This window comes from Lissotriton helveticus, chromosome 9 (assembly GCF_964261635.1).
Source record: "Lissotriton helveticus chromosome 9, aLisHel1.1, whole genome shotgun sequence".
In the NCBI taxonomy this organism is placed as follows: Eukaryota; Metazoa; Chordata; class Amphibia; order Caudata; family Salamandridae; genus Lissotriton; species Lissotriton helveticus.
In genome coordinates, this window is record NC_136070.1 from 712,864,835 (window position 1) to 712,936,923 (window position 72,089).

The 72,089-nt window shown below is 44.7% G+C and overlaps 1 protein-coding gene across 1 annotated transcript; it reads left to right on the top strand.

The window, feature by feature from the left end:
* Positions 1–27,905: 27,905 nt before the first annotated feature.
* LOC144783262 (uncharacterized) lies at positions 27,906–58,775 on the top strand. The gene is made up of 5 exons (XM_078662331.1): positions 27,906–27,990; positions 29,011–29,092; positions 56,175–56,266; positions 57,498–57,635; positions 58,363–58,775. The coding sequence occupies exons 1-5, from the start codon at positions 27,906–27,908 to the stop codon at positions 58,758–58,760; spliced, it is 795 nt and encodes a 264-aa protein (XP_078518457.1). The 3' UTR covers positions 58,761–58,775.
* Positions 58,776–72,089: the final 13,314 nt, after the last annotated feature.

The following is a 72,089-nucleotide window of genomic DNA, read 5'->3' on the forward strand; positions in this document are numbered from 1 at the left end:
GTTTTTGGATGCCTTCTCCATATACTCAGCCATCCTGGAGCGGAGACCAAGTACATAGTCCACTATGTCTTGCTTGGGCTTTTTGAGAGGTAACTCCCAACCTTCCCTCACCAGACATAGGGGTCCTCTTACAGGGTGCCCAAACAACAATTCAAAGGGGCTGAAGCCAACACCCTTTTGTGGGACCTCTCTGTAAGCAAACAGAAGGCAGGGCAGAAGGATATCCCATCTTCGCCTGAGCTTTTCAGGTAATCCTTTGATCATGCCCTTCAGGGTCTTGTTAAATCTTTCAACAAGCCCATTGCATTGTGGATGATAGGGAGTGGTGAACTTGTAGTTGACACCACATTCCTTCCACATAGCTGTCAAGTATCCTGATATGAAGTTTGCACCTCTATCAGATACTACCTCCTTAGGAAACCCCACTCTGGAGAAAACTCCAAGTAAGGCCCTGGCCACAACAGGAGCTGTTGTGGTCCTAAGTGGAATTGCCTCTGGGTACCTGGTGGCATGGTCCACCACCACCAGTATGAATCTGTGCCCAGATGCTGTAGGGGGATCCATTGGTCCAACAATGTCAATCCCTACCCTTTCAAAGGGCACCCCCACCACAGGTAGTGGTATTAGGGGGGCCTTTGTGGTACCACCTGCTTTGCCACTTGCTTGGCAGGTTACACAGGAGCGACAAAACTCCTTTGTATCTTCTGACATGTGAGGCCAGTGAAAGTGACAGACAAGTCTGTCCCATGTTTTGTTCTGGCCTAGGTGTCCTGCTAAGGGAATATCGTGTGCCAAGGTAAGAAGGAATCCCCTAAATTGCAGAGGTATGACCAACCTCCTGGTTGTACCAGGCTTGGGGTCTCTACCCTCTGAATAAAGGAGCCCATCATCCCAATAAACCTTATGGGTATCTTGATCATTCCCAGCAGCCTCAGCAGCAGCCTGCTGTCTGAGGGGTTCAAGAGAAGGACAGGATAACTGAGCCTGCCCCAAGTCTGCCCTAGAAGGTCCCCCTGTCCCCAGAAACTCAACCTGATCAGGTTCAAGCTCTATAGGGACAGTTCCTTCAGGGGTCTCAGAATCATCTTCCTGTGAAGACTGATCCTCACTTGTAGGCATTTGGGAAGGCACAGCCTTTACCCTCCTGTTCCTTGTCTTGGGAGGTACTTGGTCCATTGTTCCAGGATCCAAGACCTGAGGTTCAGAGAGGCACTTTTTGGCCTGTGACCTGGTCACAGCAAGGACACGTGATGATATCCCTAACATCTCTGCATGAGTCCTGTACTCAACTTCTGACCATAGAGAGCTCTCCAGGTCATTGCCCAACAAACATTCTACTGGGAGATCAGCACTAACCACAACTCTTTTTAGGCCAGTTACCCCTCCCCAGGAAAAGTTAACAATTGCCACACTATGTGTAGTACTGACATTGCTGGCATTGGTCACCAGGTAATTATCACCTGGTATGTACTGTCCAGGGTCCACAAAGCTAGGTGTCACCATAGTGACACTGGCACATGTGTCCCTGTATGCTTGAGCCACTTTTTCATTAATCAAAGGTGTCTGTCTGTACATGCCCAAATTATTGGGACTGACAGTAGGGGAAAAATCAATCTCCCCATCACAAATCAGAACAGCCTGTGTAGGAGTTCTGACTAGGCCAGAATCTCCATCAGTTCCCAAGGTGATACCCACTACCCCCTTAGTCTGTGGACCAACACTGCTAACTGTACTAGTGGGTGCAGGTGCCTTAGGGGCTGCAGTGTTGGGGGCTCCACCCTTTTTACAATCACTTGTCCAGTGAGTGGTGTTTTTGCAAAAGCTACACCAGGGTTTTCTTTGACCTTCTTTCTTCTTCTTCTTGGAAGTTTGGGACCCACCCTCAGTATTAGTTTGGGGCCCTGTTGAAGACTTCTGGTCTTTAGCTTTCTGCTCCCCACCCTTCTGGTCTGTTTTCTTCTGGTCACCACCCTGGTTCTGGTTCTGGTTCTTTTGCTTAACTCTGGTTCTAACCCATTTGTCTGCCCTCTTTCCCAATTCTTGGGGAGAGGTTAGATCTGAGTCAACCAAATGTTGATGCAACTGCTGGTTCTGACAGTTATTTAAAATCTGTTCTCTCATAAGCAAATTGTACAATCCTTCATAGTCTGTAACCTTACTTCCCAGCAACCAGCCCTCCAGAGCCTTAGTGGCACATTCAACAAATTCAGACCAGTCCTGAGTCTGTGTCTTCTGGGTATCTCTGAACATTAACCTGTACTGTTCAGTGGTTAAGCCTAACCCATCAATCAGAGCACTCTTCAGGACCAGGTAGGTTCTAGAATCCCCATCACTAACTGTGAGGAGTCTGTCTCGGCCTCTACCTTCAAAGGAAAGCCACAAGATTGCTGCCCACTGATCCTGAGGGACCTGCTGTACTTTGCAAGCTCTCTCAAGTGCAGTCATCCATTTGTGGATGTCATCCCCAACTTTGTAGGGGGGCACAATCTTACTCAGGTTTCTATTGTCATAGGACCTGTCTTTATCCTTAGGGAAAGTGCTGCCACCAGTGGATCCTAATCCACTCTCTCTAGGCTGCCTTGCTCTAGCAAGTTTCTCTTTGGCCAGGGCAACTTCTAATTCTTGCTTCTGGATCCCAAGTTCAACCTCTCTCATTTTGGCCTCATGTTCCCTTCTCTGAGGGCTAGTCAACTCCCTTCTGGAGTTGCCATGAGAACCTCTAGAAACATGGGAAGTATTGGATTCACCTGAGTGATTCCTTCTCCTCCTATGCTCCTGGTTAAGTCCATTTGGGGGTCTGAATGGGTTGGACCCACCTTCAGTCCCAAATAAGCTTAAGTTAGCCTGGTTAAGCCTGCTGACTAACACCTGGCTATTTCTCTCATCATCAGACCCACTTTCTTCCTCCTCCTCCTCTTCTTCCTCATCCTCTGGCTGAGTATCTCCAGTGACCTGGTCTTCCTCATCTATGTGGATAACAGGGGCAGGGGCATCAGTGTTTTCTTCTTCAGAAGGAGAACCTCCATCACCAGTCCCTGAGGGGCCTGGTTTGGAGTTCTTTAGAGCTTCAGACTGGTCTAAACGCTCTCTGAGGTGTCCTGCTGTAGGAGTAGGACCTGTTTTGATTCCTCTCATGGAACACAGTTGCCTCAGTTCCTTAAAAGGAAAGATAGCACATTTGGATGGTGCCCCTGGAGGGTCACTCTCAACAGAGATGGGTCACGTGGATCCCTCTGCTCCAGACATTACTCTAGTGTGGTGGATGTGTTGCAATCTACCTACACTTGTGTTTTGTACCTATCAGGTACCTGTATGATCTTTCAAATGATATTCTCAAAGATTGTAATGGTAAAACAACAGCAAGCTCAAATCCCAATCCGCTGCTCACCAATGTGAGAAGTTGGCCTGGTATATGATGCTCACTAGTTCTAGTGATCACCTTGTACCATGCCAAGCAACTCCCTTGGTGCAGGTTGTAAAGTCAACCTTATAGACAAGCTATCCTAGGGGTAGCATGGACTAAGCAGCCTTAGGCTAAACTCTGTAAAGGCATGTGAAGCAAACTGTTTTACATACACAATCCCTTGAATACCAAATGAAAGGACACCACACAGATATATGTTGAAAATATATATAGATTTATTTCTACAAATATCCCCTATACTCTTTATGAGCACAGAAGCAGATGCGTTAAAACAAAACACAGTTTAAATATACAAAAGTTGCACAATTATGGATGAGCCCTAGGGGCCACCTAAACCATATACTAAAATAGTGGTATAAGAACCACTATGGGTAGAGTGAAGAGGCCTAGGGCCTGGGGAATCGCTGGAGCTGTTCGGGACTAGCAGTGAAGAAGTCGGGAAAGGCCCGCGGGACTCGGGTGCAGTGCGGAAAGTGCACGCATTACCAATGCAATGTCAATGGTGCGTAAAAGTTACAAAGTTAGTTATTAAGGAACCTTCCGAGTGACCTAGAAGGATGAAACTTTAGACACAGACACTAGAGGTGTATACCAGTGTGGGAACACTGGCGTTGCTGAGTTACCTCACCCACAGGAAGCGGGTGCACAGGGTCGAAATAGTGTCGGGTTTCGTCACGCAGGTCGATGGTGCTTGGAGCTGAAGATGCTGCAGGCGGCTCGATGTGAGGAGTTCTGGTGGATCCAAGGGTGGATCTGAATAGGTGAAGACCTGAAAGCAGAGGGGACAATGTTCAAAGTCACTAGCCAGTGACTACCGTGGAACCAGGAAGGAACCAGGCAATGTCGGGTGCAAACAGGTGATGTCGTGAAGATTGTCTCTGCAGCCACGTGGACACGAAGAGGTCAAGGACGTCCAAGAGTCGGTCACGAGCTGTCCCACGTAGGCTCTCGCTGATGGCGGTGTCGGCAACTTGATTGGAGCAAACAGGCCTTGGCTAAAGCAAGCCACGCAGGAAATGATTCAAGCTTCTCACTCGGACCAGCAAGGTCAGAGCGGGTGCTCCTTTTTAGGGGAGCAGGGGCCAGTCTGGAGCAACCAGACCAGCAGTGTAGTTTGTCGTTTTCGTTGCCAAGATGGCCGCTAGCCACGTGGCAAGTGGCCGGGATGGCGCATCGAGTGGCACAGTGCAAAATGGCCCCACGCAGATCGTGGAGATGCTGGGGGGCTGATCTTCGGTGCAAGGGCTGCTCGAGGTTGGGGCTTCTCAAACCCCAAAGCACAGCATCGAGGGTGCCTCGAGTGCTGCGCAGTCAGCTTCTCGGGGGTCTTTCAAGAGGTCCGGTCCCACGTCTCTTGGTGCCTCCACAGGTCCCTTCTTTGCAGGGACTGTGGATCAGGCTGTGAGAAGTCTGAGAGTCTGGGTCTTGTCAGGCTCTGGGCTCGGGCTCCGACGGGAGGCGGCGGCAAAGCAGATGTCGAGTTACTGGATGGTGCCTGTGTTCACAGGGTGGCCACTCCTAGGCCACAAGGGAGATGCTCGTCAGTCTTCTGTGCAGCAGAATGTCGAAGTCCAGTCGTCTTCTTAGTTTCAAGTTGATTCCGGATGATCTGAAGTCTCAGGATACAGCTCCCACTCTTATTCGAATCTGGGGGGCCGGATCACCTACTAGGTCCCACCTCTGGGTGGGACCAGGAAGGGGAGTGGTTACACCCCCTTTCCTTTGTCCAGTTTTGCGCCAGGACTGGGGCTGGAAAGCCCCAGCACCGGTTTGAACTGGCCTATGCTCAGGGACACCTTGTGTGCCCCAGGCATGTCTGATTCTATTCAGCCCTGTCCTACCCAATACACAAAATCCTGTCTGGGGTGGTGCTAGCACCTCCCAAGGCAGGAAACCCTTTGTCCAAGCTGCCCTCGCTGGAAGGACTCCCAGCAGCAGGAGGTCAGACTTGTGTCTGTGGTTGCAGCATCCATTTTGTGATGCTGAGGCTCTGTTTAACTTTAACCGGGGTTCAGGTTAGGTACATGTCGTGTCCCTCTAGAAGGGTGGAATGCTACCCCCGTCGCCAGAACTGGCGAGGGGGTAGTATTCCAATTCGTATGACACCTTACTCGACATGTTTTGATAAAGCCAAACCAAAGATAGCATTTAACCGCGAGGTTCATAATGCACTTAAGAGAATATGGTATGGCAGTATCATGAAACAGCTAAAGGACATGGTTCCGAAAGCTGCAGACAGGCTCAGCTCATGCCAGAGCACTACCGCACATATTCCCAAGCACTCTGCCTCCAGGATTGGTGAGGCCTTCCATAGGAGTGGCTGGTAGGAACATATGTGTCCATTTTAGGTTAGGTATAGGCATACTACACCTAAGTAAGGGGTGGTTACACCGACTTACCCCAGCTGAGTGATCAGCCAGTTGTGTCAAATATGGAGGCCAGGCCAGGGGTGGCACAATATGTGCTGCAGCCCCTGGTAGGCCTTGGAAGCACCTATGCCCTGGGTACCTGGGTACACTGTTACAGGGGCCAATAAGGTGAACCAGTTCCAATTTCGTTATGCACCTAAAGTGCATGGGTAACAATTTAGAGAGAGAACAGCAGGCTGTGGGTCTGATTAGCAGGCCCACAGCCACATTAAGTCATAAACCAGTGAAGCAAAAAGCAAAAATTTGTGGTGACCATAGGATAGCAGACCCTACTCTCCTACACATAGTAAACCCAGGGTTTCGGCAACAACTTCCCACTTTGGGGAATACTGCCACTATTATCTGGTGGTGGTCACTAGGCCACGGATTCCTGACGTCAGGTCAGCTGAGGACTGACCTTGGAAACACAGCAGCCCCTCTGATTCTAAGCGAGGCAGCTGTACTACGCCTTTGTGGTGGGTGAGCGCCTCGAATTTATGATGCAGCTGTCATTCGGACAACTGCTAATCTAAAGCGTTATTGTATTTATATACAGCTTCCTACCCCTGACGAATCGTCGAAGCATTTTTCATCAAGTTCTCTAATGTTCAAAAAGCCAAGTAACCCGTGGCCTAACACTGATGTTCACTATTGCACTATAAATGGCACAGTAAACGCATTCCTAGACTTCCATAACTATGTTGATTATTGTTGTACTTTGTATAAGAAGACACTTGTAGTCAGGTTGTAGGTTTCTTGAAGTCTTCTTTAATAATCCATGTCTAGCAACATCAAACAGGGATCATCATGGTACAACTGTAATCCAGCTCTAATGACTCCCGTGCCAGCCCCTGCCAGCCCCACCAGGAGCAGCCTGCCTAGCTGCTCAGCCCATCTCCAACTGTCACACACTCATCCACACAGGCACCCAGGCATTCCATTCATCACAGGCACACCAACATTCCGTCACCATCTCTTGCTCTGGCTGAGCAGCTAGGAAGACCTAGGCTGATTTACATGGTAATGTAAATCTCAGGATACAACAACTATCAGTGTTGTTGAGCACATTGACCATTAAATGTCCATACGATATGAAACAGACACAAATGATGGATGGAATGCAGAACAAATAAAACATTCAACCCCAGTCAAGAGATCAGGGTTAAATCCATCTTTCTTTTGCTCACCATGCCACCCCAGTTTAGACCCAGCCAAATGCAAATCAGTTCTGACCCTGCTCCTCAAGGGAAAAGTCCAGCCCAAACTGCCAGGCCAGGTCCTCTCTGAACCAGAAACAAGCATCCTGAGGCCGGTTTCTGGTTATTACTCTTCATCAGCCAGGCTAGCTTCAGTCTAGTTGCACAGTGAGCCATGGACCCACACCTGGGCAAACCCGGCGCACTTAGGGCGAGAAAGCAAAAGACACACAAATGATGGACGGAATGCAGAACAAGTCAAACATTCACCCCCAGTCAAGAGATTTGGGTAAAATCCATTGTTAGTTTGCTCACCAATCCACCCCAGTTTAGACCCAGCCATATGCAAATCAGTCTTGACACTGCTCCTCATGGGAATTGTCCAGCCCAAGCTGCCAAGCCAGGTCCTCCCTAGATCAGAAACAAGAATCCCGGGACTTATTTTGGGGTATCATCCCTCATCAGCCAGGTTAGCTTGAATCCAGTGGTATAGTAAGCCCGGGAACCACGTCTAGGCATACCCGGCGCACTTAGGGTGAAAAGGCAAAAGACACAGACATTATGGACAGAATTCAGAACAAATCAAACATTCACCCTCAGTCAAGAGACCTGGGTTAAATCCATTGTTCTTTTGCTCACCATGCCACCCCAGTTTAGACGCCGCCATATGCAAATCAGTCTTGACCCTGCTCCTCATGGGAACAGTCCAGCCCGAACTGCCAATCAAGGACCTCCCTGGACCAGAAACAAGCATCCTGGGACCAGTTTCAGGGTATCACCCTCATCAGCCAGGCTAGCTTGAATCCAGTGGCACATCAAGCTAAAGATATGGGCCTGCAATTTCCTTTGCAATGCTCCTACAAACATTCCGGACAATGCTGGTCCCAGTTCCAGTGCTTGATTTGTAACAGAATGAGTGCAGGTGCCCAATGCTCTGTTAAGACACCGACGGATGGTGCTAGTAAATGTTGGTACACCGAAGGCGAAGTCTTGAATCCAACTCATCATCTGTAGCTCCTCCACAATGGCGGAAGAGCGTTGTCCCACTCGCCCCAATGGCTCAGAGTCAGCAGGTAAAACATATCATGATATTCTATCATCGTTTTATTTTCACCTGCTGACTGAGCCAGTGGGCGTGGGGAGGGGCGGGGCTGAGCCATGGGAGGGAGGAGTGGAGTGAAATTCTAAGTGTGCATGTCTGGCCAGCCTTCTTAGGCCGTCCAAACAGACATGCTCAGTTAGGTTTCTCAATGTGACTAAAGACTACTGTGAGCTATAGTTATGTCTTATTCCACAAACAAAAAGCCATTAGAGAGAGGACAGATGTTAGGCCTCCCTTGGTTCAATATATCAGGTGTAATGAGTGACATTACACTGACCATCCAGGGAGGAGGTGGGGGATACCCACCATATTCATTGGTTGAAAGTTATTTTCCCCTCCTTCATTAGCAAGGTCCTGAACGGGGAGGGCACAGAGAAGCCCATGGCCAGGGCTCTCTGATAGGAGCTGCCTAGAGGCAGGGCCTTTCTAACGAGGTTTGTTGCTTAGCCCTAGGTCCCCCTCATGCTGCCATATTTCTCATGGATGACTGAAAGGGTGCAGGCCCTTCCCAGCCTGCAAGAAGCACCCCTTAATGGACAGCCCCCCTTCTGGAAACCAAATGACTAGTTCTACTCCCCATCTCGTCCCAATTAGCAGTGATTGATGGCCCAATGTTGACCCACATGTCAACGTCTTCATCTCCAACAAAATGTAAGATTAGCAAGCCATTATCAGCCCTAGTTGGGAGATCCACTGGCATTCCATGACTCGAGTTTAGGAATTTGCATAGGGATTGGCCATCAGCCATTTAATATACTAGTAAGACTTGAGGATCCAGATGACACTGATCTGGCTGTCACTCTAAACTCCTGCATGGAAACATTCCACTTCTCTTCATCAGGATCACTGAAATAATATCGACTACCAAAATATCGACTACCCAAAATATCGACGAGAAAATATCTACAACCAAAATATCGAGTTTGTATGTACAAACAGGTAAGTACAAAAATATCGAGTGCAAAATATCGTGTACAAAAATATAGTTGTAAAAAATATCGACTTTAATAAAAACAATATTTAATTACATTAATGTAAAAAATTAATTACTAAAATATAATTAACAATACTTAAAATAACTTTTAATAATTAAAATAATTAATGAAAGTAAAAAAATAATATTTTTTTAATCATATTTCTTAAAACATATATATATATAGTAACAAAATTTAATTAAATAATAGCCAATATTATTAACGTACAAATACAAAAGAGTAAAAATTACTATTCCCACTGCAAAGAGTGCAACAGTGGATATATGACGTTACAATGCAACTTTTACAACGCACTACCATTACAACGTAAGTATTGGTAAGTATATAAATTTTTTTTAATTTAAATTATTTAAAATTATTTAAATATAATTTAATTTAATTTCATAAAATTAAATTAATGTAAATTTAATTTTACTTTATTTTTACACTGTACCCCTGTACCCCAAAACTGACCCTGAACCCTAAAAAAACCCTTTACCCAAAAACCCAAAACTGTCCCTGAACCCTAAAAAACCCTTTACCCAAAAACCCAAAACTGACCCTGAACCCTAAAAATACCCCTTTACCCAAAAACTAAAAACTGACTTTGAACCCTAAAAATACCCCTTTACCCAAAAACTAAAAACTGACCCTGAACCCTTAAAATACCCCTTTACCCAAAAACTAAAAGCTGACCCTGAACCCTAAAAATACCCCTTTACCCAAAAACTAAAAACTGACCCTGAACCCTAAAAATACCCCTTTACCCAAAAACTAAAAACTGACCCTGAACCCTTAAAATACCCCTTTACCCAAAAACTAAAAACTGACCCTGAACCCTAAAAATACCCCTTTACCCAAAAACTAAAAACTGACCCTGAATCCTTAAAATACCCCTTTACCCAAAAACTAAAAACTGACCCTGAACCCTAAAAATACCCCTTTACCCAAAAACTAAAAACTGACCCTGAACCCTAAAAATACCCCTTTACCCAAAAACTAAAAACTGACCCTGAACCCTAAAAATACCCCTTTACCCAAAAACTAAAAACTGACCCTGAACCCTAAAAATACCCCTTTAATTTAACATAATTAGCAATTAATCAATTAAATTAAATTAATTACCAATTACATTTTAATTAATTAACAAATATTATTTAATTACCAATTAATTAAATATTACTACCAATTAATACATTTACATATTTAATAAATAATAATTAAATTACTTCCCACCCTATTCCCCTATAAACCCACAACCCGCTACAGGAAATACATTATTTTAATTTACATAATTAGCAATTAATCAATTAAATTAAATTAATTACCAATTAAATTTTAAATAATTAACATATAATATTTAATTACTAATTAATTAATTATTACTACCAATTAATAAATTTACATATTTAATTAATTATAATTAAATTACTTCCCACCCTATTCCCCTATAAACCCACAACCCGCTACAGAATAAAATTACACAATAATTTTAAAAAAATCATTAATTAAAAATAATTATAACATAAAATGACACTTTTCACACATATTATAACATAAAAACACTATAAATAATTACATATTATATAAAAAAAGATATTTTTTACTTTCGATATTATTTACAGTCGATATTACTTCACTTACCTTAAAAACGATATTTTGGCTGTCGATATTCTGTCCTGTCGATATTTTCTCCAAACGATATTTAAAACTCGATATTTTGTCCATTCGATATTGTAGAGTCGATATTATGTCTGTGCACCCTTCATCAATCTGTTATGCTTAGTCAGGGGTTGAGATTATAATCTGCTTTTTCCAATGATTCTGCCAAGAGGTATGAGGTACTACCAGATTGTTGCACTCCAGATATATAATGTTGAAGCAATAGTTCTTCTTTAAGAGAACTGTAAGCAGCTACAGTTTGCCTGGCGCACCACTCAGCCTACTGCAATCACAATAACTTTGGGGAGTTTGGCGCAGCTTTCAGATCTGGTCTTTGGACACAGCAGACTTTGTCATCAGAGCAGGGGTCTAGCTGACCCCCATTTCAATGAAAGATGCTGTGTGGTGCACCATCAGCATCCCCTGCCTTTAGGAACCAGCTGAGTGCTGCATCCATAGTATGCGCGATCACTTTTTATAGTTTTGGAATTGCACTCTGTAGGTGTGTTTAGCACTAGTTACAGTGAACAGGATTTATTAATCCTGGTCATTACTGCCTTCATTACGAGGGCAAATGGACATGTTTTTGCGCTGGGTACCATGCTTTCCCCCGTTTGTTAAGATAATAAAAAGTGATTCATTATATATACTGATTGGAGTGTGTATTTATAGGTGTAATGCTCATGGCCATGCTCTTTAGCACTGTTTATGTGCAACTAGTGTGTCAAGATGAGGGACAGGTTTTCCCAGCTCCTTACTGATGCCCTGGCCGGAGTGCCATTAACCGGCATGTTTTCTCTCTCTGGATCATCTGTAACCATGGGATCTATAGCCATAGGATGTGGTACAACTACCCACAGAGGATGCCCATATGATGGGAATCCCTATTCACAAAAATCCCCTGGCGATATCGCCATTGTGTATCTTATTTCTCAAAGCCGGATGCAGAAGACTTAGGGGCATATTAACAAGGGCTGTATCGCTGCTTTAGCATCACTTTTTGCCGCTAAAGCGACAATATTTTAGTCGCCCTATTTACAAGGTGGTTCTAACATGCATTATTGCATGTCAGCACCCGTTTTCCCAATGCCTCGCTTTGCATCTCTAATGAGATGCAAAGTGGGCATCACTGGGCAGTACTCCTTGTAAATTATCGCTGATGTGCACATCGCCATATTTACAAGGAAGCCCAGGCATTTTTGCAGATGTTCGTTTTTGGCGAAAACTGTGGCTTTCGCCAAAAACTAACGTGGGCAAAAATGCTGACATACCTAACTTTATATTGGAGGTGGATTATGCTGATACGACCACAGGGTCGTATCAGCAAGGTTATCGCAGTTTTCCATGGAACATTGCAGGAAAAACAGTTATTTTCCATGGAAAACATTGCTATCGCTGGAATAATTATCGCCATTGCGTGATATGTTGTTAATACAGCGCTAGCAAGGCGATAATTTCCAGCGATAGTTGGCGATAACAATTCACACGCTAAGAGCGGCCAGTGATATTTATCGCTGGCCATTGACAATATGCCCCATTGTCCTCTTTCGGTCGGTCATGGACGGAATGGATGGTACCTAGTAGTTCATGTCACTTATTAGGTGACAGAAGAGCTTCACCCACCTGATACATACATTTAGTCTAACCCTGAAAAGGTTGTAAATCATAATCTAATTTTTAGAAACATTTCACAGGTATAGTAAACGTACATGTTAAGATAACCTCTGGGAAATGTCCGGAAGTCAAACACAGTCTTTAAAAACAAACTGCATCAGGTAGGAATATTTTGAAGTAAAAAGGCACAGGGTGAAATTCTAAACACCAACTGTAAGGGTAATGTTGGGCAGGAAAAGTTACCTGGCTCAGTAAAAAATACACTTGGGATTGAGCAGAGAAGTCTAATACAGGTAAAATGCAAAAATAGCCAGCATGCATCAAAATAAGCAAAGATAAAACACCAAATCAATGACCAGAGCATTTCCCACATTCAGTCGGTGTATACCTACAGTTTGGCGGCTCTTTTACACACTTTTTAATGCAAGTGAAAGGAAGCAGGGGCACTTGGCAGCCTGAAACTGTAGAGAGGCACTAATGAAGGGGCTGCCCTGGAAATAAATTCAAAAGAGGACTTCCATTGATTTTTAGAGGATAAACCTATTGGATGTGTGCTGCTGTTGTATTACTCTCATGGGATCTGGTTAGATCTCCATGGTAGTCCTAAGTTTCATCACTCACAGCTACAACACGAAGCATTCACTTTGAATTGACACTTCCCTCACTACAGCTAGAAAAGTTTGCGTTCCTAGTCAGTTCGCGGAGAGTATTTTCAAAATCATTCAGACAAATTTCTTTCCTAAGATTACCTTTGTCCACAAAGGTTAACCAAACAAGTCTGCTGACTCATTAGATCTAGCACATCATGCTTCATTTAGGTATTTGTTCACACTTCCTTGTTCCAAGAGGTAAAGATTGATCAGACCACAATATGGATTGCTAAAGCGAACTCTTATCCCAAGCTTCAGCCATTTGTAGACTATATAAGTGTAGCACGCAAATGATTTTGCCATTGTTTTGGCAGTATACAAGATAAAAATCCCACCTTTGTTGAGCTATGCAGTGAAGAAATGGAGCAGTGGTATTGGGTCTCATGCAACAATGTTGAAGGGTGCATTTGGTGCCAAATTTGTAATTTCAATTTTTCAGCTGTACCTTTGGCTCTCTAGCTTGAATTTGGGCTCCTCTCTGCAAATGTGTTTGCCATGGCACTCCTAAGGTGGGGAAATAATATATTGAATAGTGACTCAGGCTCTATCCAGGCTGCAATAAAATGTGAAATCTTTTATTACTTGAAAGGAAGAACTGCCATCTTCTCAAATTATAAGAAAACTCAGGATATGTTTGAAATTGCTCAGAGTGAGATAGGACCTCATCCAAAGCTTATTTTGAAAAATCTAATTAAAAAATCAATTTATGAGTTTAGTCAGAAAAGGGATATTATACTGTGTACTCAGCATGCCCGAAATGAAAAAGTAATGGAAAGTAGCATCTGTAAAAAAAAAACAGCCGTATGTTCAATGGAACCTCCCTCATGGTGTGCACATAACTATTTTGTTATTAAGGCTGAATTTGCTTCCACTATGAATTATCACTGGAGCCTGGAAGGGATTATCTAGGTACGAGAGGCTTTGTGATCTTTGTGGGAACTCTGTTCAAGATCTGAATCATGTGTTATTTGTTTGTCCTCTCCTACATCCATTGCGATGCCAGCTGCTAAGACTAATGTTTTTAAAGTATGATATTACTTCGGTAGCAGAGGCCCGGATATGTTATTTTGCGCCACCATTGAAAATAGTCTGCTCAAAGATTTCTACATTTTTTAAAACAATTCTTAAACATTTTCTAGATTTGTTCGTAGGTTGTAATTCTATATTAACTGTAAGCAGCTCCGCAGTTGTGGAATAGGGCATTTTTAGGTCATAATATTTTGCACAGTATAAATTTATAGATTGACTGTATTGGTATTGTTCTGTGAAGCTGAATGTATTGTAATGTAATTGCATTTATATAGCCCTTACTACCCTTGATGAGGTGTTGAAGCGCTTTTTCGGCGAGTAGCACGCTACTCAGGAATCCACAAATGATTAGTGGTGAATTAGTATAGGAAATATGAAAGTCATTTGAGTGGTGGATATGTTATTCAGTTATTTGGATTGAGAAGGATAGAGGTGGGATAGAAGAGGAAAAATGGATTGCATTTATATAGCACTTGCTACCCTTGCTGGGGTGTTGAAGCGCTTTTTCGGCAAATAGCAAGCTACTTCGGAACCCATAAAGGATTAGCGTATTGTATCACTAGAAGTACTGTATTAGTGTTGCTCTGTAAAACATTTTTGCACTATTTATCTGTTGCATTTACTACGGTTGGACAGTTTTTTGTAGTATCTAAGAATTGCTTTGCCATGATTGATTGAAAACTCAATAGCGCCTTTGCACTGTACTTGTCTGTGAGGCCTTTTATCAAAGTAGAGCATGTTCTTATGCTGAAAGGCTTCTTCATGTGTTTTTATAATTCTGTATCTTTCATATTGTGTCAATTGCTTTTTCTAAAATTCTGCACGTAATTTATGTGGACCTCTTTGAGTTCCAAATCATATCACATACTTTGACCTTTGGCTTTGGCTTTTTGACAAACTCTTGTGGCAATGGAATCTTTTGTAAAGTATTGCAATAGGGCAATGTCCACACCTACAGTCACCATTAAAGCAATGATCTCAGAAGCAATGCAGCATAACTCCTCCATTTCCTAGTCTTGTTTTTGGAATAATTATCTGGCTGAGTCACCAGCAGTTTGATATCTCGCACAGATCTGGTCTGATACAACGTCGTAGCTACTGGGGGGCGAGGGGGGCGGACCGCCCCAGGCAGCACTATTTAGGGGGCGGCGGCCGCGTGGCACTGGTGGCCAGTTGCGACGGCCTTTATAATTTATTTAGGGACACAGTGTCCCCAAATAAATTATAAAGCCTGCTGAAACGGGCCACCAGTGCCGTGCGGCACATGCGCGGCACCAGTTTTTGAAGTGCAAGCGCACGCTGACATCGCGCTGCAGCGTCATGCCCAGAGGCGTAGCTAGAGCTTGTGGCGCCCGGGGCTATCCCTCAGATTGCCGCCCCTGAGGGGGGGGAGTGGGGGTGGCTGGGAAAAAGGACGGCGAGCACTTGAAAAAGGTCTGAGAGACACGTAGTATCGCCGCTAATAGTTACCTCTATCATCCAAGTTACATGCACATACATGACACGGTCCAAGGCTACACAGTTGAATACACCGGTGACCAGCAGTACAAAGGAGAAGACACAGACTACATGATCTATCTGGGGACTCAGAAAAACCGCATGTGACATCCGTCAGAGAGCTGTGTGAATGTACACCTGGTAATCCCCTCAGCACAATGCAATCATGCACATACACAACACTGTTCGGGGATCCATCATCTACAGCTGACATTAAATGACCAAATAACTGGCTTCATTTTAGCTTCTGTATCTATTAGTTAATAGGAAGCTTTCCAATTACAGGAAAGAAAACAACGAGTAAACGCAATATATCTATCTATCTATCTATCTATCTAACTATTGATCTATCTATGGGCAAAGTGTAATCAATTATTTGTCAGCAATGTTCTGGATAGGAGGGGAAGTGATTTACAAGAAGCAAAGCCTCAAGTGTGTCATGAGGACTGTTCCCTAATTCAAAATTGGTAGTACATAACACGTTACCCTTTGCGTACTTTATGTATGGCTTGTTTAGTAGTTATATACAAATATATTTATATATAATTCAAATTTAAGAGGAGACAGTGGATTAAATCCGTACAGTGAGATGCAGGCACACTGAATAGGCCTTGTGAGCATCAGCAGAGATAGTATACTCTAAAGACATAGCAGCAAATAATCTCTGATAATGTTTTTCCACATTAGATGGGTTGCTCTATGGCAATAACATAAAATCTGACATTTGTTCTGTAGTATAAAATGGAAGTTGGGGGAGCGCATACATGTATTAGTATACATTATCCCCAGTAGCATATTTAATTTAGCCATGTTCATTTTCACTGTCATAGCACAGATCTATGTATCGTTCAATTAACATAGATGCCTATAGATATATATACCTAAATACCCTTTCTCTTTACTTATACATATACATATGTACACATCACAAGCCAACGGCGTAGCTAGGGGGGTGAGGGGGGCGGACCGGCCCAGGGGGCACTATTTAGGGGGTGGCGGCCGCGTGGCACTGGTGGCCCGTTGCGACGCCCTTTATAATTTATTTAGGGACACAGTGTCCCCAAATAAATAGTAAAGCCCGCTGAAACGGGCCACCAGTGCCGTGCCGCACACGCGCGGCACCAGTTTTTTAAGTGCAAGCGCACGCTGACATCGCGCTGCAGCGTCGGGCCCGTATCCCCTTTCACGTAGTGACATCACTTGCGCAGGAGGCGTGTAGATGACGCATTTGAATTGTAAAACCTATACTTTATTCTGGAAGAAGTGAGGCATTTTAAAAGAATGAATTGTGGTGCCCTAGCCCGCACATGTGCGGAGTCCATGCTTCAGGTGTAAAAGTTGACACTGAAAGTGGTCCCATATGCATGACCCAATCCGGCGGAGCTCGTCTGCTGGTGATCCCGGGCCCAGGAATCAGTGTGTTTGTGTTACAGTCTGTACAAAGCAGAATTCTTTCGGTTAGGGGCTGCATGGTATTAGCAAGCACTAAAACAAAATAAAATTTAAGGACGTCCAGAAACGTACAGCTCTTGTAGCTGTGGCCTCGAGGCACTGGCCTGGTCTTCACAAGACATCAGTTAACATGAGAATGAAAATCAATAACGTAGGGCAACAGAACCCTATGATGGTGACCTCTCCTACTATGTGTCACTGCACCAAAACCGCTGGCCGGTGGTTTATCGATCATCTAACTAGAAAGCGCTACACACCCCAGTAACCAATCGACAGCACTGCGGTTTGCCAAGCGCCTAGTAGCACACGTTTCCTAGGATGGCACAGCACTTGTCTACCAGCAATACTAGTGGTTTCTGATGCTCCCTATCTCGCCTCTGGGTCCTCTTACACATCTGCACCATGCCATCCCTCAGGGATGGATTCTACCTACACATAGCCAGTGATGCTCCCACTGAAGCTGCAGGAACATACATCTCAGGAAGGGAGAGAGGCTCCCAGCATTTAGCGATTCATCCTCGGCACCCCCAGCCCCTAATTACAGGTGACACGCTGTGTCCCCAACTCATAGAGGAATATTTGTAAGTGACGTCACATCCGGCTGCTGGAGCGGGCCGGGAGTTTTGAGGAAGGTGCACGCCTCCGTGCTGGCCGTTTTGCTGGTGGTGCCGCAAATTGAATGAGTGCGCTGGTATTCACAACACTGCTGCAGGCACCACTGGAATCTATCAAGGTCTACAAGAAGGCAAGTAATTAATCCACATTTAATAAAATGTTTTGGTATTCTAGAGCTATGGGTGAATTCTCTTCTTTAATTACCGCAATTGTCACCTCTTGTTACTCATACACATTGTGCAGCCTAGTTCTGCCCAGTTGTTAAGAACGTATGCTTTTCATGCGATAAAAAGTATTGACAAATCAAATGATATTAATGAGGTGAAATATGTGAACAGGCAATACTGTCCTGACCCCTTGACTGCCGTGGTGTCTGCACATTCCTGTGCCAGATCATTTCTCCAACACTGGCAGACATGGTGCATTAATATAGGCGGGCAATTCTCTTCACATTTGTGCTTTGAGCCCATGATGTGTATATACATCATACGAGTGTCCTGTGTACACCCTTTTATGATGTAAATGTAAGTAAATAGGAGTGTTGAGGGGTTAATGCCACCAATTCATCGACGAGGATAAGAGCTTGTGTGTGCATAATTACAAAAATGTTTAACATATTTATATGCATTTCAAACAGGTTGCAATTAATAATTATTTTTATGTCATACAGGTTTGCTTTATTCCTTTTGCAATTTCATGTTACACCACAGACACTGTTCAAGAAATATTAATTGTTTGCAGAGAGCACACCGAGTACAGAAAAAAAAATCTTTTGCTTCCCCTAGGAAGGTCTCATGTCTTGAATCTTACAGTGCTTCCTAGCAAAATGCTTAAATTGTACAAATGAAATTGACAATATTGATCTGAAGGGCTTTTCTTAATCGAAAGAGGTGCTTCTGGAGGCCCACAGCGGGAACACAGTGTAACCCCAATAATGAAGACCGGTTCCAAAGCATAACTGGGATACACAAGACGTAGGGTTGTGTTCTGCAACATTGAAGGCCCAGATCACAAAGACAAACGCAAGTTAATGGCCAATGGCTGTGGTAACTCCCATTCCAGAGTGGGAAGGGAAACGGACCCGCCGCCCCCCAGATTTGCTAGGGGCGTGCGGAAGGGCTTTTTCCATTGGGAAAAATGTTTTGCCTCAGAGCACAAAAATTTAAAAATGTGCACAACTGACTGCCCTCCCCATTGTGCAGAATTGTACATTATGAACAATTCTGTAGAGGGTGAATAGGAAAGCTTAAGAAAGTTGCCACAGATTTCATGGTACATCGGGAAACCCATGTCTTACATGGCTTTTTAGGTGCGCAACTAGGGGTTGAAGAAAGTTAAACAAGCATTGGCACAGCCAATAGGTCTCGCCTTTAGGACCTTATAAGTGTTTAGCCATGCAACAGTTGATGTTGTTGCACCAAGGATACTGTGCAGCATAACTAAATACTTGTAACATCAATATACTGCTATTGATTGGTATTTATATGAAATCTGTTGCCTATTGTGAATAGGCACTTAAGCAACAGTTCTCTTCTACTCCAGATCCCAAACTAGTTCTGTTTCAAACTCAACACAAAATGGCTTCAGTTTCTGCTAAATTATATAAACAAGCATTTGCAATGCAGTAGGTATTGCATTTACGCGAGTTTAAGCTATTGGCATTATAAATGACAATGCTTTTTATTTCTGTTTTAAAAACTAAAACACAAATAAAACTCACATAAATGCGAGACCTATTGCATGGCAAATGCTTGTTTTATAGGACTTGTCTGTGAACTGTCTGCCACTATGCCACTCACTAAAGATCCTTTCCTCCCCTCTGAAAACCGTTTAGCTCTTACCTCACTCAGCCTCCTGTACTCCAGCAGCCAGGGTATCTATGGTAGGGGTTGGCCAGCACTGACAAAGTCAAATGCTGGTAGCCAGCTACAGACCTAATGGTTTTGCCAGTTCTTGTTTTTAATAAAGCATTTTACACCTGGTTTTTGGGAACTTCATCAACCTTTGTTTGAAGATGTTAGTAGAACATTGTAGGGACTCTGCAAACTTTGAAATATTTTGATAGCTCTGCTCATTAAAGAGCTCGCAGAGCCAAGCCAGAGCATCGGCTGGGTTTTCCCAGTTTATTTGTTGGGTGGGTTGGGCAGAACAGAAGGAAAGAAAGGAAGAAGGGAGGATGGAAGGAAAGAAATGAGGCAAGAAGGAAGGAAAGAAAAAAGAAAAGATCAAAGGAAGGAGATAAGAAAGAAAGAAAGATGGAAACAAAGAAATAACAAAGGCACGAACAAGGAAAAAAAATGAAAAAAGGGAAAAAAGAAAGCAATAAGGAAAGTAAGAACAAAGGCTCAAAAAAGGAACCAAAAAGGATAAAGTCAAAAGAAAGGAAAGAAAGAAGCCTAGAAAAAAAGGAAGATAGCAAGACAGAAAGTAAAAAAGAAAGAAAGAAAGCAAGAACAAATGCAAGAAATAATGAAAGCCAGAAAGAAGGACAAGCATTGGCATAGCGAATAGGTCTCGCCTTTGGAGCCTTATAAGTATTTAGTTATGCAGCACAGTATCCTTGGTGCAACAACATCAACTGTTGCATGGCTAAACACTTATAAGGTCCCAAAGGCGAGACCTATTGGCTGTGCCAATGCTTGTTTAAATTTCTTCAACCCCTAGTTGCGCACCTAAAAAGCCATGTAAGACATGGGTTTCCCGATATACCATGAAATCTGTGGCAACTTTCTTAAGCTTTCCTATTCACCCTCTACAGAATTGTTCATAATGTACAATTCGGCATAATGGGGAGGGCAGTTAGTTGTGAACATTTTTACATTTTTGTGCTCTGGGGCAAAACATTTTTCCCAATGGAAAAAGCCCTTCCACACACCCCTAGCAAATCTGGGGGGCGGCGGGGCCGTTTCCCTTCCCACTCTGTAATGGGAGTTACCACAGCCATTGGCCATTAACTTGCATTTGTCTTTGTGATCTGGGCCTTCAATGTTGCAGAACACAACCCTACGTCTTGTGTATCCCAGTTATACTTTTGAACCGGTCTTCATTATTGGGGTTAAACTGTGTTCCCGCTGTGGGCATCCAGAAGCACCTCTTTCGACTAAGAAAAGCCCTTCAGATCAATATTGTCAATTTCATTTGTACAATTTAAGCATTTTGCTAGGAAGCACTGTAAGATTCAAGACATGAGACCTTCCTAAGAGAAGCAAAATATTTTTTTTGAGTTTTCCACCCTGAGTGATCATTGGCAACCTTTTCATGCGCTAAAGCTTTCACTACAAAATAACAGTCATATCCTTTAGAGAAATGTGCTAGAAAACAATAGTTTTTAAATCAAGGTGTAATGAATGTGTATATGAAATCATTGACACGTGTAGGACCTGAAAACTCCCAAGTAGGCTCACCGTTCATATGTCTGGCAAAAATATAATTTGGTTTGTGAATTATATTTTCCTGAAGGCATTCCATACTATAGAATATATAATTACCTGTTTTGGTTGGGGGTTTGTGGCTCCTCATAAAGCAGAGATGTGAATCAAATAAAAACACCCAGGCTTTACAGACTCCACATTCAAGGCCTTCACTGTCATGACTTTTGGGGCTACAGAGACCACATGAATCACACAACTTTTTGCTGTGACAGTTCACTCTCCCCGCCTTGGCTAATGCACGATGATGCTCTAAACACTCCGTAGAATGACAAAACAGCCAGCACTGCGGACACCTTTGGAAATCATTAGCAAGGTTGCGGTAGTCGTTTGTAATGCAAGCCTTGCAGAAGTCTGCGCACAAGTGGTTGTATTTGTACGTATAGGCCGAATGGCAATATTTCCAGTTATACCTAGCGCTGAGGATTTTATTTATATCTTTCACACCTTTAAAATGGTTTTCATGTAAAAGAACAGACAGAAATTTAGATTTGATTGCGGTTCCAGTGGTGAAATAAAGCCAGCCAAAGTAATTTTCAAATGGCTGTTTGTCTTGCAAAGTGGTACAAAAGGGGGTGGTGATGGACGGAGCATCTGAACCAATCAAACACTCACACCCAGTCAAAAGATCTGGGTTTGATCCATCACCGTTCTTTAGCCCACTCTGCCACCCCAGTTCAGACATGGCTATATGCAAATCAGTCTGACCCTGTGCCTCATGGGAACAGTCCATCCCGAACTGCCAAGCCATGCCTTCCCTGGACCGGAAACAAGCTTCTGAGGACCGGTTTCTGGCATTCCAGCCGTCTTCAGCCCGGCTTGCTTGAATCCAGTGGCAAAGTGAGCAAGGGACTCACGTCTGAGCATACCCTGCCACACTTATGGCGGCCAAAGCGGTACAAAAGGGGGTGGTGACGGACAGAGCATCTGAACCAATCAAACACTCACACCCAGTCAAAGGATCTGGGTTTGATCCATCACCGTTCTTTAGCCCACTCTGCCACCCCAGTTCAGACATGGCTATATGCAAATCAGTCTGACCCTGTACCTCATGGGAACAGTCCAGCCCGAACTGCCAAGCCATGCCTTCCCTGGACCGGAAACAAGCTTCAGAGGACCGATTTCTGGCATTCCAGCCGTCTTCAGCCCGGCTTGCTTGAATCCAGTGGCAAAGTGAGCAAGGGACTCACGTCTGAGCATACCCTGCTACACTTATGGCGGCCAAAGCGGTACAAAAGGGGGTGGTGATGGACGGAGCATCTGAACCAATCAAACACTCACACCCAGTCAAAAGATCTGGGTTTGATCCCTCACCGTTCTTTAGCCCACTCTGCCACCCCAGTTCAGACATGGCTATATGCAAATCAGTCTGACCCTGTGCCTCATGGGAACAGTCCAGCCCGAACTGCCAAGCCATACCTTCCCTAGACCGGAAACAAGCTTCCGAGGACCGGTTTCTGGCATTCCAGCCGTCTTCAGCCCGGCTTGCTTGAATCCAGTGGCAAAGTGAGCAAGGGACTCACGTCTGAGTATACCCTGCCACACTTATGGCGGCCAAAGCGGTACAAAAGGGGGTGGTGATGGACGGAGCATCTGAACCAATCAAATACTCACACCCAGTCAAAAGATCTGGGTTTGATCCATCACCGTTCTTTAGCCCACTCTGCCACCCCAGTTCAGACATGGCTATATGCAAATCAGTCTGACCCAGTGCCTCATGGGAACAGTCCAGCCCGAACTGCCAAGCCATGGCTTCCCTGGACCGGAAACAAGCTTCCGAGGACCGGTTTCTGGCATTCCAGCCGTCTTCTGCCCGGCTTGCTTGAATCCAGTGGCAAAGTGAGCAAGGGACTCACGTCTGAGCATACCCTGCCACACTTATGGCGGCCAAAGCGGTACAAAAGGGGGTGGTGATGGACGGAGCATCTGAACCAATCAAACACTTACACCCAGTCAAAGGATCTGGGTTTGATCCATCACTGTTCTTTAGCCCACTCTGCCACCCCAGTTCAGACATGACTATATGCAAATCAGTCTGACCCTGTGCCTCATGGGAACAGTCCAGCACGAACTGCCAAGCCATGCCTTCCCTGGACCGGAAACAAGCTTCCGTGGACCGGTTTCTGGCATTCCAGCCGGATTCAGCCCGGCTTGCTTGAATCCAGTGGCAAAGTGAGCAAGGGACTCACGTCTGAGCATACACTGCCACACTTATGGCGGCCAAAGCGGTACAAAAGGGGGTGGTGATGGACGGAGCATCTGAACCAATCAAACACTCACACCCAGCCAAAAGATCTGGGTTGGATCCATCACCGTTCTTTAGCCCACTCTGCCACCCCAGTTCAGACATGGCTATATGCAAATCAGTCTGACCCTGTGCCTCATGGGAACAGTCCAGACCGAACTGCCAAGCCATGCCTTCCCTGGACCGGAAACAAGCTTCCGAGGACCGGTTTCTGGCATTCCAGCCGTCTTCAGCCCAGCTTGCTTGAATCCAGTGGCAAAGTGAGCAAGGGACTCACGTCTGAGCATACCCTGCCACACTTATGGCGGCCAAAGTGGTACAAAAGGGGGTGGTGATGGACGGAGCATCTGAACCAATCAAACACTCACACCCAGTCAAAAGATCTGGGTTTGATCCATCACCGTTCTTTAGCCCACTCTGCCACCCCAGTTCAGACATGGCTATATGCAAATCAGTCTGACCCTGTGCCTCATGGGAACAGTCCAGCCCGAACTTTTGTACCGCTGTCTTGCAAAGAGATATCTGCATCTGGGGAGATGTTTAGGGCATTGTGCATTAACTGAGCTTGCTCTGTCAATTTTGCATCCAAGGATTGACCATAATCCAATAAACCTGCCAAACACAAATTTCCAGCGGTGTTGTTTAAATTAATCAACCACCGATGTTTCTTTTGAATGATCTGACTAAAGAATCATGCAAGAAATAATGAAAGCCAGAAAGAAGGACAAGCATTGGCATAGCCAATAGGTCTCGCCTTTGGAGCCTTATAAGTATTTAGTTATGCAGCACAGTATCCTTGGTGCAACAACATCAACTGTTGCATGGCTAAACACTTATAAGGTCCCAAAGGCGAGACCTATTGGCTGTGTCAATGCTTGTTTAAATTTCTTCAACCCCTAGTTGCGCACCTAAAAAGCCATGTAAGACATGGGTTTCCCGATATACCATGAAATCTGTGGCAACTTTCTTAAGCTTTCCTATTCACCCTCTACAGAATTGTTCATAATGTACAATTCTGCACAATGGGGAGGGCAGTCAGTTGTGCACATTTTTACATTTTTGTGCTCTGGGGCAAAACATTTTTCCCAATGGAAAAAGCCCTTCCACACACCCCTAGCAAATCTGGGGGGCGGCGGGGCCGTTTCCCTTCCCACTCTGGAATGGAAGTTACCACAGCCATTGGCCATTAACTTGCGTTTGTCTTTGTGATCTGGGCTTTCAATGTTGCAGAACACAACCCTACGTCTTGTGTATCCCGGTCTTCATTATTGGGGTTACACTGTGTTCTCGCTGTGGGCCTCCAGAAGCTCCTCTTTCGATTAAGAAAAGCCCTTCAGATCAATATTGTCAATTTCATTTGTACAATTTAAGCATTTTGCTAGGAAGCACTGTAAGATTCAAGACATGAGACCTTCCTAAGAGAAGCAAAAGATTTTTTTTTTCTGTACTTGGTGTGCTCTCTGCAAACAATTAATATTTCGTGAACAGTGTCTGTAGTGTAACATGAAATTGCAAAAGTAATAAAGCAAACCTGCATGACATAAAAATAATTATTAATTGAAACCTGTTTGAAATGCATATAAATATGTTAAACATTTTTGTAATTATGCAGACACAAGCTCTTATCCTCGTTGATGAATTGGTGGCATTAACCCCTCGACACTCCTATTTACTTACATGTACATCATAAAAGGGTGTACACAGGGCACTCGTATGATGTATATACACATCATGGGCTCAAAGCACAAATGTGAAGAGAATTGCCCCGCCTATATTAATGCACCATGTCTGCCAGTGTTGGAGAAATGGTCTGGCACAGGAATGTGCAGACACCACGGCAGTCAAGGGGTCAGGACAGTATTGCCTGTTCACATATTTCACCTCATTAATATCATTTGATTTGACAATACTTTTTACCGCATGAAAAGCATACATACGTTCATAACAACTGGGCAGAACTAGGCTGCACAATGTGTATGAGTAACAAGAGGTGACAATTGCGGTAATTAAAGAAGAGAATTCACCCATAGCTCTAGAATACCAAAACATTTTATTAAATGTGGATTAATTACTTGCCTTCTTGTAGACCTTGATAGATTCCAGTGGTGCCTGCAGCAGTGTTGTGAATACCAGCGCACTCATTCAATTTGCGGCACCACCAGCAAAACGGCCAGCACGGAGGCACGCACCTTACTCAAAACTCCCGGCCCGCTCCAGCAGCCGGATGTGACGTCACATACAAATATCCCTCTATGAGTTGGGGACACAGCGTGTCACCTGTAATTAGGGGCTGGGGGTGCCGTGGATGAATCGCTAAATACTGGGAGCCTCTCTCCCTTCCTGAGATGTATGTTCCTGCAGCCTCAGTGGGAGCATCACTGGCTATGTGTAGGTAGAATCCATCCCTAAGGGATGGCATGGCGCAGGTGTGTTAGAGGACCCAGAGGCGAAATAGGGAGCATCAGAAACCACTAGTATTGCTGGTAGACAAGTGCTGTGCCGTCCTAGGGAACATGTGCTACTAGGCGCTTGGCGAACCGCAGTGCTTTCGATTGGTTACTGGGGTGTGTAGCGCTTTCTAGTTAGATGATCGATAAACCACTGGCCAGCGGTTTTGGTGCAGTGACACATAGTAGGAGAGGTCACCATCATAGGGTTCTGTTGCCCTACGTTATTGATTTTCATTCTCTTGTTTACTGATGTCTTGTGAAGACCAGGCCAGCGCTTTGAGGCCACCGCTACAAGAGCTGTACGTTTCTGGACGTCCTTAATGTTTTTTTTTTTTAGTGCTTGCTAATACCATGCAGCCCCTAACCGAAAAAGATTTGTGCTTTGTACAGACTGTAACACAAACACACGGATTCCTGCGCGTCCATGGAATGTACTCCTTGCCCTGGCAAGGCCCTCCCCGGGCCCGGGATCACCAGCAGATGAGCTCCGCCGGATCGGGTCATGCATCCGGGACCACTTTCAGAGTCAACTTTTACACCCGAAGTATGGATTCCGCACATGTGCGGGCTAGGGCACCACAATTCATTCTTTTAAAACGCTTAACTTCTTCCAGAATATGGTATAGGTTTTACAATTCAAATGCGTCATCCACACGCCTCCTGCGCAAGTGATGTCACTACGTGAAAGGGGATACTGGCACGATGCTGCAGCGCGAGTTCAGCGTGCGCTTGCACTTCAAAAACTGGTGCCACGCGTGTGCCGCACAGCACTGGTGGCCCATTTCAGCGGGCTTTATAATTTGTTTGGGGACACTGTGTCCCTAAATAAATTATAAAGGCCGTCGCAACGGGCCACCAGTGCCACGCGGCCGCCGCCCCCTAAATAGTGCCGCCTGGGGCAGACCGCCCCCCTCGCCCCCCCTAGCTACGCCGTTGGCTTGTGATGTGTACATATGTATGTGTATAAGTAAAGAGAAAGGGTATTTAGGTATATATCTATAGGCATCTATGTTAATTGAACGATATATAGATCTATGCTATGACAGTGAAAATTAACGTGGCTAAATTAAATATGCTACTGGGGAGAATGTATACCAATACATGTATGCCCTCCCCCAACTTCCATTTTATACTACAGAACAAATGCCAGATTTTATGTTATTACCATAGAGCAACCCATCTAATGTGGAAAAAACACTCTTCTTCCTCAGAGATTATTTGCTGCTATGTCTTTAGAGTATACTATCTCTCAGATGCTCACAAGGCCTATTCAGGGTGCCTGCATCTCACTGTACGGATTTAATCCACTATCTCCTCTTAAATTTGTATTATATATAAATATATTTGATTATAACTACTAAACAAGCCATACATAAAGTACGCAAAGGGTAACGTGTTATGTACTACCAATTTTGAATTAGGGAATAGTCCTCATGACACACTTGAGGCTTTGCTTCTTGTAAATCACTTCCCCTCCTATCCAGAACATTGCTGACAAATAATAGATTACACTTTGCCCATAGATAGATCGATAGTTAGATAGATAGATAGATATATTGCGTTTACTCGTTGTTTTCTTTCCTGCAATTGAAAAGCTTCCTGTTAACTAATAGATACAGAAGCTAAAATGAAGCCAGTTAATAAGGGGGGACCATGATATTTGGTCATTTAATGTCAGCTGTAGATGATGGATCCCCGAAGAGTGTCGTGTATGTGCATGATTGCATTGTGCTGAGGGGATTACCAGGTGTACATTCACACAGCTCTCTGACGGATGTCACATGCGGTTTTTCCGAGTCCCCAGATAGATCATGCAGTCTGTGTCTTCTCCTTTGTACTGCTGGTCACCGGTGTATTCAACTGTGTAGCCTTGGACCATGTCATGTATGTGCATGTAACTTGCATGATCGAGGTAACTATTAGCGGCGATACTCCGTGTCTCTCAGACCTGTTTCAATTGCTCGCCGTCCTTTTTCCCAGCCACCCCCACTCCCTCCCTCAGGGGCTGCAATATGAGGGATAGCCCTGGGCGCCACAAGCTCTAGCTACGCCTCTGGTCTGATAGTTCGAATTACCTTGCCTTTAAAGAAATTGTTAAAGGTATTTAGCAGTTTTGCTGACAATCTCAAAATGTAGCTACCACATGGTTGAGGGACGTCATGGGGGCTTGCCCTTTTCGACCCCTAGCTCTGCTTTTGCGACACCTGGCCTCAGAGGTTACAAAAGCAGTACTAAGCACAGAAGGTAAATAGTGTTCAGATGAAGGCTGTTTACCTTCTGCAGATCCCACCGGGAGATTATTTTTTAAGTTGGAAATCAATTGAAAAGTGGAATGTGTAGTATTGATAATACAAATAAAATTGAACAAACAAAAAAAAATTAAGCAAATTAAAAAACTCAGTTTTTGTTATTTTTTGCCACAGTGCATTACTGTGATTACTTGAAAAAAATATATGTTTTTGAACAGAACCGTCACCTGTGTTCTATATTAGTTCATACAGAACATATATGGGCACATGCATCAAGCAAAGGAATTGGGATTCCTTAATAGCGATTATTAAGGAATCACTATTCAGGACTCGCAATTCCTTATGCATGTAGAAATCGCAAAATAAATTGCGATTCCGATACAATCCCTAATAGCGAATCGCAAATTGTGATTTGCTATTAGGGAATGCCTTCTCATTCATTCCTTTGGGCCTATAGGCCCAGAGGAAAGAATAGGACAGCATTCACAAATTGTGATTACCATTTAGGTAATCACAAATTGCGAATGCAATTTCAAGGATGCTAGGGGGCCAAAAGGCCACCTTAATGCACCCCCCAAAATGGTATGTGTGCACATGTGGCACAGACACATGCCTTAAGGCAGACTTTTTCAATCTGTGGGGCGGTCCGCCCTGGGGGCGCGTGCCATCATCTCAGGGGGGGGGGCGCGAACTCCACCAGAAAATCTTATCTGTTTTTAAACATAGAAAGTACGTTTACTTCCTGCAGTTCTTCCCCTGTTCAAATGGGGCTTTTGGATTGTTGAACTTCTTCGCAGCAGCCAATCAGCACTCAGTAACGTCGCCACTGACGTTACACCAATGAAGGGGACAGCTATACCGATGGCAGGAAGTGCCGCGAAATCAGGAGGATAAAGCTCCTGAATTCGTCCACTTTTTGGGTAGTGTGGCGTTTCTTCACTCCTGCCGTTTGCTGCCTTTCACTGCCTTTGTTGGTTCCTGTCTTGTCGAGGTTATCCTGGTTTATGATCTGCAGATGACTTCATCGATGTGAAGAATTATAGTGCTGATGCCCTGGCGTTCTCCTGCTGCTGTCGTAAGATTGAAACCAGCAAAAGGTAAGTTTATAACTCTTTCATTTTCTCCCTATTATTTGTAGCTATATTTGCGAACATTCTCCTTTCAATGCTGCCTAGTTTTCTCAGTCGGGCAGAGGTGGGCGGGGCAGGAGGCTGGGGGGAGAGAAGGAAAATCGAACAGACAAGACATGCCCAAGTTTTCTCAGTAGGCGGAGGTGAGCAGAGAAGGAGACAGGGGGGGAGAGAGGGAAAATCGATGAGACAAGACATGGCCCTACTAATTTTAAGGGCCTTATTTATGAAGGCCTTGCGCCGCCGGTGCGTCACTTTTTCCCATGTTAAAAATGACGCACCGGCGGCGCAAGGCCTTCATAAATCTGCCCCTAAGTATCTTGCAACGGGGAACGACGTGCTCATAATTTTGTAATTTTAAGACACCTCAAGGTCAGAGGGACTGTCAGTAACAGAGGAGTCTTTATCTTCTGGGAGACTTGCAAATGTGTTTTTTGTACCCCAGTTGTGCAAGGTATTGTAATCAGAAACTACTGTTGAACCGTTCTCTCTGAAAGGTTCTGTTAATGTACAAATGTGATTTTTTTTCTTGTTGGAATAGGGTGCATCATGTAAAGTTGATGTGGGAGAGGGAAGGGAAGCATGGAAGGAACATCCGCTCACCCAAGCTGGTAAACAGTTACCAGCAAACTCTAGCGCTTGTGGTCAGCAGATTGTGCAAATAAAATCTATTTAGAAAGGGCCTGTGGCTATCCGTACTCCCTTATGCTGCAGCTGCACTCTGCCATGCTGCCATCTCCACCCTTCCTCACACTCACATGTATGCCCATGGACTTTTCTTTTACAAATCAGCAATGTCATTGTCTTCAGAATGCATCACGTAGTTAATGAAAGTGAGTCGAGCAGCGCTGGATACACCGAGCCACCTAATAATTTGGAAAATATGGGCTTTGGAAGTAAACGCATTTTCATCTTAAATACTAATTTTTCCATTTAGGTATATGTATAATAATTAAACCAAGCAAAGGCGTGTAATTCTGTAGGCTGGGCTGCACACAGGAGAGCTACTTATGGGTAGCTAGAGAGCTACCAGTAGCTTGCCAGCTACTTTTTGGAGAAACCTGATCTACTGTTACACTGACTTGGTATGCTATGAAAATGTGCTTTTGCTGGTGCAGTCACGTTGCTCAAATGGATGCAATTTCAGATACTTATGTTTCCCTCGTCTTCATTGCTTGATTTGTGTCACTCATAGTCGTTGAAATGTCAGTCATAATTACACTGAAATTATGAAAATGTCACAAATTGCAATGCATAGCAAGGTTATTTTAAATAAAATTGCAATGGGGCAGGACGTGCCTATACTTCTGTAGTGTAAAGAAATATCTCTGGGGGTTTCAGCAAGGCCCGTATGAACAGAGCAAGGGAGAAACAAACTCTGTGTGCCCAACTATAGACCATTAAAACCTGGAGCACGGCTCCTTCTGCTGTTCAAATAGATTTTAATTTTTACATTATTACAAAAACACCTGCACTCACAAGGGAATCACTAATTCACTCTTAGGCAGCCACTTGCTACCAGACAACAGAAGCACACAAGAATAAAGACATTTAATTTTCAGGAAGCAAAGCAAGAGTGCCTCATCCTCACGGAATCTGTACACACAGCACAGAGAAAAACACACATGCAACCATGCACCACAAACACATGAAGGGAGTGAACAGATTTAATATTTCGTGAAAGGCTGATAAGAAAGCTTTTGAAGAACTTCACTGTAGTTTTGTAGTTTCCTGCTTTCTCCCTCTGTGGCTTTTTTCTGTTTTTCTTTTCTTCCTTCTTCCCGTTTGTGTGTTTGTTTATTCTTCTCTTTCTCTAGGTAAATGTCTAATGAGGAAAAATAATTGACGGTCACCAAAAATGAGTGCCGGTGGAACATAAGGAGAACCACCGGATTAAATTGAGCACTGGTTACTCAGAGGCAATGAATCTTATGTGTGTAAAGCATTCTATGGGAAATGTTACAACAAACAGTGAGGAATACCGTTGTGTGATCTGCATGGTATACATTCTTTGCAACAGGCACATTAACCCTCTGCGCTACATTGAGTCAAAAATGCCACTAGACAAAACTTCATCTCTCACCAGCAGAAAGATTAATCACCTGCGTTATCTTGACATTTGTATTGTTGCCTGAAAACTGCTAGACAGCAAGGACACAGCAAGTACTTTTAAAACCAAAAGTTATTGAACACATCGGCTGTACCGCCCTAAAGCAGGCCCTGGGAAATTGTTGGGTGAGTATGGGCTTGACTTTGGGGTTTGTAGGCTTTCTGGGAAAAAGACAAATGGGGATTATACCCGAGGAATATTTTGGCCATAAAATGCCCAGTTTTCTAGAACTTTATTCTGCACATAGGATCATTTGATTTCATAAAACAATACAACTAAGAAAACCCCACTCTCTCAGTTTGCATTTGTCCACTATGCTCGTTTGCATGCTGTACTTGGATTGATACTTTCGACCCCATCAAATTGAAGGGGAGGGTTGTGGTTTTATAGCCAAATCTGTTGGATTTGTAAGTGGGAAGCCGGGTTTGAGTCCCATCTTTGGCACAACATCAAGTGATCTTGGACGAAATAATGTAATTTATCTATGAATCAGGAAAACCAATGTGTAATGTAACTGGTGCTCATTTAAAGTGTTCCAGTGCCCAGGAGTTTGCACAATGTAAAACTGTGATAAAATTATATTTTTAAAGTAATTTATTGGCATTCATTTTTCCCAATAAATAAAGGTGTTGTCTAAACCCAATGGAGTCTTAGCCTGGGCTTAGGAAAGATTTATATTTTGAATACAACATTTTTAGAAGGCACAGTGTGGCAGTATGGAGTATCCCAGTAGCCCTCCTTATATCTTTCATAGATGCCATTCAGCAGCACACGTTATATGGACAGTTTTTGATGCTCTGGCCTTCCCTCTGCAATATGGTACAGGCCTAAGAGCAAAGACCAGGGCCCCATGAAAATCATGTACAACCTCTTGAGCCAGTCAGAGTTGTGCCCGTACTTAAATCGCTCAATAACCATGATTAAGACTTCTGGATTTGAGAATCAAAGGCAGTGCACGTTTTGCATATTGGCGGTCTGGGTCATTAAAAAAAAATCCAAATACATGCTCATCCAATCCTCCACCTCTCTGCAGAGGAGCTGCACATGTTGAAATATTGGCATGGTAAAAGTAAAGGAAACTTGTGGCTTACAGGAGAGTGGGTGTGTTGGTAATGGGGATATTGAAGTGAAGGAGCTCCAAGGAAGTACATTCAAGATCAATGTAACAAACTTGAAAGAATGGAAAGATAACGTGGCCCTGCCAAAAATCACATTCTTAACTTGGAGATCATGGCTATCTTACCAGCCATCAGGACTTGAAACTAATAACTTGCAGATCATGGCATACTTTATTTGCCCTTAAGTTAAGGCAGCAGGTAACGTCTAGGCATGTCATTGACTCCCTTGCCAATCACTATGATTCTGATCTCAGGGGAGCTTTCATGATGTCTCATGCAAAAAATATTAAGAGCATGCAAGTAATATTTCTTAAACATTTTCTCTTCATTGCAAGGGAAAACGCTTTTTGATCGCTAGGCAGAGGACTCCTATTCAAGCAGCAGGAACATCCGAGGAAGTGAATAAGTAGGTATACATTTATTTTTCAGTGATGGGTGAAGGTGCAGTGCTGAAGTTTGCCCTCACGAACCTTTGAACAAGTAACTTGCAGAGACTCAACGGTGGTATGCAGCATATACATACTGCAGCAATTATGGCAGCACCTACTTAACCACTTGGAAGCTCATCATATTCTGCTGCTGCGCTGGGATTTACAAAAACCCATTATTCATGACGAGCTGGGCTCGTCATGAGCGTGCTGGGAGGCTACTGCATGACGAGCCCAGCTCGTCATGAGCGTCGAAGGGGTTAAAGCCTGAATGAGCTGGAATTACTTTTTATCCACTGATCATAAAATTCTTTTTTTATCCAAATTTTTTATTTATAATATAAGAAGAATTTTTGTAAAGATTTTTTTGAAACTACAAAACCTGCTCTACCTCATGAAGCTGTAAAATTGTACTCTCGTAACAACAAGAGAGGAAGGGAACGGAACTGGCGCTCCTACTCCCCTCGAGAGGTTCCGCTCACAGTTGACTGAGACTGTGAGTGGTGCTACATGCTTCCTCTCTTTCTAGTCTACATTGGTATGACGCTCCTCTGTTGTTTTTCCGATTCTGCTGTAAAATTGTAGCCATGTACTATTCATTAACATGCAGCTTCGGAATTTTGTATCTTAGGTTAAGCACACATTTGACATGGACCGTTTCCTGCTGCCAAAAGATGGTAGAGTGGTCAAGCGAAAGGCTGAAACAGAAACAGATGGAGAGAGAAAAGCTTCAAAAACACGGAAATATGATGCCTCCTATTTGGACTTTTTGGTTCACCTGCATTGTTGTTAGTGGAGAAAGTAGACCACAGTGTGTGGTTTGTGGCATGAACTTAGCTAATGACAGCTTGAAGCCAGCCAAACTGAGGCGTCACTTTGAAACAAAACATGGGTCTCTGGCAGGAAAAAGCTGAGATTTTTTTGCCAGAAAGTTGCAGGACATAACTCAGCAGAAAGAAGCAGTGAAATAGGTGGCACATACTCCAGCCAATGCATTAAAAGCTTCATACTAAGTAGCATACCACATTGCTAAAAACAAAAGGCCCTTTGTAGATGGAGAAAAAGTGATTCTTCCAGCATTGCTTGACGTGGCTAGGACAGTGCTTGGTGAAAAAACAGCAGAGATGTTCAAAAACATACCCATCTCAGACACAACAGTTTGCAGCCGCATCTCTGACATGTCAGAAGATATCCAGGGACAGCTCATAGCCTGGTTTGAAGTTTGAAGTTTGTTGACTTGTATAGTGCTGAATCACCCATGAGGGTATCTCGGCGCTTAAGACAGAGGGAACACCAGAAATAAAGAGTAGATTAAAAGAGGTGGGTTTTTAACATCTTTCTGAACAGAGCTAGATTAAGTCCAGAACGCAGGTATGAGGGTAAATTATTCCAGAATACCGGAGCAAGATGGGAAAAAGCTTTCCCACCACTATGTGCTTTTTTTACTCTGGGGATGATGAGCAGATTCTCAGAGCTAGACCTAAGAGTTCTTGAAGGGGTGTAGGAAGAGAGTCTAATAGCAAGATACGAAGGGCCTTGACCATTAAGGGCTTTATGAATAATACAGCCTATTTTGAATTTTACCCTTTTCCCTATGGAGAGCCAATGGAGTTGGTTTAGGAGGGGTTCCGAGGGAGTTCTAGCTGGGGCGTTGACAGTGAGTTGAGCAGCAGTATTCTGCGCCACCTGAAGTCTTTTTATGGCAGATTGATTAGCTGAGAATAGAAGGGCATTGCAGAAGTCAAATCTACTAAGCATCAAGGCCTGCATCAAATTTTTCTTGGTAGAAGAGGGTAAAAGGGGAAAAGTTCTTAGCAGGAGGCCAAGAATGTAAAAACAAGATCCTGCAGTAGTGTTAGCATGCGTATCAAAGGTAAGTTTATGATCTATCCTGACACCTAGATTCTTAACCACTTCTTTAGGGGTAGGGGCAGCACCCAGCACTTTCGGCCACCAAGTGGGCGCCCAATAAGTGGCAGCTCCTCCAAACAACATAATTTCAGACTTGCCCGCATTAAGTTGTAAATAGTTGGCACGCATCCAGGCAGCTATGGATTTCATGCCTTCAGAGAACATCCGTTCGATGTTAGGTGTGTTCTTGTCAAATGTAAGAAGGAGCTGGGTGTCATCAGCGTAAGTAATGTGAGTAAATCCCAAGGATCTCATAAGTCAGGCCAGAGGGGTGACATAAATGTTGAAAAGAGTCGGGCTCAAGCAGGAGCCCTGCGAGACACCCTTGCTGACCTTGGTATTAGTAGACTTATAGGTTCCCATAGTGACTGTCTGTGTTCTGTCAGTTAAAAAGCTGGTAAACCACTTCAGTGCCATCCCTTGAATGCCTATGTCCTCCAATCTGTCCAAGAATATCTGATGGGAAACAGTATCAAACGCTGCTGACAGGGTCAAGCAGCACCAATAGTGCCGCTTGTCCACTGTCAGCAGCCATGCGGATGCCATCAGTGACCTCAGTAAGGGCAGATTCTGTGCTATGTTTAGCCCGAAATCCAGATTGAGAAACATCAAAAAGATGGTAGGTTTCCAGATAATCGGACAAATGTCTATTAACATGTTTCTCAATAAGCTTGGTCTGAAGGGGTAAAAGGGATATAGGATGATAATTGCTGATTTCAGTAGTGGGGATCTTGGTGTCCTTGCGTATAGGTTTAATATGGGCATCCTTCCAAGCAGTTGGAAGGTAACCATTGCTTAGAGAGCTATTAAGGATGGAGCAAATGGGCGGGGGGGCCAAATGTTCGGCGAATTTGGCAGAAATCCTAGCAGGGATGATATCCATAGGTGATCCAGATTTTATAGTCTCAAGAAAGGATGTGACTTCCACCCGACTCAATTGTGGGATGGTGTGAAGTTGTGCGAGGGTGGCATGTGTAACAGGGAAATTAATCGTGGAGGGGGAGAAAACGGAATTGCCAATAATGATTTTCTGATAGATGGAGTCAATTTTATGTGTGAGATAGGACGCAACATTATTACATAATGCCTGAGAGGAAGATTCTGCCGTATCACACGCCAAGGGGTTAGAATAGGCCTTCACTATTTTAAATAGAGTCTTTGAGTTGGACCCTGCCTGCTCCAATTGATGAGCAATGTGCCTTTTTGATGTTATTATGATAGGCTGCTAGAGCGCATTTATACCTGGCTTTATCCTGTTCTCGATGGAAAAGTCGCCAGGTGCGTTCCAGATTCTTGCACCGCCTCTTTTCGGTACGTAAAACAGGGGAGTACCATTCAGAGGCCGAGGATTTGTGGGCGCGGGTGGCTGGCTTTAAAGGTGCTGCTTCATTCAGAATATTGGAGATGATGTTATTAAAATGCAGAAGCTGTTGTTCACCATTAAAATTACAAGTATCAATGTTCCAGGTCAGAAAAGGGGAAGTGAAATGGTGGGCCTTGATTTTATGCCATGGTCTGTACCACCTATCCGTACGAGGTGAAGAAGAGGGTAAGGTGGGGGAAGAAGTCAGATAAAAATGTATTAAAGAGTGGTCGGAACAAGTCAGAGGAAAAGTGTCCCCATATATGATGTTATGAGAATTGGAGAGGATAAGATCAAGAGTATGCCCCGCTCTATGAGTGGGATCATTATTAATTTTGAGGAGACCATGGGAAGCCAGGTCCTCCAAACAGGTCACTGCTTCATGATTATTAGTGTCCTCGCTATGAATGTTAAAGTCCCCTATAAGTAGAAAGTTGTGGGTAGCAACAATATGGGGGGAGATAAATTCTAAAAGGCGACTGTTGAAATCCTGTACTGGACCAGGAGGTCTGTAAACCAGCGCCCCTTTCCAACTATGTTGGGGTTGAAGATCAAGTTTAAAAATAAGGCATTCAAATAATTCTGTACAAAGCTGATCAAGTATAGTGACTTGGATAGGTTTATGGCAACACCTCCACCCACTCTCTCCAACCTATCAAGCCTTTGGATACGAAAGCCAGGCGGGAGGGCTAGAGCAATTGCTGGGACCACAGATGGTTTAATCCACGTTTCGGTAAGGAATCCGATATCAGGATTAATGTCATTGAAGAGATCCCAGATAGGGGTGGCATGTCTAGGGAGGGATCTGACATTGGCTAAAAGGCCGTGCCATGATTTAGTAATAGATAGGTCAGCGGGGGGAATGTTGTAAGGCCCTGAGTTAGAAAAGGAGGGTACTCCAATAGTGGTAGAACTAGGTGTAAGGTTAGTATCCAAAGAAGAGATGGACTGGTACTTACAAGTGTTATAGGAAAAAGTCCCATCTGGCAGCCTTCCAAGGGCAGTCCCCATACTACACGAGGTCTGTCTGAGCTTAAGCAGAGTTCCACTGGTATAGGTGTGCCTGGATTTAGGCGGGGAGGAGGTTTTGGGAAGCGAACTACCAGGGGTCCAGGCTCCTGGCGACGGGCTGGGGCGGACGGGCACGGACGGGCGCAGACGGGCTTGCCTTTGGTGCGCCCACTGCGCGCGTCCGCTGCGCGTTTGTGAGGGAGCCATTTTATGCCTACTCTGAGCGCACCAACAACTAGCCCGCTGCACACTCCGCTACCTCTAAGATGGCGGCTATCGGCGGCAGTCACAGTGATTGTCAGCGTCCCCTGATCAGCCCCAAATCGTCTGAATCAGGCCGGCTATAGTAAAGTGAAAATGATGGGGTAAGTGCAATTTAAAAATTTGACAAAACAAGTTTTAAAATAAAGAATTACACACAAAGAGCTCCCGGCTTCCGCCTCAGGAGTAGAACAGTAAATGGCAATTCCAGTGCGGTCGCAGTGCAGGGTGTCTTTTATGCCTACTCTGAGCGCACCAACAACTAGCCCACTGCCCACTTCGCAACCTCTAAGATTACGGCTATCGGCGGCCGTCACGGTGATTGTCAGCGTCCCCTGATCCGGCCCAAATCATCTGAATCAGTCCGGCTATAGTAAAGTGCAAATGATGGGGTAAGTGCAATTTTAAAATTTGACAAAACAGGTTTTAAAATAAAGAATTACAAAAAAAGAGCTCCCGGCTTCTGCCTCAGCAGTAGAACGTTAAATGGCAATTCCAGTGCGGTCGCAGTACAGGGTGTCTTTTATGCCTTCTCTGAGCGCACCAACAACTACCCCGCTGCCCACTCCGCTAACTCTAAGATTGCGGCTATCGGAGGCAGTCACGGTGATTGTCAGCGTCCCCTGATCAGCCCCAAATCATCTGAATAAGGCCGGCTATAGTAAAGTGAAAATGATGGGGTAAGTGCAATTTTAAAATTTGACAAAACAAGTTTAAAAATAAAGAATTACACACAAAGAGCTCCCGGCTTCCGCCTCAGGAGTTGGACATTAAATGGCAATTCCAGTGCGGTCGCAGTACAGGGCGTCTTTTATGCCAACTCTGGTTGAAATCAAGTTTGTTTGCTGTGCAATTAGATGAAGCAACTGATGTGTCAAAGGATACCCATTTAATTGCTTATGTTCAATATTGTTATGAAACACTATTATTGGAAGATTTTTTATTTTGCAAGCCAATCAAGAGGCGAGCAACATGTTCTGATTTGTTTGACATTATCAATGACTTCTTGAATATCCATGGCTTAAAATGGGAAAACTGTGTTGGAATCTGCACAGATGGTGCTCCTTCAATGTGTGGTGCTAGGGGTGGCCTAAAAGCTAACGTGTTGAAAGTGGCTCCACATATTCTGGGGACCCACTGTATGAGACACCTGGAAGCCCTTGCTGTTCAAAACATAGACAGTGAACTTGAGGATGTGCTTAATTCTGCTATAAAAATAGTAAATTTTATAAAGATCCATGCCACAAGAGCTCGTCTTTTTGCAATTTTATGTGCAGAAATGGGAGCTGAGCATGATGGCTTGCTGTTTAAAACATAAGTGCGGTGGTTATCCCGGGGGAAAGTTCTGACTCGCATCTTTGAATTAAGGAATGAAGTACAGCAGTTTCTTCTGTGTTTGGACCCTAGTAAAGCAGAACAGCTACTGTGCTTTTAGCATACCTTGCTGACATTTTCAAGAAATTAAATTCCCTGCATCTGTCTCTGCAAGGAGCTGAAATCACTTCTTTTACCATGAACAAATGAATAACTGCACTCAAGAAGAAGCTGGAATTATGGAAAAGACTGGTGGAAGGGGGCCTGTTTGAGTCGTTGTTTAGTAGATGCTCTTGAGGAGACTGAATATGCACTTCCAAGTGTTGGTGAGATAATAAAAAATCACCTGACGTCTCCCAGGAACAGTTTAGAAAAGTATTTTCCTGAGGACAGCGATCACTTCAATGACTGGGTCTTTCAACCATTTCTGGCAGAGGTGGGGAGCCATCTCCCGATTCGGATGCAGGAAGAACTGATTGATCTCCAAAGTGACCGCACTCTGCAGATGCAATTCAGCAAAGTCTCAGTGGGAGAGTTTGGGCTGAAAATGTCTGCAGAACATTCAGTTTGAGAGAAACTGCAATCAAATCTCTCTTGCCTTTCATTTCGTCCTATTTATGTGATGTTGGGTTCTCAGCACTTGCAGTGTTAAAGACTAAGTACCGGTCAAGACTAGATGTGGAGCACAACCTGAGTATGGCAGTAGCAAAAATCACTCCACAGATTGACCGTCTATGTGGCGAAAAACATGCACACCCATCACATTAATGTTAGTGGTGTTATTATCAATCTATGTCAAATCATGTGTTATATGTGTAAAACAAAGCTTCATAGTAAAAACAATTTGCACACATTTCATCTTGGAAAATTTAGATTCAAACTGTGTAATAAGCCTCTGTCATTTAAGTACACCCACTCACAAACCTGCAGTTTACTAAACACTCTTCTTGTGTTTAACATTATTTTCCAGATATGGCCCGTGATATGCGGGTGGTAGTCGATTATATAGTGTACCAGATACCAGAAATTTTTGTCGGGTGGTGGGGGGTCCCGACATCTGAAACAATTTAGCTGGGGGGGCTCAGCCTACAAAAGTTTGAAGACCTCTGACTTAAGGGCATGTGTATGTGCCATATGGCACTTAGGAAATTTAATTTTGTGTATTTTTTTTAAGGATTTGCACATTAAAATCAACTTTAAGTTGATATTAATTTGAGATTCCTTAATGCAAAGTCACATTCTGAGAATGCTACTTGCATTGCATTTAGGGGATCGCAAATTGCGATTACCTAATTGCATCCACAAAATAGGTAATTGCAAAAATTGTGATTACCTATTTTGCTAATGCATTTTGGGTTGATGCATCCCAAAAGGCGTTTTACAGTTTGCAAACGGGCCTAATCTGCGAATCTTGCGACCGGTAAAAAGCTTGATGCATGTGCCCCATAGACCCTACTAATTAGTACTAGTGGGCCTTACCACCCCATCTCCGTGTGAACTAGCATTCGTTGTTCCCTCAGCTATACAAACAAGTATTCCATGATGTAAATTATCATGATGTCAATGGGATTATGGTCTTGAGGCTTTATTTGCCAGGATTTAGAGGCAAAAGTCAAATGGTTTCACTTTCTCTGATGTCATTGAGTTGCAAAGGCACTTCCGCTACCCCTGGCCTTTAAGTGAATAGATGTTTATGAGCTAATGGCAATCTACATCTGCGCAGTACATTGTTGACTGCTATGTTGAACTTAAATCACAGGCATAAATAACAATTGCTCTTATAGAAGATACAAGGCACAAATTTCCAAGGCTGAGGTTAATACTGACTCCAATAATAGAGTTTAAGCAAGGGTGGAAATTAAATAAAAGTTCATCTCACATTTGTTGGCTTTGTGCCAGACAAAGAAAATCTATAGCACATACCATAGCTGTGCCCTTGCCTATTTTAAGACCAACGCCGACTTAAAAAATCTTACTTTCTTGCTGCAAATGTCTGTATGACCTCCTTGATGGTAAATTCCTGTCTGAATATCCCTTCCCCTCAGCTGTTATTAAAGGTGCTTAAGAATTGGGATTCTGTAATTTACCTGTTGAAGGCTCAAGACTTTTAGCCCATCACGTATTGATTGTGTAAATGTTGTATCCTTTTCTTTTTAGATGTAACTTTGTTAATTCACTCTACACAAGATATTCTTGGTTTTATTGCAGGTTTTAATTTTTTGGGTTTAAAAGAGCTGTTCATTTTGTAGTGCTATTTATTATTCTCACAGCAAATTATTTTGTCTGTAAGGGGATGATTGGGATTTTTGTGTCTGTTGTGCTTTCAGTTGCCCCCAATGCAGGAGAATGCTTTGACCGAATTAATGCCTATTCTTCATGCCATACAACTTTCACATAACGAATTCTGTTACCATACATCCCAATAAAACACAGAGATGAATTTCTTCCTGTAATGTAAGCTTGGGTTTGTTTCACTGAAAGTCAATAATAAGTTCATTAAATTGCTTGTCAACAATCATTACTGACCCCATCGGGATTACAGGTCCCATGGGGCAGTGTGGGTCCAGAGATTGTCCCCCAGCCACTTCTCATCACATCAAGCTGAGGATCATGCAAAGAAAATTGAAGCATGGAAGGCAGAAAGGAGAGAACAAGCCTTCTGGTTACAAAATCACACCCACAAAAAGACTCACAAAAGCTAGCCCAGATGCTCAAGACCACAGGACCAGCACCAACGGAATGACAGATGACGTAGTACCAAAAAGAAAATGGAATGCTACCTCTGTGGTTCGTTGTTTCACTACAAAGGCACCTGTCCAGAAGTGGAAGAAGAATGTCACAAATGTGGAAAGGACAACCACTTCAAAAGAATGTGCAATAGAGCATAATAATGAAAACACCTGAACTCAAATGAACATGTAACTCAATACTATGCATGTGCTGTGAAAGATGCAGCAGCTCATCCAGGTGTTGCACGACCTCATGGACCCTGACAAAGGTGAAGATATCATCGTCCAAGTCCTCGACTCATAGCTCATCATCATTACAGTTACTAACAAGTGATGAACATCTGCTCATTGTTGCTCATCAGTACGGGGGGGGGTGTAAGAAATATTCACGTCGACAACTCACAATTAGCAAACCAGCCCACTTGTGTTGTACTCGAAAGCGGGGCATTATTGAGCTACATCTGCATAGTAGATTATGACAAGACGAAACCCATACCCAAACTATACCCAGCCAAGATACAACTCTAAACCTGGATGGCCAAGAAGACATGGCCATAACTGGGAAAATCCATAACAACACTCACATAAAAGGATTGGATCGTGGAGGTAGAAGTGCATGTCATGGGTGGGTATAGCCCTGCCAACTGTCTACTCAGCCAACCCACTGAGGGATAACTCAAGCTAATTACGCCCAACAGCGAGCTGGACCGCAAAACTGTTCAAACAACTCAGAAAAATCAAGGACTTTGCAGTATAACCGCACATAAACGAGTAGATCAAACCAGTGACCCAACACCACAGAAGGATACTGTTTCACCTGCAGAAGGAACACACTTCTGAGGGCTGCATCCTGAGATCCAGTGGAAGCTGGTTCCACATTTTTGCTGCAAGAAAGCCAAACGATCTTCCTCCCAACCACGCTCTTTGCAGTTTTGGGATGATCAGCCTAGCCGTACCCGAAGACCTGAGACTCCTAATAGGCCTACAAGGTGTAATCAAAGGAAACAGGTAGCTAGGGTCTTTCTCATTTAAAATTCTATGTCAAAAGCAGAGGGCTTTGAAAGTCACTCTGTTCTGGACAGGGAGCGAGTGTAGTTCTACAAGTGCCGGCCCTAAAGGGGAGCATCTCTGGATGTTAAATAACATACGGGCTGCGGTATTCTGTACTCTGAAACATTCTCATTCTGCTTTTTGTAGCTTCAAGATATAGAACATTGGAATAATTCAAGCGGGAAACCATCATCACCTGGATGATGGTTTTTGTGCTGCCTGTGGTAGCAAACTAGGCTTTTATGTAGAGTCTTCAACATGCCAAAGCAAGTGCAGGCCAGGGCTGAGATTTGTTTATCAAAAGACAGTGTAGTATCAAACCACACCCCTAGGTTTTTTATCTTAGGTTTAAGGACCAGGGTAAGCCCTAAATCAGGAGACGACCAAGCATGGGACCAGATAGAGGTTATTTGCCTACTACCAAAATGTTGGTTTTTCCTGCATTTAATTGCACACAACTAAATGTCATCCAGTTGGCCAGATCTACGAGACATGCTCTGAGCTTAAGAGCAACCTGAGCTTCATTCTGTTCTAGAGTCATAATTAGCTGAGTATTATCGGCATAAGATACTAGCTTCACACCATGATTAGCTACTACATCTCTCAGTGGGCGCATGTAGAAATTAAACAGAGTCTGACTTAGTGCTATGCCCTGTGGAACCCGGTGCAACAGGGATGGGATCTCCTTGCAACAGGGGTCGGATCTCTGATTTGACAGGCAGTTGGAAGACTTGAGCCCAGCCAAATGCGAATGTGAATTCAACCAAACACAACTGAAACTCTATGGTAATATAATCTCAGGTCATGACATGAGCCTGAACCCAGCAAGGTCAAGATTGAAATGAGACACCCTCCCAAGAATGGCAGTGAAATCTGATCATTCCTAGGGATAGCTAGCTACTAAGCTTGATACAGACCATCAGCACTGCTCTGCGAGAAATGACAAAACAGGGGCACAAGATTGAATGGGACCTGACCTGGGAACAAGCCTGCAAAGAAATCAAAAGGAGAGATGTCAGTGCCTCAAACATGGCCTACTTTGAACCCACTAGTCGCTGCAAACCGACAGTGGGCGCTGGTCGAGTAGGGTTCGGAGCCATTCGGACACAACATCTACTCGATGAGGAACACCAGCGGATCGTAACATATGCCATCCTCATCCTGTCGGATGTTGAAATTTCAATCTCTGAAGCAGAAAAAAAAGTTTGGCGGTTGTCTGGGCATGCGAGCACTACTTAATCCCATTGGAGTCACTGTTCCTATGCAGCGAGAAAGACTAAAGTCATCCTAATACTGTTTTACTTGGGGACAGTGTATCCTGATCTTGGTGCCCTTACCCATTCCGAAGTATGTCATGCTTCATCATTGGGAAACGCTCCTGATCAGACTGGCACTGCAATACCCTACGGGTCCCCTGAAGGTTCGATTTGTCGTAGATCTTTTCAGGATAAAGCCGTGTGGGTGCATGGGGGTGAGTGGCAGTGAAGTCCTAAAGTGAAATCTAAAAGATGGCTGGAGGGGTGGCTCAACGATTTATTAGAAAAAATATCCCTCCGCCAACATTAAAAACCAAAAAGGCTGTGCTGCTCAGAGGCAGATAATGGCCCTCAGTAGCTAGAGAAATCTAGCATGCCACTAATGGACATGTTTAGTGGTCAATATGTTTTGCGCTACCTATTGGTCTCAGGAGGAGATCCCAAGCGCTTCTTCAGGACTGAAAAGTGTGCTTTGTAAAAAAGGTAAAAGTGAGTGGCCTATATACGATAATGTAGTGCCACTAAAGGATGATACAGTAATCTGGAACAACGAAAAAAGAAGAGGAAAGCAAGAGAAGGTAAGCGTAGTTAATTCATCCATACCCTTTGTTAGAAATGGGGGTCTCTAGTTGACAATGGTTTGCACCTTTGTCCAAATAGGGACCCTTGCTTCTAGTCAGGGTAAGGGGGATATACTCCTAAAATAACCCCTGCTCACCCCCTTGGTAGATTGGCATGAGCAGACAGGCTTATCTCAGAGGCATTGTCTAAAGCCTTTGTGAACACATACAATAATACAGCGAAAACACTACAAATGGACACCACACCAGTTTAGAAAAATAAGTATTCTTTATCTAAACCAAAACAAGACCAAACAACAAAAACCCACAATACAGTTACCAAAATATCCCCAAAAATCGGTTATTCTCTTAATTTAAGTCTCTAGCAACAAATAACTCCACCTGGAGTTATCACAACGTCGTGACAGATAGAAATCTTAAAGTACGGCGCCGCCTGCGAGGAGCATTACATCGGGGATGCAGTCAAAGAGACCCCCAAAGAACAGTACATTGAAAAGATGAAAATAAAGATGTTGCATGGCATCGGGCAGGGGATGCTTCATCTGCGTTGAGCGGCGTCTGTTCCTTACGAACCCAGTGGATGTGAAGCCTCTGTACCTTACTGCGGCAAAGGGGAGGCAAGACGTCTGTTCCTTACTGTGTCTGGAGGTGACGTCACCGCGATGGCGAGGCATCTGGTCCTTATGATGGTGCGGTATTGATGGATTCGGGAGTCCCCCACGTTGAGTATCTTCTCCGCGTTGATGAAGCACTGGAGTCGGAGTCGATGTGGTGCGGCACAAGTTGGGGTGATGATTCGTGCTCTTCACGAGCGGTGCCCACAGCTTCGATGCAGGTTACGGCGTTGCTCGCCAGCATCGGTGTTGCAGTTTCCTTCTGTTGGCAGTTGAAACATCAGTTTCAGATGCAGAGAGACAGATGAAGTTAAGTCTTTGTGTCCCTGAGACTTCAGAACAGGAGACAAACTCAGTTTCAAGCCCTTGGAGATCTTCTTCCTCAAGCAGATGACAAAGCAAACATCAAAGTCCTTTTTCTCATTTCCTTGGCAGCAAGTAGCCACTGCAGGCCAACCCCAGATAGCAAACAGAACAGGGGGCAGTATTTTTCCTCAGATTCTCCGGCTCTTCTCCTTGGCAAAAGGTTTTTCTTGATACCCAGAAGTGATCTAAAAGTCTGTGGTCTGGGCACCTCTTTTTATACACCAAAATTCTTTGTTCTCTGAAGGCAGAGAGTGTCTGTACCTAGCCAAAACCAGTTCTGTCCTCACTGGTGCAGCTTCCTGACAGGAGATGGAGTCAGCATTGTTGAAGGCAGACCAGGCCCATTCAGGTGAAAGGAAATCTCCTCCCCCTACTCTATATGCAGCCCAGGTCTATTCAGCCCAGCCCTGACTCATCAGACTTCTGGAGCCACAGCCCCTCTCCAGCCCCTGTCATCCAAATGCCAGACATGCAATACACAAACCTAGCAGAGGCACAATAGATGGTTAGGCAAGAAAATACCTACTTTCTCAAAGTGGTATTTTCAAATACAGAATAAAAAAGTCACCCTCACTAAAAGATGCATGCTAACATTGTGAGTTCAGGCGTACTAAACTTTATTTCTTCACCCTGTTCCCAGGGCCAGTTATGTTTATAAGATGTTATAGGTAGCCTTGCGAAAGTGAAAAACAAAATTGGCTGTAATTCACTATCAGGACATGACACACACATCAAGGCATGTCCTACCTTTCACATACAATACACCCTGCCCACAGGGGTACCTTGGGGGTGACTGATATGTAGAAAGGGGAAGGTTTACTGGCAAGTGTGTGCATTTGCCAAGTTGGCATTGCAGTCCCAAGCTGGACACAGGCTCTGCAATGGCAGGCTAGAGTTACATTTTACAGGCTGCTTCTGTGGGTGGGACATTCAGTGCTGCAGCCCATTAGTAGCATTTGATTTACAGGCCCTGGGCACACACAGTGAACTATGCTAGGGTCTGACAAGTAAATCAATATGCCAATCAAGGAATCACTAATCCATAACAACAATTTACAAAGGTAGCACTTGCACTTTGGCACTGAGTAGCAGTGGCAAAGTGCCCAAAGCATCTGGAACAGCAAAACGAAGTCCAACACACAGCAAAAACATAGGAGGCAAAGGCAAAAAAAGGAATGGAGACCCACGCCAATGGTGCCAAGTCTAACACCCTACATTAAGGGTAGTCCTTAAAAATAAACGTAAACCTGGGTTTCCATTGGTGCGCCAGGTGCACAGTTTATTATCGTCTATGGTGAATGTCCAGATAGTGGATCGAAATGCGGGCTATGGACATGTAGTGACTATGGAAGGCAGATGGACATATAATGGTGCTCAGGGCACAATGTCAATTTTGTGAAAAAGACACAAAAACATATAGTTGTAAGTAAAGCACTTGATCGCTGCCAAAGTCGCTAAGTGTTGTCACATCGTCTAAACTAGGTAGCACCATTGATGGCAAACCTCAGGTCCCTGTGTATACTAAAGCATTTCAATTATCGTTTTGAGCTTACCTAGATATTAAGAGGACATTGCCCCATGAGATGCGGCTGTGGGTATCCTCGAGACCTGTTATGAGGAGTTATGGCATCAGGTAAGGCAAACAAAGGTAGCAGAGTACATGCAGCCGTGCTGTCGGGTTGCAATGCATGCGTTATGGCAGTACAGTACTACATACAGTTTCTCGTAGGTTTGTATGGCCCAATCACCTACCCAACCTCACGTCGTCTCTGCTGAGGCTGAAATGTGAACACCACTGTGTTTAAGTAGTTGTGCGGAGACCGGTGTGTAGGCGTATTCATCTGCCGCTTGTTGTTGAATCCTGTGTTTGTATCACCAAGTGAATCTGAGCATGTGCGAGCGCCATATTAGGTTGGGCAAATGCAGGGGTGTGCCTATTGTGTGTGTCAACGCTAGTGTGGGCGCCATCTTTAAATGTAGTTTAACCATACACTAGTGTCTGTTAAGTGTCTGGGTAATGAATTTTGATGGTGTATCATTGTCCGGTATACTATGTTGTATTTGGAACACTACTCGGCAAAGTGCCAAGCGATATACATGCCTCACTGATGCCTGCATTGCAGATCGCCTAAGAAATCCATTATGATTGTGCATATTATAGTGATCAGAGGTTAGTGGTGCCCTCTATCAAATAGTACGGAGTACTCTACTTAAGATGCCTGGCAAGTAGTCTGCACAAGTAGTATGTACTGTCCCTTGTGATAACTGTTCATAACGTCATGGGGAACGTAATGGTAAAGGAACAGGGTGTAAACAATCACAGAATAATCATATAGTTTTTGTTATGATAGGGATTCTATTGGAAAACAACCAAGAGGCAGATAGAACAGAGTTGTTATGTCAGAGGTGGTTGTGTCTATGCTAACATACATCTTAGGGCAAAATGGCCATATAACTGGTTCCAGAGGGGTCTAGAGAGTAGTGCATACAGCTTGGGGGGCTCATTGAAGTTCAATCTAGGGGATCTCATCGTTGAGTACCCATACATTCGTTCATAGCTTGTGGACCAATTTTTGTTCTTTGCGGAACAGTGTCGTAGAATTCCAGATGGAATTGGTTTCTAGAATAGTCCAATGGAGCTGTTCTGTTTTGTGTTGTTTTTCAATACAGTGTTTACTCAGCTTGGTTGTGTTTCAACCACATCTTATGTTACTTCTGTGCTTGTTGATTCTGATCCTGACCTGGCGTGTGGTCATACCCATGTAAAGGAGGTTACACAGGCACTTGATATGGTACATGCAATTCTTAGTGTTACAGTTTCTATGTTTGCCTTGCTTCGATATTATGTCGCCCAGTTGGAGTCACTTAGTGTGGGTGGTTAGGCTACATACATTACACTGTCCATGTTGGTAATGTCCCTTCACTGCTGGGAGCCCCTGTGTGCTTGGTCTGTGGTCATGTAGGTTTTGTGTTAGTTTAAATGCATATCTTGCGCTTTCCAGTTGGAGGTCCCCTGTGTTAATGATGTGCCAGTGTTTTAGTACTCTGCTCTTCTCTTTGTTGGACATAGGTGTGAAGGTAATCACACAGGTTGTGGAAAGTTGGCCTGGTATATGCTGTCCACTAATTAAAGTGGGCACCCAGCACCAGTCTAAACGCCCCTTATTATGTATGAGGTCAAAGATAACCTTTAGATAGCTATCCTAGTGGTAGCTGTGGAGAGCAGCCATCAGGCTTAATTTTGAAGGAATGTAAAGCAGCTTATTGTATCAGAAATCACCTTTAGTATTAACTAAATGAAAGGAGAACCACACAGTAGTTATAACAATATGTATTTATTTATATAACACTCCCTAGTATCCTCTACAAGAGGATACAACACAACACACACAATACTTTAGCAAAGAAACAGTTGTATGTAGCAGAATACACAGTGGGCTCCAGGGGGAGAGCAGACCATATACTAAAACAGTGGTAAAAGAACCACGATTGGAGTTGAGACAGTGTCTAGAACACGTAGATTCGCTGGGACCCCAAGGAACATCCCAAGGTGAGTAAAAAGGGACCCCACGGAGGACGGGCGCAGTGTGCTAACATAACCAAGGGCTCCGTACAATTCTATGTGGGAAGTCTCGGTTACCAATTTAAAGTTTAAGGACCCTTCTTGGTGGACTTCGAGGAAACCCTTTGGAACTTAGGAGGTTATAGAGCCACCCCACCCGTGGATACCGTAATACCTGAGTTACCTATCCCAGAGGAGTCGGGTACATAGGTCTGGAGTTGTGCCAGAAACCATCTTTGTTTTCAATGGAGGGTTGCAAAGAAGAGCTGCTGCCGGGAAGGAGGAAGGTGTTGGTTGAAAACCAAGGGTGTATTTGTGATGGAAGGAACCTGAAAGCAGAGGGGACAGAGTCTGGGTCACTTCAGGGTGACCAGGGGCTCAGTGAATGACTGCCCACCGATGTTAGGTGCTTCAGGTGCAAAGAAGGGATGCTTGACTCTGCAGCCACAAGGACCAGGAGACGTTGACGATGACCAGGAGCCAGATGCGAGCTGTCCCACAAAGGATGTCGAGTACTGAGGGGTCAGTGTCTGACGGGAGCACCAAAAAGCCTTGGCAAAGGCAACCCACGCAGGAAGGTCAAGCAGGTTACGGTGTGGATCAGAAAGGTCCAGGGGACTCACCAAGCAATGGGGAGTCAGGGCACGTCTGGAGCAACCAGGAAAGCCCAACAGAATTCAAGATGACCCTCAGGAGGACCCACAGGCTGTATGAACAGGGGTCACAACGAGACCTCTAGCAACAAAGTACCAGCCCACAGAGCACTCGGTGCAAGGAGGCCAGAGTTCTTTGGTGGAAATACTGCTCTGAGTCAGGACTACACGGATTCCAGTACACAAGCTCGGTAATTGCAAATAAGTATATGCACTTGCAAATGTATGAAGTGCACAGGAGTTCAGGTGATGCGGTCCCCAAAAGAGATACTGGCCTCAAACTTGGTAAGAGAGCAGCTCAACCTCAATGAACTTCAGCACCCATGCTCTGTGTTGTTGGAGCCTTCGGAGTCCACAGGTGCTCAGGATCAGTAGACTGGTCAGTTGCGTTATGGTGCCTGTGAATGCAGGGGAGTCACTCCTTCACCCCAAGGGAGATTCTTCAGTTGTCCTTAATTCACCACCAGTCCTGCACAGAACCTGTATAGGGCAAGGGCACAGACAAAGCTTTGGACGCAGAGGGAGACGAAGTCGGGCCCAGTCAAAGTCCAGCGACGTCCAGAGTGTCCAAACGGTCGAAGGTCAGTGGTTTCTTCTTTTAGAATCTTGTCCACATAAAATCTAAAGTCTTACAGCCAGGTAAGCCCTTATGTACCCCCAGGAGAGAATTGGACAGATTCAGGGGACCCTCCTATGGGAGGGTCTAAACAGAGGGGAAGTTACTCCCATGTCCTTTGTCCAATTTCGCACCAGAGCAGGAGCCAACGGCTCCCAGAACTGGTTTGAGATGGACAATGCACAGGGACACTGAATGTGCCCCAGGTGCAGACTTTCAGGCACTTTAGAAGTGCACCCACCCAGCCCCAATACACTAAATCCTGTCTGGGAGGTGGTCACACCTCCCTTTGACAGGATGCCTATTGTGCTGCCTTCCTCTGCTCAAGCTTGGCTCAGCAGCAGGAGGACAGAAATGTGTCTTTGGTCGGCAGCATCCATTTTGTGCTGACTGGGTCGAGAAGGCTGGCACCGGAAAGACCAGTCACCCCACAAAGCTCACTCCAGAAGGGTAGAATCATACCTCCCAAGCTGGTTACCGGTGTGGAGGTATGATACCAAGATGGTTGATACCAAACACAACATGTTTTGTTTCAGCCGTATTCGAGATAGCATATACCGCAAGGTTATAATGCACCTCTACCTATATGTCTGGCTGAGTCACAGACAACCCAGGAGAATGGTCTCCTAAGGCTGCAGATGGGCTCTGCTCATGCAGGGGCACCCTCTGATGTAAAACACAGCACCCTGCCTTCAGGATTGTTAAGGTCTGCTATAAGGGTAACTTATAAGTTCTATGTGTAGTGACCTATAGATATAGAGAACCTATATCTAAAGTAAGTGATACAAGCACCAGCTTACACAGGCTGCAGTAGCAGACCTGTAGTTCCATTTTGCATGGCCTCTCATGGGTGGCATAATACATGCTCCAGCCATGTGAGGCCTCCGGAGTACCTATGCCCTGGGTACATGGGTACCATAAACTAGGGACTTAAAAGGGTACCCCAGTATCCAATCTGGAGTGTACCAAAGTACATGGCATAACATTTTAAGGAGAAAGCAGATGGACTGGGATCGTAATTAGCAGGATCCCAGTCAGACTAGTCAAAAACCAGCAAATCACAAGGAAAAAAGTGGGGTAACTATGCAGTCAGATACTACCTTCATACACAGGTAACGATGTTCTCATGTATTTTGTGTGAGTCTCAAGGAGGGGTCACGATGGTTGTTGCATGCTCTCTTCCTAGCTGATTTTATGATCTGTCTGGGGTAGTTCATTTTTTGCAGGTTAGTACTCAATTCCTCAGCTTGGAGTTTGCAGTCCTGAACTTTGCTCCAATTCCTTCTCAACCTCAGAAATTGACCATATGGAAGGTTTTCCCTGAGTGACTTGAGGTGATGGCTTTTGTATGGTAAGAGACTGTTGCATTCGGTAGGCTTCCTGTAAGTCTTGGTGGTTAGGTTGCCATTGTCCATAATGATTAGTAGGTCCAAGAAGGGAATCTCCTTTGGTGCGGTGGACAAGGTAAACGGCAAATATGGGTCATGCTCCAATTGTGGAACTCGATGCATCTTTCCTCAGATCCAGTCCAGAACACTAATATAGTGTTGATTTATCGTTCCCGTTCCTTAATGTCTTTAAAGAAGGGGTTGTTCTCAGCTTGTGTGTGGTTTTTTCAAAATGTGCCATATACAGGCACTCCAGGCTCGGTGCAAATGTGCTGTCCATACAAGTTCTGTGAACCTGGTGGTATATTTGGTTCTGGAATTTAAAGAAGTTGTTCTTTAAAGCTAGTTCAGAGCATTCCATAATGAATACCTCGGGAAGCGTTTCTGTGCTTGTTATGGTTCTCAGAGTCTCTTCAATCACAAGGATGGTGGCCTCCTGAGGTATGTTTGTATATAATGCCTCTATATCCAGCACAAGATTGAATGGGACCTGACTTGAAAAAAAGCATGCTAAGAAATCAAAAGGAGAGCTGTCAGTGCCTCAAACATGGCCTACTTTGAACCCACAAGTCGCTGCAAATCGACAGAGGGCGCTGGTCAAGTAGGGTACGGAGCAATTCTAGCACATCTACTCAATGAGGAACACCACCGGATCATATCATATGCCATCCTCATCCTGTCGGATGCTGGAAGATCATCTTCTGAAGCAGGAAAAAAAGTTTTGGGGGTTGTCTGGACATGCGACCACTACCACATCTTCATATTTACCTACATACTTAGCGTAATATATTATGTATGTACACATGTACATCATACATATCGTCATATTTATCTACACACTCCAATATAATAACCCGACCATCAGGCACTTAAGACAATCTCTGAAAATCGTAAGACAAAGATACCACTGACAATTGAGCGATGGAGCATTGGTCTTCAAGATTACTCATAGACAGTGCTGCCCAAACCAGTAAAAAACAACAACGTCATGATACCCACTCGCAGCTAAGACGAGAACATCATCCCCAGTGCAAGAATTCTTCATTTTCAACATGGGTCAAGCAGCACCACCATCAATTCCATAAGTCATCATCAAGAGTAACTCACTGAGAGCCCAAACTCCCCTGAAGAAAGCAGTCAGATTCGGTGCACATCAAACAGAAATCACAGGAAGCCCACCGAGTATTTAAAGATATGTTAGTGAGGATGGAGTGGAGATCTAAAGACACCCAAAGCCTGCTGAACTGCTGAAAGAGTCAGCATTCCAGCTGTCTGGCGACCTGCATCTGGGACTGGGGCAGGACTGGAAGGGAGGGGAGGAAGGATGCCTGGGGAGGAAGATGCATGCATTGAGGACTAGCTCCCATGTAAGTAACCTGCAAAATGTAATTTAGATTGGAGATCAACAATAAAACAGATTAACAAACAGGTGTGTCTCACGTGAATACATTCCACTCTCTCCAGATTCCTCACTGCTCCCCCAACTTGGACAATTCCAGGTCATGTTTGCTATGAATTTCTACAAACAATTTCCAGTTTACCATATACGGAAAATGTTCCCATTGAATTTATTTTGAAAATGTACGAGTTCCATTGTGAAAAAAACTCTTCCTTCACATGTCAAGAACATCTTCTCTTGTTTTGTCTTGATTTGAGTTTTATAGGGCAATATCACTGATGAGGGTATCTTTGCACTTCACAGGTTATGGGACTTGCCTTGAGGGGCATACTTGAAGAGTCAGGTCTTCAGCTTCTTGCGGAATTCAGGAAGCAAAGAGAAGGCACTAATGTGGAGTGGGAGGTTGTTCCTAATTTGGGGACAATGTGTGAGAAGGCACGACCTCCGTACCTACTATTGCTTATGCTAAGTACATGAGCCAGTGAGATTCTAGCTGAGCGCTGGTGCCTCGAGGGTTGGTGGAACTGCATGATACTATTCAGGTATGCTTGGCCTGTGTTGAGTAGTGCTTTGTAACAGTGGATGAGGAGTTTGAACTCTGCATGCTGATGTATACAGAGTGAGTGTAGGTCCTTTAGGTGAGTGGGAAGTGAAAACGTTGTGGGAGGTAAACAAACTGTCTGCCTGCTTTGTTGTGGATGGTCTGGAGCCTCTGTGTGAGTTGGTTGATCATTCCTGCATACAAGGTATTCCTTTACTCTAGTTTGCTGGTGATGAGGGCTAGATTATGGTTTTCCTGGTGCTGTTAGGTAAGCACTTGAATAGTATTTTCAGCATCCTAAGAGTGTGGAAGCAGGCTGAGGTGAATGAATTGATGCGGGCGGACATGTCCAGCTTGCTGTGGATGTTGATCCAAACGTTTCTTGCTTGTGTTCTGGAGGTGTGGGTGGGTCCTCGGTCTGTAAACCACCAGGCAGAGTCACATTGTGAGGACGTTTTTCTGGAAATTACTACCTTGGTCTTATCTAACCCTGGGCGTAGTTCGCGTAGCCGCACTCCGCGAAGCTACGCGAAGATGCACTTGCACTCCGCGAGCTACGCGTAGCTCCGCGGACATACGTAGTTGCTTGCTAGACCCGTTCGCGCGCCATTTTTTGTCTTCGGGAGCGCGGTGCGCGTGTTCGGGGCGCTGCCTGCATGCTCGAGATAGCTAGCGCGCTAAGTTACTCAAGAGGTTTGTCCCGCCCGCTTGCGTTCCCTTATTTCCTGTTCCGGGTCACAAGTAACGTGTTCGCGTTGTGTTAGACATGTTCGGGAACTCATCTTCTCGTTCGCACTGCCAAAGTGCGTGATTGCGTCAAATATCACGCAAACTTACCCCGGCGGTCGCGACGGGCGGAGCCATCTTGGATTTCACACTCTGGCTATGGTTTTGGGCCTACTTTAGCATCTAACTCCTATCTCTTCCATCCTGGTCTTTTCACTCACTTTTTCAAACTTTCTTTACTTATTACCTATCTCTCTCTGTGCCTAGGTTTATATTTTTCATTTTATTTTTACTTTTACAACTTTTTTGCAACTTTTCTCTTGTTTTATATTACTTCCTTCTTTTACCTTGCTTCTTCCTTCCCCTACCTTTTTGTCTTCAACTTTTCTTCTCCCCTCCACCCAGAACCATGGTGAAGGGTGCCAGCAGCATCGGCGGCTCAAAGGGCAAGGCGGCTGTGCCGAAAAAAACCCGGCTGCCTTGCGGCAGAATGCGCCCCGCAGGAGTGACGCCCCGCCAACTTTTTGGGGAGGAGGAGGTGGCTGCCCTGGTCTTTTTTATCCAGCGCCACCTCCCCTTGACTTTGGCAGCAGGCGGCAGGCCCGGCTCCGGCTACCAGCGCATTGAAGAGCGTCTCCGGCGGTGGGCGAAGGTGCGCCGGGCAGTCTTCCGCTGCTCCGGTATCCGGCGTACCCACCATCAGCTGTCCCACCGCTGGGCCGACATTTTGGACCGGGAGCAGGACCTGTTGGACCTGCTTGGTGTCGAGGTTGTGGGTCTTGGTGAGTGGCTACCCCAAAAATAAAGTGTGTGTATATATATATATATATATATATATATATATATATATATATTGTTATATATATATATATATATATATATATATATATATATATATAGTATAAATATTGTTATTGTATCTTTGTAAATATTGGCTGAATAAGTAACGCGATGACTGTTGCTCCTAGTTACATTTCCGATGTATTCCGGTATATCTACTGTAATTGTATGACAGTGTTCTTCTTCACTGACTCTTGCGTGTTGTTTCAACTTGGCGCTAGCTGTTGCTGTTTATTGATGTGAGATTTTCTTTATTGTAGAGAACTGAAGTTAGTTAATGCTATTAATAGAGTCTTCTCCTTCCTTTGTCCGTCAGTGAAATAGCGGTGGATGGATAATTGTACGTAGTTTGCATATTGTAGCATTTTTTTCACGGCCTTCTCTTCTGCATGAATCAAATCCTCCTCTGGCAATGAATGCTAAAGTTACTTTGTTCTTCTTACCTCAGCCAGGGCCGGCTCTAGGCATGTGCAAGCTGTGCAACTGCACAGGGCCACCAAACTTCAGGGGCCACCGCACCAATATATATCCTTAATTTAATAATCCTCTGAGGATGGATACATATTTGCGTTGCGGCCCCTGGCATGGATTTGTTGCCTCCGGCTCTGTTCCACTTCCAAACACCCTGACTGACTCCCCCTCTTCACTGTCCTCCGTCCTCCGCCCCGACCTCCTCTTCTGGGGCCCCCTACCTACGCTCCCTGCCCAGGAGGACCACCATGAGCCTAGAGCCACCCCTGCCTCAGCCCTCCATAGAACTGATGTAGTTTGTTTAATGAGTGGTAGGCTTGGCAGCAGTAGCATTCAGTCAGTAGCAGAACAAAATATGATGCAACGAACGTACAATTTCGTGTATGCACAAAATTTCTGCATGTCTCCTCCTTGTGATCTATGGCATTTTGCTGGCAAAAATGAAAAAGAAATGACTACTCACAGATAATTGATTACCCCATTCTTGAATCTCTTGAATCGGTGGTGTTGTTCAGGTGTTACTGCCTCTGTGTTACTTATTAATCTGCAATCAGAATGTTTATGGAACATGTGATTTGTTTTCTACAAGTATACAGTCAGTGAATCCTGCAAGGCAGTAGTCATTTGTTAGATCAATGTTTGTTTCTTTTAATGTTCTAGCAGTGTTTTTTGAAATGATGTCTATGTTTCACAGCACTCAATGTTTTTCTCTTTGTTTATTATTTTTTACATGAACCACAGAACCCAGGGGCAAGCATATGCAGGGACCGAGTCGGCGGGTGAACAACCATGGACACAGAGCTCCTCTACTGAGGATCCTGCTGCTGTCCCCAGTAAGTCCAACAGTGCTTGTTTTTTCCTCTGTAATGTGTCTGCTTTGGCAATTGACACCAACCAAGTATGCATCCAGAATGATGTTTGTCTAGTATTTTGTAAACGTTAGTATACCACTACTAGTCTTGTGGGTATTCTATCTTCTATGGAGTCATATACATATTACATAACTATGTATGCACCAGAAAATTTGATGTTGGTGCTGATAGGCAGGTTGGACCTTACTTACACCTCAGTCACAGAACTCTGAGGAACGCACAATTCACTGAACGACAACCTATATGGGCTCAGTCATTGGTCAATTATTCAATTATCACACTCCTGAACCCCAATACCAAGATGCCCAATGCTTTTATTACACAAACCATTACCTAAGAAACCCCCTTTTGCTCACTCACTCGTGTGAGTCTACAAGACAACAGACACTGAAAATAAACTTCAGAGTCAAAGTGGTACTTCAAAAGCTTTATTTTGTTAGAAGTAAGTAAGTAACATCAATGTTTTTAAGTTGTTCCGTGAAATACGTCGAGGGGCCCACCAGAAAAAAATCCAGAGTTAAAAAAGGCAGAATAAAGTAATCAACATTTGTACAGCTACTAGTGCACAATAGGGAAATGTGGGAAATATCGGAGACCCCTCACCATTGAACGTATACTGGTTACATATGCCTCTTTTTTTGTAAGCTCTGGAAATGTCCGCTTCGTAGAAGGAAATCTTCTCATCTGCCGAAAATTAATGACAAAAGTGGTGCACGTTAGACAGTATGAAATACATTTAGGCCAGTTTTATGCAGCCATGCTAAAAAGAAGTTGTAACCTGTAAGCAAACTCTATTCCACAATCCACATAGAAAACTTAAATACGGGCCCTTTTATTTTCCAACCTCTTCAGGTGTATGCATTGAACAATGATGTGTTGCCTCAAAGGCGTCTTCTCGTACTGCGCAACAAGCTGCGAGTTAGCATGCGCAAAACTGGATACATTGATGTACAAAGGTTACATAGTTCACTTCCAATTTCCAAGGACTAGAGTAGCAGGACAGATGAGATGAGCTTGGGTACCATACCATAACAATGAATGCTAATATGTGTAGTGACTCTGCTGTACTATGCAATGTGGACTCCTACTGATTACGTACGTTGTACTTTACTGTTTTGAAGAACTCCATTCTTGGTGAACAAGTACAAAGGGGGCTGTGCATCCATCTAAAAAGGTGTACTTATTTTTATAGGTGCAGAACCCTTACCATCCACCAGTGCCGACGGGGACAGCGGCGCAGCTTCAGCGATCCCGGCGGGGACAGGAGGACCAGAGGCACCTACACCTACACCAGCAGCAGTGGGGGGGGAGCCAACAGCGGCGGGCGATGGTAAGTTACATTCAATAGTGATCCGCATTACTTGGTGGGAGGGGAAAACTTCCTCACTGTACTCTACTGGACAATATATGATGTTACCTTTACTTGTCATTACCATGCTTAGCATTACCACTACAGTAATGCAGGTGGCTGATAGCAGTCGGATGCATGGGTTGTTGTTGAAGCATGGAAAGGGGAAAACACAGCTGCCAGCGTGGTTGGGAGACACACCCAATACCGGTGGTTAGTGGATAGTCTCAGCAGCAGCGGTGTTTTGGGCAAACACAAAGGCAAGGGAAGGAGGGGACGACTGGGTGCATGGGTCGTTGCTGGTGAAACACAAACCAAATAAGGTTTGTTGCGCGATATAAAAGAATGATAGTCTCTACTAGACATGTACTACTAGCTGCCCCCTGTTAATTAATGTTAGTTTGAGACTGTTCCTGCCTTCCCGGAATCAGAGTATATAATATAAAACGAGATATGAAAAAGACAGGTGTTCGTTCTAATGTGTGTGACCGTTGAAGTACACCCATGCTACTAGGGCAGGCATAATGCCGTGCCAAAAAGTCCAACAAATTAATATAGGCCGTAGAATGTTCAAGATAGATGCAACACAATTTTTTGTACTCAGCTTGCTTGCTAGTGCTACTGTGCCGCCCACTATGTGTTGAATCAATGTTGTGTTCTTGATTTGCGGGGATTTTGGATTACAACAATTCTGTTTCTTTCTTTATAGTTACTCCTTCCAAAAAACCAACAAGGAAGGAGTTGGCAGTCCGGGCCCGGCAGCGGAAACTGCAGGCTATCGTAGAGGCCTACCGCCAGCTGGTGGATCAGGCCGAGGAGGAGGAGGAGGAGGCGGCGGCAGCAGCTGCTGCCTCTTCCAATGCCCCGGCCCCCAAGCCTGCAGGACTACGTCGCCGTGGTCAGGCAGCCGCCCGCCGCCGAGTTGTTACATCTTCGGCGGCCCCCCCACAACAACATGCGTGCAAATGTAGGTGCCGGGAATTCCAAGAAAAGATTCTCCGCCGGGTAGCGACTAAGTTTGAGGAGGAGCGGAAGAAGCTGGAGGACGGAATAGAGGAGCGTGTCAAGATCGTGGTGGACAAACACCTGAAAGCCCGCTGGCTTTGAAATGGACCCTGTTGTTTGCCCCTTTTTAAATCCTTTTGTTGGTGGGTGGGATGTGGGTGTTGGGGTGTACATTTAACTTTGACATTTGGTTGGGGTTAGGGGAGGGTAGGGACAGCTCTGGGCCTGGGGGTAACATTTGATATATATTTTATTTTTCTATCATCGTTATGTTAAAATAAAAATGAGACAAAGATATTTTCAAAAGAAAACATTTGAAGTTCATTTGTGTTTGTTGGGGGGGTGGAGGGGGGACTGTTTCACCAAATAATGTACGTTGTGCAACATCACAACGTTTAATTGGGCATGCAGGTCAGGGGGGACAGTGCTTTCGAATTAAAAAATATATTGTCCACATCTTTAACATGCAGACAGGTAGATGCGCTAAACCCTCACCGAGTTCTATTTGTAGTATTAGAAGAACTACCAGTCTGTCTTGCGTTATACCTCACAGCAAACTTATCTTACCTGTGATTGCTGATGATGACGTGGGCTGCATTTGTTTCCCAAGACAATGGATAAGAATCTGTTGTTCTGAACTTCTGTGATAGTAGATAGTAGTAGACAGACCCTGCCAGTAGCATTTTGAGACAAAAAGAAAGAGGCAGTCATTTTCGTGATAGACAATGTGGGGGTAGTATAAGTATTAAGTACAGTAGATTACACGACTGAGCCAATACAATTTTGCAACTGCTAAACTGAAACAAAACAATGGTTTTGGGGACTGGAAAGTAAGTGCAAGAGAAGATAAGAAGTTCAACTGTAGTTGTAGTACTCACGTCAACGTCAAACTTTTCTAAATCATAATGCTGTAAACTTAAACACAAACAATGACGCCAATTCATTACGTATTGGTTGTTTGATGGTAATGGTAAATTAATTGGCATTATACACAGAGCTTGAGTTGGGAAGCAGAAGAAGATCCCGGCCATGCCTTGTTGAAAATGAGTCTGACACTATTGTTGCTTTTCACCACATCTGCCCCAGCAAGCGCGTGATCAAATTGTTTGTGTATATTTAATGTAACAAACATCGCACCTCAATGAAACCACGCAGCCCGGGGGAAGAGGGTTAGGGTTTGTTGAATGGATGGGTACGGGGGTTTGCGGAAAGGTTTGAGAAATAAAAACAGTACGCATGTAGACAACAAAAGCAAAACAATGAAGACGATGATTTATGATGTTGAATTTGATCCACTAGCCAATGAATGTAAGGAATAAATGTAGAACCAGGATACGCAGAATATCATTCTTTGTTTCCCGCCATCCAATTGCTTGATGATGATGATTAGTAGTAATGGACGGTGAGTAGACGCTCATAGTATAATAGCAGTGGGTGAACAACGTCCAGCCTTTGTGGATTGAAAAAGAAAAGGCAAATACAAAAGAATGTGAATGACCTAAACAAAGTGTATTTGAAATACAGTGCAGATCAACAAAATAATACAAGCGGAATAGTCGTAAAGAGAGAGAGGACTTTCAGACTGAGGCGGCTTCGATACAATATGTTATGTATAAGTCTACTAGTTGCACATCATTATTAATCTAGAAGTACAAGAAAAGATAGGAGCCAGCACAGAACAGACCCACGACACAGGGTCGCAGTAACACAAACTGCATTTACCTAACAATTTGCCTGAGCCAGAGAAAGGGGCATAAAAATTAAAAAAGCAACCTAGCGTTTTCAAAATGAATCAACCAAATCAATGCGTCATTCTCAGTCAGCAATAATACCACTATTGTACTGTACCACTGCACAGTGCAGTGCACACACATGAAGTAGCCTGGGTCTACTCTACTGTGCTGTGCCTCTTATTTGTATTTACCTTGTATTCCACTCCAAGAAACATCGTACATCAATCAGCGCAGATCGAACTGACTGGCAGCGTGCAATGATATGTGTGGGGTCACCATCATTATCAGGTCTGGCACGTCTAGTCCAACAGCACCAGCAACTCAGTCTACTCTGTAGTGAGTGACTACGAACGATAAATTAAGTACTGACTGCACCTGTAGTAGTAGGATCACAAGTGCGTAAATAATTTATATTATTAAATAACATGGAAAAATTGCCCATCACGTGAGTCTGAACTTACTAGTATACTTTAATTCCATGCACATTTGCTCAGAGTCAGCTAAATAAACATCCTATGCAATGCATTGCATCATTCATTTAATATACCTGTCTTGCTCTTGTCTTTCACTATCAGATGATTGATCACAGATGCTGCCGAGCCTTTTAAAAATCACATCAAGTTGACCTCAGTTGTGGATGCCTGCTCAAGTATTGACACTGAAGAGTCTCTATGAATGCCTGCAGACAGAAAACAAATAAAGGAAGGGAGAAAGTAACAATTTAAAAGCCTAGTTGTCAGGGAAGAGGAGCTCGTCCTCAAACTCTGTGCGTTCGGACAGAAGTAGGTCATGTAACCCAGTAGTGAGGAGGTCTTCGGACTCGCTTTCTTTATCCTGCGCTGATTCACGTACTTGATAGTCTGGTGGTATGAAGCGTTGATTCATTTTTATCATTGTCAGCCGCTCCACGCTTTTGGGGGAGAGACTAGTCCTTTTCGATGTGACAATGGCACCAGCAGCACTGAAAACCCGCTCAGAAGAGACACTGGCTACAGGACAAGCCAGATACTTTATCGCCAGCCTGCTCAGCACTGGCCACTGTCTCCTTCTTTCATACCAATAGACCAATGGGCTTTGCTCCATGAACACCTCTGTTGTGTCATCCAGATAGGCCTGAACTATCCGCTCAGTGTTCATTGGGGCTCGGCTTTGCTGGTCCTCTTTTCCCTTTGCAACAGCAACGGACTTACCCATCCCTTTCTGTAGAAAAAAAGCAGTTATGCTTTTGGTTGGGTCTGCTGAATCAGATCGTGTAGGTGCTGCTTTTGGTACTGTTGGTGCCTGCTGGAAAGCAGACGCACTGCTCTCATGCTGTGAAGAACTTGCGTCAGGAGTACTTGGACTGGCCTGGGCTGGCAGTGGCAGGCCTTTAAGTAACAGCCGTTCAGTTTCTAACTCATTAGCTTCCGCAGCTATGGAAGTTTTGTACTTGTCAACATCCTCATCTGAAAAAGGAATTACTGCGCTACTGCTGAGAAATAATTTGTACCGTGGATCCAAGATTGTTGCAGTTATGTAATGTTCACCTGACACAATATTGTTGAGCCTTGCGTTTGTACACAAGCGGTTGGTTAAGCCCTTGGCCAAGGTATATGCATCAACTTTTTGTTCGTCACCTTCGTATGTTTGACAGACCTCCTTCACCTGTTGCTCAAGCATGTACAACAATGGGATGGCTTGGCCCATAGTACAGTCCTCCCTGCTAACTGCACGTGTGAAGACCTCAAAGGGTAGTAGCATCTCTGTGATGCATTTAATGAGGTCCCACTGCCACATCTCAATGGTCAGGGCTTTAAGATTAACAGTAGGATCCCCTAATCTTCTTGACATGACATAAGCATTCAGTGGGATGTACTGCTCAAAGAGACGCTCAAGCATGAAATAAGTTGAGTTCCAATGTGTTGGGACCTCCTGGATCAGTGCTTTGACTGGCAAGTTATGCTCACGCTGAATGACCCGTAGCAGCTTCCGTCCTTTAAAAGAATGGTTAAAGTGCGTGCATATTCTTCTGCAGATGATCAGTATGTTGCTGACTTTGGCTTCAGTTTTCAGAAAGTCTTGCACGACTAAGTTAATGCAGTGTGCCAAACAGGGTACCCTGAAATAATGTCCTTCTCTCATTGCCTTCACTACATTACTGCCATTGTCGGTGGCAACAAAACCAATCTTAAGGCCTCTTGGTTTCAGCCATTCAAAGACCTTGGTGTTAAAGTCAGACAAAATGTTTTCAGCAGTATGACTTTTGTCCATACCAAACATGGCTATAGTTGCATGTCTGCGCGTATCATTAAAAATTCCAGCAACGTCACGGAGGCCTGAAGTTAACTTGTCTTTAACACCTGCAAAAGAGATCCAGTGTGCGGTGATGCACATGAAATCTGTAGCATCGCAACTGCTCCACATGTCTGTTGTCAGGTGGATACAATGGACAACACTCTGTTGTAAGGCTTTCCCAATCAATTCCAGCACGTCGTGGTGTATTGCTGGAACAGCAACTCGGGCAAAATAGTAGCGACTGGGAACGTTCCATTTTGGGCAGAGGGTTGCCACTAATTCCAGAAATCCAACAGCCTCAACAAATGAAAATGGGAGAAGGTCCAGTGCTAACATTTTCGCAAGTTTGGCATTGTACAAACGTGCTACTGGGTGGTTCCGCTCGTACTTTCCCTCCTGCCTAAACATGCTAGGAATGGTACGCTGCTTTGCATTTCTTTGAGTTATGCTAGACGGACCACCTTGCATCGCAGACTTTGCACTCCTTGGTGTTTCCAGCTGACTCTGGTGCCACTGAGAAGTTGCTGATGCGGAGGATGTGGACTTTACCACTCCAGTGCTGGCGACAGGGCTCCTTTGTGTACCACTCCTAGATAGAAGGTCATCGTCTCCCTCTTCTTCTACCTCCTGGTCAACCATGAGTGGACCTTGTACCACTGTATCCCCACCAACACCAGTGCTAACATTTTTTAAGCTTGCAAGGCGGTTCTCCCACCTGATCAAGTGTGTTTTTTTCAAATGGGTCGTTTGGCCTCCAGTACCATAGTTTGTACCAAGCTTACCACGACTAACATTGACATGACAAATGGTGCATACAGCAATGTTCTCCTGAACTGGGTGAACCGTAAAGAAGTCCCACACTGGGGAGGTAAACTTTTGTCTCCTGCCATAGGAAGAGGAGGACCCACTGCCAATGCCGGATGGACTGGAGGATTGTTGAATTTCACTATGTGACAGCTCAGTCCTAGTACTGCCACTACCTCCTTCTGTTGAAGTGGCGCTTCTGCTGGATGTCGGATGCTGCCGGGCCTTCGCTGATGAAAAAATGGGAGCTGGTGTTACTTTGGGTGTTGAGTGTGTAGGAGTTATGCGTGCTACCTGCTCATCACTAATTGCAGCATTTCTGGATAGGGTGAAAATGTTGGTCTCTACATCCTCTGCACCAGGAATAACGCTCGTGATGATGACAGTGTCAGACCCGTCTTTATCACCAGCAGTATCCTGCTCACCTACATCGGCCTCCATAAGTTCAAGCCTGCCTGGAAACTTCCTTTTTCCTAGCCTGGTCTTCTTGGGATGTCTCTCCTTTGAATGCGCAGATAGTTGTGGCTGCCAATCCGTATCAAGGTCATCGGAAGGGATGCTTGGCGAAGAACTCGATGCACTAACCCTCCTTTCCCTTGGTGAATTCAAAGGAAATAGATCACCTCCAGAAGTGGCTTCCTCTTCTTCTTGCTCGGAATGAGGCTCTACTTCCTGAACTGCCCCGACTTCGGGAGGAACAACTACTACTATTGCGTGCGGAGATGGTGGTTGTTGTTCTTGAGGAAGTACTATTGCGGGCTGTGGTTCTTCAACAACAAATGTTGCGGCCGGTGGTTGTGGTTGTTCAACAACTGTTGCGGGCGGTGCTTGTGGTTGTTCAACAACTGTTGCGGGAAGTGGTTGTGGGTGAACAACTCCTATTGCGGGCTGTGGTTGTGGTTGTTGAACATCTACTGCTGGCGGTGGTTGTTGAGCACTTCCATCTTGCGTGGATTGTGTACTACTTTGAGACAGCGATACGTTTAGTTCAGGCTCAGTATCACTGCTCGCAAACAGAAGGCTGGCTACCTCTTCGACCCTCATCATGTGCTTGGCCCTGGGATGCTGGCTTGCCCCCACTAATGCGGATGTGCTGGTCCCAGCTTGCACCCCAGACACCGCTGCTGCAGGCGTACCTTTTGGGGTCCCAAAAAAGGTTTTGGGGTCCATACCAGACTTAAGTGACACTTCCTTCTTCTGTTCCTTCTTCTCAGCAACTTTCTTCGTGGTGGAGGACCTGGTAGCTTTCTTAGGGCCCATCTTCTTCTGATGTCAGTCAGCTCACAGCAGCACAAATTGCAGAGATGTCTGGTCAGATGAGTCACACACCACACGTGGCGTACAACTGAAGGACGTCCGTCTGGCAGTAGAACGAGCGATGGATGAAAAAACAACCAGCACCTCCTCAGTCTTTTTTTGTGCACCTACAAGTAAAGAAGGCAGAACAACATCAGTCAAACAAGCAGTAAGGCAACATGAACAATTGAAAGACACACAGGCCAATGTATAAAAGACAAAACAGAAGACTAATAATACCAGTCCAGCACCACAGCTCAAAGCCACATGAAGTCCAGAAAGAACCAATAAAGTCAAGCAGGCCTATATATACCAATATGGACAGAAATGCTGCACATGACAGGTTAATGCAAGGAATAAAATACCCCATGGCCAAGACAGAGGTTGTAAACCTAACACCGCAAAAACACATACAAACAAACCCCTGCCCAGACAACACATTTTGGAATGCAATGCCATACACACATGCCCTAATGATGTTAATTGCATACACCGAATTAAAACAGCTACATAAAGGCAGCACCCCCGCTAACTACTACCTCTGGGACTCTGGCCTACTGTCAGATCAGACCAAAAGCTGGGAGACCAATGATAAATGCACAAAGGAAGTACCTACAAAATGGCCGCCACCACATGGCCTAGCCACCCCCAGCAACATGAAAAGAAAGAGAAAAAAGAAGACAGACAATAAATGCCTATGGGAAAGGGACAATGCTTTGTTTTGCTTCACAAAGTAGCCGCACCGCTGCCCACGTGGTCAGCCCACCCACAAACAAGAAGACAGACACAGGAATTGTTCCAGGCTCCAAAAACTACAACCAAATGACAACTTCTGTTTTTTGGGTGCACAAGAAACACATGCAACATTTTCGAGAAACTTTTATGCAACTCGGGACATATTGTCCGCGAGAATGCAAAATCGGCGTGTTCGGCAGCGCGAATAGAAGAAAACGTCGTTTTCGCGTTCCCGAGCAAGTACATTGAGCGCGCGAACAAGACAAAAAATGTAATGTCGCGTGTCAAGAGTTGATTAACTTTAATGCACCTATGGCTATGAGTAGTAGTAACTCTGCCCTACTGCCAGAATAGTCAAAAACCTTGGATGCCTATGGCAAAAGCACAAAGGAAGGACACACAAAATGGCCGCCACCATAGGGCCTGGCCACCAACAACAACATGGGAAATTCACAAAGGATGTATACACAAAATGGCCTCCACCACATGGCCTGGCCACCAACAACAACATGGCAAAATCACAAAGGAAGCATACACAAAATGGCCACCACCATAGGGCCTGGCCACCAACAACAACATGGAAAATTCACAAAGGATGTATACACAAAATGGCCTCCACCACATGGCCTGGCCACCAACAACAACATGGCAAAATCACAAAGGATGTATACACAAAATGGCCTCCACCACATGGCCTGGCCACCAACAACAACATGGCAAAATCACAAAGGAAGCATACACAAAATGGCCGCCACCATAGGGCCTGGCCACCAACAACAACATGGACAACTTTAATGTATACACAAAATGGCCTCCACCACATGGCCTGGCCACCAACAACAACATGACAAGAAAGAGAAGACAGACAATAATGCCTATGGCAAAGGGACAATGCTTTGCTTCACAAAATGGACACACCACCACCGCCCAAATTGGTCACCCCACCCATAAACAAGAAATCATTACATAGAGGACAGAAAATGGAAGTGGTCCATGCTCCAAAAAGAGAAAACTACAACCAAATGACAACATAAATGAGGACTTTTTATAGCACAAGAAACACATTAAACATTTTCGGCGTGTTCGGCAGCGCGAATGGAAGAAAACGTCGTTTTCGCGTTCCCGAGCAAGTATATTGAGTGCGCGAACAAGACAAAAAATGTAAGGTCACGTTCTCACACTGTGCGAAGTTACCAAAACTACCCAAGCTGTATTCCTAGGGTTACCTAATGTCAGAAATTGACAGAGTATTTAAACACACCCAAAACCTGAAATACCCCACACATTAAAATAAGATTTTCTACATCAATCCAAGCCATCCATGATTTTCAAAATAAGGGTACACCACAAAAACAGTTGATTAACTTTCATGACCCTATGAGTAGTACCTCTGGCCTACTGGCAGAGTAGGCCACAAGGTTGGAGGCCTATGGCAAGAGCAAAGTGGCTGGAAAGTGGAAACATAAAATGGCCGCCAACACATGGCCAGGCCAACCACAGAAAGTTAATACAATGAACTCAAGCATGCCTACACACTAACTACATCGAGTACTAGGGTCAGCTATTGGCTTAAAAAATAAAAACATTTCAAATTCCACAAACAGAAATTCCACAACAGACATTGCTATTGCATAATGAACATAATCCAATGCCATCCATGATGTTTGTTTACAAACTGGAATAAAAATTTAAACACACACTACAGAAACATGATTGGACCCATGGGTACCTCTCTATGTAGCCTGCGATGAAATAAAAAAAAAAAATACAAGTTGGGACCTCATAAAAGTACAGGCCTCCATCAATAATTTAATTGCAGGATTGAATACTGTAGTTAAAAAAAACTCAAATCAAACAAACACAAGTCTACATCATACTCACTCATACATTACACAAACTTACTTGAAAAAGAGAATTCCAAATCCAAAAGTCCTCAATAAATCCAAGAAAAATCAGTAATGCAGCCAACACACACAGAAAGTGATCCTTCCAGCTCAAAATCCAAAGGAAAGTGAGCACCACATGGACAAAGCACTGGGAGGAGCCTGGTGGACAGGAACAGGAAGTTGTAAACTCAAAGGCCCTTCCTCCTTCCTCCTTACTCTTCAAAACAAGAGTAGAAACAAAAAGAGGGCTCCTTCCCCCTAAAAAATACAGCCAAAGGTACAACTTTAAGGTTTTTTTGCTTTTTTTCCCTAACCAAAATGGTAATTTATTATGGTTTTAACATGCTCGCGAGTTATTCTGTGCAAGAATGCAGTTTCTGCGTGTTCGGCAACTCGATCTTACCAACAAGCATCCTCGTGCATCCTTATGACGCTATCGCGCATCCAAATGACGTTATCGCGTTCGCACAGTCGCACAGGATTGTGCGAGAGTGTTTCCAAACATGGTGGCACACGCGACCAGGAAAAAGCGAACGCAGAACCAAGGTAAGCCATTGCCGCGCATGCGATAATGTTATTCAGCGCGCGAGAACTACGCTACGCACCGGATCGCGGAGTAATCGACAGCTTCGCGTTCTCCGTAGAACGCGGAGTTGCCAAAACTCCGCAAGCTCCGCGAACGGAGCGTAGTTCTTCGCCCAGGGTTAGTCTTATCCAAGTTGAGTTTGGGTCAGTTGGACTTCCAGTTGGACCCTTCAGTCATGCACGAGTTGAAGTTTTTCCTACCGTTAGGTTCTTTTGTCCGTAGAAGAACAAAATTAGTTGTGTGTAGTCGGCGTAGGAGAGCATGTTAGGATTGTGTGCACTGATGACATCGGCCAGCGGTGTCATGTAGATGTTGAAAAGGGTTAGACTGAGCGAGAAACCTTGCAGGACTCCGCAAAAGAGCTTCTGAGGAATAAGGTGGCAAGTTTATTGTTTGTTCTCTTCTGGTAGGAGAAGTGCTTATTCGTTGGAGGTCAGGTCCTTGGATGATGTGAAGTTGCCTGATCATGTTGGGATGGGAGACTTGATCGAAGGTTGCGGAAAGTTCAAGAAGGATGAGTGCTGTGGTCTTTCCTGGGTCCAGGATCATCTGGATGTTGTCTGTTGCTGCTATTAGGGCTGTCTCTGTGCTTTCGTTAGGTCTAAAGCCTGGTTGCATGGTGCCGAGGAGCTGGTGGTTGGTGAGGTGGTCTGTAGTTGGCTTTCTGTAGGACCTCAGATTGTTAAGGAAGAAAGGAGATCAGTCAGTAGTTCATGAATTTGATGATATGGCTGCTGAGGGCTTCTTCAGGAAGGCATTGACAGTTGCTTGCTTCAAGTCTTCCGGAAATGTTGCTGTTTCAATAAAGACGTTTACAATGGTGGCGAGAGCTGGAGCTTTGCTGATATGCGTTGAACTCTTGTCCAAGGCTTGGTGCAGGGAAAGGTCCGACAGGGCCTCAGAGTGGATGGTTTTCATGATTGCTGTGGTGATAGGACTCCATGTTTTGAGGGTGTTGCTTTTGTCTATTGCGGGAAGGCTTATTGTAAGGTTGATGGAGTCCAGTTGTGAGTTGTAATTGGTGTAGGTGGCTGTTTATGTTTTTTGAAGACGTTTGAGAGGTTGTTACACTCTTCTTGTGTTTGGGTGATGACGTTGGTGGTTGCTGCTGGGGTGGTCAAGTCCTCGATAACAGCAACTATTTATTTACTGTTGTTGGAGCTGTTCTTGATGCACACGGCTATGGACTTCTGTTTTTGTTTCCCAGATTTGCTGGTGGTAGCATCCCTGGCATGCTCTCCATCTCTGTTCCAAATGTTTGCAGTGCCCTTTGATCGCTCTTCTGTGTACCAGTTGGCCTGCTTTTGCTTTCTTGTTGTTTGGGTTCTTTCTCGGGGCCAGGGTATTGGCGCAGGCAGAGATCCAGGTGTTAAAGTTGTTGTTAAAGTTATTGATGTCATCTGAGAGGCAGCCTGTGTGTGCTAGTTCTGTTTTTTTGGGGGCAGATACCCAGCTCTCCTTAGAAAGGTTATTGCAGTTTTGCCGGTAAGGGCCAGTCGTTGTGGCTCTTTTGGAGTGGGGAGTATTGATTGAGAAGCTGACAATAGCGTGGTTGGTCTAGGTGGCAGAAGTGGATGTGTTGATTGTGATACGGTTGAATGAGGTGAAGAAGGGGTCCTGGATGTGTCCAGGTTGCATGGATTTTGGGATGATACGATTTGGGTGAGTCCGATGTTTTACAAGGCGATTGAAGAATGTGCCTGAATTGGGGTTGGTAAGGTCTTCTAGGTGAAAGTTGAGGTCTCCCTAAACATGGGGGCCCTTTAGTACCGCTTTTGGCCGCCATGGGTGTGGCAGGGTATGCTCAGACGTGAGTCCCTTGCTCACTTTGCCACTGGATTCAAGCAAGCCGAGCTGAAGACGGCTGGAATTCCAGAAACCGGTCTCGGAAGCTTGTTTCCGGTCCAGGGAAGACATGGCTTGGCAGTTCGGGCTGGACTGTTCCCATGAGGCACAGGGTCAGACTGATTTGCATATAGCCATGTCTGAACTGGGGTGGCAGAGTGGGCTAAAGAACGGTGATGGATTAAACCCAGATCTTTGACTGGGTGTGAGTGTTTGATTGATTCAGATGCTCCGTCCATCACCACCCCCTTTTGTACCGCTTTTGGCCGCCATGGGTGTGGCAGGGTATGCTCAGACGTGAGTCACTTGCTCACTTTGCCACTAGATTCAAGCAAGCCGAGCTGAAGACGGCTGGAATTCCAGAAACCGGTCTCGGAAGCTTGTTTCCGGTCCAGGGAAGACATGGCTTGGCAGTTCGGGCTGGACTGTTCCCATGAGGCACAGGGTCAGACTGATTTGCATATAGCCATGTCTGAACTGGGGTGGCAGAGTGGGCTAAAGAACGGTGATGGATTAAACCCAGATCTTTTGACTGGGTGTGAGTGTTTGATTGATTCAGATGCTCCGTCCATCACCACCCCTTTTGTACCGCTTTTGGCCGCCATGGGTGTGGCAGGGTATGCTCAGACGTGAGTCCCTTGCTCACTTTGCCACTGGATTCAAGCAAGCCGGGCTGAAGACGGCTGGAATGCCAGAAACCCGTCCTCGGAAGCTTGTTTCCGGTCCAGGGAAGACATGGCTTGGCAGTTCGGGCTGCACTGTTCCCATGAGGCACAGGGTCAGACTGATTTGCATATAGCCATGTCTGAACTGGGGTGGCAGAGTGGGCTAAAGAACGGTGATGGATTAAACCCACATCTTTTGACTGGGTGTGAGTGTTTGATTGATTCAGATGCTCCGTCCATCACCACCCCCTTTTGTACCGCTTTGGCCTCCATGGGTGTGGCAGGGTATGCTCAGACGTGAGTCCCTTGCTCACTTTGCCACTGGATTCAAGCAAGCCGTGCTGAAGACGGCTGGAATGCCAGAAACCGGTCCTCGGAAGCTTGTTTCCGGTCCAGGGAAGACATGGCTTGGCAGTTCGGGCTGGACTCTTCCCATGAGGCACAGGGTCATACTGATTTGCATATAGCCATGTCTGAACTGGGGTGGCAGAGTGGGCTAAAGAACGGTGATGGATTAAACCCAGATCTTTTGACTGGGTGTGAGTGTTTGATTGATTCAGATGCTCCGTCCATCACCACCCCCTTTTGTACCGCTTTTGGCCTCCATGGGTGTGGCAAGGTATGCTCAGACGTGAGTCCCTTGCTCACTTTGCCACTGGATTCAAGCAAGCCGGGCTGAAGACGGCTGGAATGCCAGAAACCGATCCTCGGAAGCTTGTTTCCGGTCCAGGGAAGACATGGCTTGGCAGTTCGGGCTGGACTGTTCCCATGAGGCACAAGGTCAGACTGATTTGCATATAGCCATGTCTGAACTGGGGTGGCAGAGTGGGCTAAAGAACGGTGATGGATTAAACCCAGATCTTTTGACTAGGTGTGAGTGTTTGATTGATTCAGATGCTCTGTCCATCACCACCCCCTTTTGTATCGCTGTTTTTTGGGGGGCAGATACCCAGCTCTCCTTAGAAAAGTTATTGCAGTTTTGCCGGTAAGGGCCAGTCGTTGTGGCTCTTTTGGAGTAGGGAGTATTGATTGAGAAGCTGACAATGGCGTGGTTCGTCTAGGTGGCAGGAGTGGATGTGTTGATTGTGATACGGCGGAATGAGGTGAAGAAGGGGTCCTGGATGTGTCCAGGTTGCATGGATTTTGGGATGATACGATTTGGGTGAGTCCAATGTTTTACAAGGCAATTGAAGAATGTGCCTAAATTGGGTTTGGTAAGGTCTTCTAGGTGAAAGTTGAGGTCTCCCTAAACATGGGGGCGTTCGAGTCGATGATTAATAGAGCGATGAAGTCTGAGTTGGTGAAGTTGGCTTTGGGTCCTGGAAGTCGGTAAATTGAGCTGCTCCTGAATTTTGGTTGTGACCTTGAATTTTGAAATTGAGGCATTCCATTTAATCAATTCTGGTTTCTGAGTTGGTGGTGCAGCTGATAATGTATTTGAAAATGTCCCTTATTCCTCCATCCAGGCCTGTGCTGGCAGTCCTGCCTGACCATCTTGTAGCCTGCAGGGATTGCTGTGGGATATCTGCTGCTGGTGCTGAGGTCAGTCATGCATATATCCTTCATATTTTTCAAAATCTCAATGTAAACAATTTACAACCGACAAA

Bases quoted from the DNA above. Each gene is read 5' to 3' on its own strand.
- LOC144783262 (XM_078662331.1), top strand. From the start codon at position 27,906: ATGGGGGCTTGCCCTTTTCGACCCCTAGCTCTGCTTTTGCGACACCTG. The intron at 27,991-29,010 runs GTAAATAGTGTT...TATGATCTGCAG, and splicing joins AGCAGTACTAAGCACAGAAG to ATGACTTCATCGATGTGAAG. The intron at 56,267-57,497 runs GTAAGTCCAACA...TTATTTTTATAG, and splicing joins GGATCCTGCTGCTGTCCCCA to GTGCAGAACCCTTACCATCC.